We start from the raw sequence: 61,506 nt of genomic DNA, 5'->3' as shown, positions 1-61,506 counted from the left end.
ATAAGCCAGTTGTTTTATAAATGGCATTGCCTGTTCTGTATCTCCAAATACTCTAGATGCTGTCTGAATAAGCCTATCTACAAATTTAGTGTAAGGTTCATTAGCTCCTTGTATTACCTTAGATAATTGTCCTTGTAAATCTCCATGCCCCTGTAAAGTTTTCCATGCCTTAATTGCATCTACAGCAATTTGTGCGTATACGCCAGGATCATATTCAATTTGTTGCCGTTGACCCTCATAAGGTCCTTTTCCTAATAACATATCTAGATTTCTTTGAGGGTAACCAGCTGCTGCATTTTGCCTAGCTGTTTCCATGCAAAATTCCTCATTGGCAACCTTCCATAACAAATATTGTCCTCCATTTAGCACAGATCGACACATGTTAGCCCAATCTGCTGGCGTCATGTCTAAGTTGGTAATGGATTCGACCATGCTCACAGTGAAGGGTGCTTGTGGCCCGTAGGTTGTTACAGCCTCCTTTAATTTCTTCACTGTTTTGAAATCTAAAGCACGGTGAATTCGTTGCCCTCCTGCCTGCTCAAGTACAGGGCATGCTAATCTTTGGGGTCCTGCCTCAGGATTCTGTCCATCAACTATGGGAGTTGAGGGCCGCTCAGCTGTAGATGGAGCTGTTGGTTGAATTACGCCCTCTGGTGATAGAACGGGGTTAGTAGCAGCCTCCTGTTGTAATTCCCCGCCTGATGGTTGTTTTTCCTCTAAGCTTTCTTTCTTCAAATCTTCCTCTGTCTGACTAGCTTGAGAGACCTTCTCTTTCGCTTGACCTAACATGTTTTCTACCATAGTCTGGACCTCTAACAATTTACTTAACAGTCTTTCGGTTTGTTTTTTACTAGTTTCTAATCTACTATAAAGGTAACGCAACCCAATAAGATAGCATAAAACAAAACCGAAACAGAATGAAACAAAAACCGAACAAAGAATAGTTGTATCAATTTTCTCTTTCTCAGGGCCAAACAACTTCAAACCTTGAGCCAACCATTTTTCCCAGTTTGCCTGAGAAAATTCTAGGGATAGGCAGCTTGAAACAAAAACAAGATAAATCAAAACGAGAACACATTGTTTTTTGAAATGGTCACCCATTTTGTTGCCTTCCCTCAGGGGCGAGCAATTTTACTCACCTCCAAGCTTCAGGCGTTCCCCGTACGGGCCACCAGTTGCCTCAGTCTGGCTGGGCACAAAATCACGAGCCACTCAAGCAGGAACAAAGTTTATTTTTTGAAACTGCCGCCAATGTCCGGTACCGCCCAGGAAGATTTTTTCCACCCACGCGGCCTCCTCTCGGAACCGCAGAGAGAGCTCCTCCCCCGGAACTCCCTCTTACTGTACTTCCCCAACCAATGGGAACTCTCCAGGAGTCCCGTAGCTGGCCTAGGTGAACAGCAGGAGTCCAATATCCATATGAATGCAAATCTTAACATAATCATATCATCTCAATGGCTAGCTGGCATCACCTTTCGACCAAAAATGCCATGCATCATATACTTGGCTCTTAGCATCTCCCCCCTTCTGTTTAAGTAACAAGCAATCTGGCTAGGGACCGTGCCTGTTAGGTTTGTCCAATTCAACATATGGTTCTTACCCGTCATCGGAAAACTGACTTTTAGGCGTCAGCCTCCTGTCTTAGGTTGATACCACTGCAATTGGATCATACCCGTCACTGACTCTTCTTGAACTCATGTGGCCTCTTTCACTCCCACCACATCTCAACTATTACCTGCCATAATGGGGATTTACATCTAGGTCTGACCTCCTTCTTCCCACCTCAGGAAGGAACTCCAAAGGACAGATAGGTATGAAGCCCACAGGTCAGCCACCTCCTGTTCCCAAGTCTTCCATCCTATTTGGTCACCACTTGCCTTAATAATAAGATGGTTTCTTGAGCAACCATTGCACACATGAGGAGAAACCCCAACCCTGTGCCAATCTCTCCTTTATGTCTCTGGGTACCCTGGAAAGGTTTATTCCTTCCATGAACTGCTTTCTTAATCTTTTTTTTTTTTTCCTCTGAAGTCTCTTTTGTACTCCTGTCCCAGCACCCCCTGATGCTGCTTGTCTCCTTTAAAAAGAAATCTCTGGGGAACACTGACATCTTTGATTTAATCACCCCCAACACACTACAAGGAGGCCATGGTTTCGCAGACTTTCACTGAACCTCAGGTATGTTCAAGGGGCTTGAACTTCTAGAGAGTCCCACCCACCACGGAGAGTATCAATCCATGATATTAAGAGACATTACCTACCAGGTTACAGGAGTGTCTTTGATGTTCATCTTTGGGTTTTGTGGAGAGCAGTCTGTGCCCTGCTATGAGTGACTCCCTGGATAGAACAGCAGTTTCCAGGCTGTGCCTAAACCTGTTACTCCATTTGATAAAACAGTAGTTTACCATAGCTATGCCATTTTGAGTTTAGGTGCTGAAGTAGAATGACTCTCCACCTTGTTTGTATACGTAAATGCAGCCATCTATCATAAGGCACAAACTGATAAATTGTTCATACTAATAAAAATGACCAGCTGTGAACATATTGAATTAATTAAGCACATGGACATATGGACGAATCACCCTCCTGCCAGAAAAACCAGACCCATGAACTTGTTGAACACACTAGGCCACCAAATGAAGCAAACCCCTCACTCGAGGTCCATAAAAGGAGGAGCACCTGTGTCTGGACAGGTGGCATCCTGACCTTGTCATCTAGTCATTCCTTATCAAGAGCTTTGCCCAGGAAGATCACCACAGCAACAAGCCTCCAAATTTCTGTCCTTGGGCTCCAGCAGAGTGCTCTTTCTTCTGCCCTCCATGGCCACGCATGGCCCACTCCAAACCGACATCTCAAGCGGACACTCTGAAAGTGCCATCTGTCTGAACCTTGGCCTAGAATAAGTTCCTGCACTTTGACACTTCTGCACCCTGAACAAGTTCTTTGGCTGGTCTGTAATTATATCTGACCACATACAGTGACTCTTTGCTATCTGCTCTCTACATATGCTCTCCTCTCAGCATCCTGAATCCCTAAGGCTGCTTTTACCCTTAGCAATCCTGTAACATACACACACACACACACACACACATTTGTGTAGTATGATTTATATGTCTATAATACTTGAGTGTTATAGACATTAGAAATTAAGACTGGAATAAAAGAACAGGTGATTTCTCATCTTATGACTCCCAGGTGACCCACAAGTGGTGAATGCCAACAACGAACTTGGTGTAACTTGTGAATTTATTGGTGTTCAATAAATTCTGACTTTGTGGAAAGACACAAACATGTTTGGTCTATGTGATTGGCATAGCTTACTCATGAGAGGCTTCCCCAAGACAAGGATGGATGGGCCAATAGTTTCCTTGGAAGGTGGCTCTGGAAAGCACCCTGGGTGACTGGCAACTTGCCCTCCTGACCTTGAGGACCTGGGTGTTTCCCTCCCTGACTGGTAGAGAGCTGCTCCAGCAGCCCTGACCCACAGGCACAAGGGACTCACACTGTGCGCCAGCAGAGCTGGCTCTGGAGACAGGGATCACCCTCAGGCAGAGGTACTTGTGGTCAGTCGTGCCCATGGGCTATTTGTAGTGACCTCCAGGGTAGGCCAAGGTACAGGGGCAGGGCAGAGAGGGCCTCCTCTACAGTCACCTTTTCTGTGTGGTCTCGTTGATGGACATGCTGTTCCTGCCCACCACGCTCTCCCTGCACAGATCTCATTTCCCTTGTCAGATCCCCGGGTGATTGCACCTTTTGTCACCCCTGATACAATTGTCTCACTATCTTAGAGAGTGAACTGTGTACATCTCACATTGTGCTTTGGGCTTCAGTTGGAAATTTGCCCAAACTTCCTGTAAAACAAATTAACTAAAATCTACTATTACTATATGAAATATTGATTTGATTCTAAAGTGTAGTTCAGCTTAAGAGAAATCAGCTCTAAACCATGTGTTACTAAATTCCATTCTCTGACCACAGGAAAAGAATTGAGAACTAAGTGAATTATTTTCACACAAGGTTTTATAAACCTGGGGAGAAAGACATTGGTAAACCAGAGGCTCTGTAAAAAGCTATAACTAAAAAGAAACTATATGATTGTACTGCTATTTTGTATTTATGGAAGCAAAAGTCGGGGGCGGGGGGCTTTTCTAAAATTCTTCTGAATCCAGGAATTACTGTTCCTAGTATCATGTTTCCATCCGTTTTAACCAAATTACTGACTTTCTGATAGTGATAATGAACCTGTTTTCAGATTTAAAGTTATGATGAATTTATCCTTTATTAAAATAGAAATGATGAGAATGGATTCATGTAATTAAAAAAATTATTTCTATCAAACACATTTGCCTAGAAACTATATATGTCATCTTGCTAAGTGCCAAATAAAAGCTTAATTATTATAAGTTTTAGATTATATCATAATGTAGTTATGTCTGTCTAGGTCAGGAGATGGAAGCCACATGATGATTTAAACAGGAGAAGTTTAATATAAAGAATTATTAAACTCTGATAAAAGAATATTGTAGGATGTGAGAAAAGTGTATGAGATATCCTAAAGCTGAGGGAAGGTACTTAAGGGAGACAAGTTTCAAAGGAGACCTTCCTGAAGCTGGTCTTTAAACTCATTCAAAAAGATGTAGCTGCAATCCACTAGATACTAGAGAAGTTCACTCGCTGTCTGAAACAGAGCTGGCCTGCAGTCACTAGGCAAGCAGAAATCAGCCCTTGAACATTCAGGCAGGGTACAGGGGACTTGCAACTGGTGATGACAAACATGGGCCTGCAGATACAATAGGAGCACTGGGGCATTCAGAGTCTGTGAGGTGAAATCCAGATGGTGGCCAGGTGTGCTTGCCTACAGTGAAAGGAATCCTGGTGTGGTGAGAGGCCTAGAGCAGGACCCCTGTCAGGGGAACCACAGGAAAGTGATAGCCAGGCCTGCCCAGGGTGGAAAGGTTACCAATGGGCAATGCATTCTGGGTGTATGGCTGGGGCACAACACCACGGGACATCCTGCTAACACATTGTGTTAGTCAGCTTTCCATCACTGTAACAGATACCTGTGATGATCAACTTAGAAAGAAAAAAGGTTTATTTTGTTCCAGAGTTTTTGAGTTCTTAGTCCATGATCCATTGGCTCCATTGCTTTGGGCCTGTGATGGCACATCATGACAAGAGCAGGTGGTGGAGCAAAATCATTCACCTCATGGCTGGAGGAAAGAAAGAGAAAGAGGAAGGGGCTGGGGCCCCATTATCCACTCAAGGGCACACTCCCCATGACCTGAAGATCTCCCACTAGTCTCCACCTCTTAAAATTTCCTCTACTTTCCAAAAGTGCCAAGCTGGAAAAAAAGCCTATGCCACATGGATCTTTGAGGGATAGTCCCTTCTTCATGCAATGTCCCTTTAGCACCCTCAACTGAGAAAGCGTAACGTCGTAATCACTCTAAAGAATGATTGGTGATGAAGTAATGCCTAAAGAAGTGCTTCTATTACCCAGAGCTTGGTCAATTTGGAGCTGAGAGGCAATTCAGTGATAACTAGCGCCGCATGCATAACTGAAAGCTGCTAAAGTAAAAATGCAAAGTCAAAACAACTCAACAACCACTTAAAGTTTAATAGTGCACTGAAATAGCAGCAAATTTATTAAAAATTTAGATTTATATAGTAATTTTTGCTTGAGTTTGAGTCAAGGAAAAAAGGGAAATACAATGGTTATATATTTTCTTCTGATAAATAGAAAGAAATACAGTTCTGAAAAGAGGAATTTATTTGCTCTTATTACAATAGAAAAATAAAAATGGAAAGTCAAAATTCATCTCATAGATTACTTTGTAAGAAACAGGGAATTGTTAAAGGCCAATGCCAATAACAATAACAAATCCATTTTTGATCTAAATAATCAAATATCTCATCCTCATCTATGAACTGAATTGATTCGTTTAAACATGTAAAGATTGGTTGATGCTTTTGCAAGAAATAAGCAACTATTGATATCCGGACACAGGTACCAAAGCTTCATTTTGAAACAGAGAGAGGCTGAAATACATAGAAAAACGATTGGATAACATAAATGCTATCCAATTAGCAATTAGTGTTTCCCCTCTTGGCTGCATTTAAGAATCATCTTGAAGTCTTACTAGATGTATTTGATTTGGAGATGGGGCCCAAGATGCTGCATTTTTAAATAAGCACAAGGCATTTGGGAGCTGCCTCACTCAAAGTGGCCATCTCTTCCACTGATTGGTTGATGCAATGTTAAAAAATTAAAAAATGAAATCAGCAGGTGAAAACAGATCCTCAGGGATTGCCCAGAGTTAGATCTACAGGAGTTCCAGAAAAGGAGCTAGTGAAAGAAATGGGATCATGCCAGTGATACACTATGTAGTTGGGCCTACAGCTGTTGGGTCTATACTGAACACAGACTCTCCTCATTGTCATTGTTCTCTATATGATGGTTTTAAAAACTACTTACATGGTGTAGGTATTATAAATAATCTAAGTACACTGTGCCATTTTATTTAAGGAACAAGAGCATTTGGTATCCAACATGAGTTTTTGGTATCCAAAATCCCACCCACTGCAGATGCTAAGGAAGTCCTACGTTGCACAAAATGTCGTGATAGAAGATAAGTATTGTTTCCGATTTCTTTTGCTGAGGTTATGAGACTTATTCATGTCGTATAGAGCTGTGGTTCATTCATTTATACCACTACGTACTCTTCTATTATTCGATTGTGTGAACATACTATGATTTATTTATTTCCCTTAGGGATAAAATTTGGATTGTTTCAGTTCTTCAGTTATTTCACAACTTAAATATTCCTTCACTCGTCTTTTAATGCACCTGCGAGCTGTAGAGTGCACATATTCAACTTCCAAAGATAAATTTAAAACCTACGTTTGCATCCTGCCTACACCACTTCAAAAGCCTGATTGTTAACAATTGCTTAAATTCTCTAAGAATTTTCTTTCTGAAAAAATGGAGAGAATCATGATACCTACCTACTTCATAGAGTTAACAAGTTAATCTTGTACAGACAAGTTAACACATAGACATGGTCAATGACTATAATAATGATTGTCATGATTGTAAAAATGGATGACAATAATAGTCCTTGGTACCCAAGTATAATTTTAGTTTTCTTCTCTCTTAAATGGCCTACATTCCTTTGACATTTTTTCCTATTCATCTCAAGATGCTTATAAATAATTTTTCAATGTATCTCTGTGTCTCAAACCAAGATGTTGATCTGGAAACTGTCAACAATCACTGCAATCAAATATTTGGATTCCAGGGTATTATTTCATAAACAAAACTTGTGCCCAGAGGTACTCACTTATAAAAGGTAAGTGACATACATTACAAAAGGGTTGTTTCATTATTCCCTAAAATTGTGGTCAAGAAGAACATTTAAATCACGGCTGATGAGATTGGATTTAATGTGAGGATTGTTTATGGGTTGTTCACACTCAATTATAAGGGCTAGTCTTTCAGATCTGCCATGTTCTGATTAGTTAGGAGTGGCAGATTCAAATATTTTCATTCTTCATAAAAAAAAAAGTGGAGACCATAGGATATTCAGTTTTCTGAGCGTCCAATGCTACATTTGTGGGATTTGGGGAAAAAATATGAAGATGTTCAATTTCCTTATATAAAATGGCACAGAGTACCTCATCTCTAAATTACTTATAATACTTACACAATATTAGTACCATGTAAATAGTTGCTAAGCTGTATCATCTAGGGAATATGGCAAGGGAAAAACATCTGTACCTGTTCAGTACATACAACTACTGTAGGCCTGACTACCCTAGGATACCAATGGCAGTTGGTTGAATTCATGTAAGTGGAAGACTGAACTCTCTTGTTATTTTTAGAGAGGTCAGTTGCCCTTCATGGGTCAGGGGAGGCAAAGGAGAAAATAAAAACGATGACATTTTATCAAATTTGAAGACTAGCTAAAGGGAATGAGGAGGTTAGTTACACACTGTAGCTTTAATCTGTAGTCTAATTTTCACCAATCCCACCTAAGCAGCCTACCCAAGCCACCCTGCTGGAATTTGGGATTTGGGGGTAAAGCATTAAGCCAAAAGAAAAGAATGTCCGGTGAATTCTGTTCTAGGGAGGGGCTAAGAATGTTAGCCATCAAAAGCACTTCATTCTGAGGGAACCACCCAAGGCAACTCTCCAGAGGTCTTCTATTCCTTGCTTAGATACCTGCTGGTCAGCCACTTACTAAACAGCCTACCTGAGGGAAAGCAGAGTCTTCTGTCACTTTGAGGAGGGCTGAATTCAAGGGTAAGATGGAAAGATATCTTCAAGTGTATGCTTATCGGAAATCCTTCCAGGGCTATTGTATTTTGTGGTAAAAAGCGAATGAGTTGTGTGATATGGGAGGCTAAATATTAGTTTTTGAAGACTTAATTATTTATTTGTGAGTGGGGAACTTAATAATGTTTATCAGTGAAGCCCGTTGTCAAGTAGATTAGATATTTATGCGGTTATTTCTCCGGCTCCTGAAATATAAGTGTGTTGATTGGTTTCTCTACCCACCTCCCATATCTGGTAATAGAAACAGAAAGTAAACCAGGCTTCCCAGGGTGGGTGGAGTAGTTAGAAAGCAGGTGACCTGGTTTTCAAAGTCTACCGAGAGCAAAATTATGAAGTTTCTCTTAGGAGACTCCAACCCCAAGCCATTGGCCTTTGAGAGCAAAGATCTTCAGATTTGATTAAAGGAAACTCATCATCTCTAACTATTTTAACAATCAAAAAACTTAGTCTTCTTCACCTCTTTTCTCGCATTCTCTTTTCAGAATTGGCAAATGTCTCTGCTTCTTAAAGGATTTGAGTTATATTTAGGGCCTACTCTGTAGGAGAGCGGTAACTGTAAAATTTTTGAAGAAATAATAAGAATAAATCTATGCCTTGAATTAAGCAATGGTCTTTTTTTTTTAGATATGATACTAAAAAGTAGAAAACATAACAGGGCACAGTGGCACACACCTATAATTTCAGTGGCTCAAGAGCCTGAGGCAGGAGGATCATGAGTTCAAAACCAGCCACAGAAAAAAGCAAGGCGCTAAACAACTCAGTGAGAATCTGTCTCTAAATAAAATATAAAAAAGGGCTGGGCATGTGGCTCAGTGGTGGAGTGCCCCTGAATTCAATTCCTGGTACAAAAAAAAAAAAAGTGGAAAAAATAAACGAGTTAAACTTCATTAAAATGAAACACTTCTGTGCTTCAGGGGATACTATCAAGAGAAAATAGAAAGCATCCAGTGAAAAAGTAATTTGTATCTAGAGTATATAAAAAAAACTCAAGGTAAAAAGCAACTAATCAGTTTAAAAATGAGCAAGATTTGAATACACATTTCTCCAAAGGACATACACAAGTAGTTAGCAAGCACATGAAAGATGTTGAATATCATTTGTCAAATTAGAGAAATATAAATCAACCCTATAATAAGATACTATCGCATACCAAACAGGATGTCTAAATTAAAAAAAAAAGTAGTTAAATACAAGTGTTGAGGTAAAATGTAGAGAAATTGAAATCATCATATGCTATTGGTGGAAATGTAAAGTTTAAATCTACGAACAACCCAAAGGTAAATCAGATGAAGATGGATAAATAATATAACAATATGTGGAGTGAATGTGTGTATTATATTTATATATTATATATTATATATAACATGATATATAATATATAATATATATTATATTTATAATTTTAAAAATTTATAATTTTTGTCACAAAAATGAGATAATGATATATGTTTAAATATTATGCTAAGTTAAAGAAGCCAGCCATAATAGGTCACAATTTTGTTACCATTTATATAAAATATCTAAAACAGGCAAATACATAGACACAGAAAGTCAGACAGTGGTTCTCAGGGTTGGGGAAAGTAAGAGTGGGAAGTTACTACTTTTTCTGTATAAGGCAGAATGTACCAGCAAGGCAGAGATGAATAATTCAACCTCAGACTTCAGGATCTTGTGGACAGGTGGAAAGACAGACTGCAGACTTTGGCTATAATCCAAATCATAATAAAAACAGAGTTAGAAAAAAAGAATTGGAATTGGAATATGGAGTTTTTGCTGAAGTACAGAAAGGGCACTGGAGAATTGTCTGGGTAAAAAATGAATTGGGATTGGTGGAGGAGGGGGCTGGAGGGCAGAGGGAGGGAGCAGAGATGAGGAGGGTAGGGAAGTGGAGCTCTCCAGAATCTCAAACTCTCTGGGGCACCCAGAGCACAGGGATGGCTATCAAACTACAGAAACAGACTTGACAAAAAGCAATCAATCTACTGTACAAATGTGAAATCCCAAAGGATCAGAGCCCTAAAGTGAATTTGCTGAATTTATCAAATTCATTAATTTACTTTGCATTGTTTTCAGAAATATTCTTTTAAACACAATCGAAGTATAAATGTATTCATCTTGAAGAGAGCCATGAATTTGTACTTTCTAAGCAACATTTTAAGAATGTTCAATCTGTTTGCCAGATGGAGTTTGGAGTTCTCAAGGTTTTATTTTTTTTAATGACTCTTATAATGATTTTCTTCCTCCAAAAAATATTTTGGGGGGGTATTAGGGATTGAACCCAGGGATGCTTAACCACTGAGCAACATCCCCAGCCTTTTTTTACATTTTATTTAGAGACAGGGTCTCGGTGAGTTGCTTAGGGCCTCACTAAGTTGCTGAGGTTGGCTTTGAACTTGCAATACTTCTGCCTCAGCCTCCCAGAACACTGGGATTACAGGCATGCACAGGGCCCAGCTCCTCATGTGTTTACCACATGCATTTTATCATGAATTAGATAGAATGGGGAATGGGAGCCAGAAGTAGGGTTGCCCACCATCTCATTTACCTTGGGGGTCTTCTGGGGTTAGTCCTATAAGTCCTACATCCTGGGAAGCCCTTCAATGATGAGAAAATTGGTACAACTACTCACACTGTAATGGAGAAATAAGGGCAGCGTGAATGCTTCATTTTCTTCAATTACTGTTTCTTCACAACACTTCTATGCCAGGCTGACCACTTAATGTAAGTTAGGTATTACTTATAAAATCAATTGATTTTGTTGGCAGAATTGGGCTTGAAGACACAACTAGGGCACGTGGGATGAGGCCACTTGCGTGTGCAGGCAGTAGAGTAGCGGTGACATGATCAGAAATTTTAAGAAGAATCTGACATGAGTTTTTGCTCAATGAATGGGTTAAGCCCTTGCATATGGTGAGTGTGAAGGGAATCATAGGCTTCCCTCCCCACCTCCCACAGAGAACAGCAGTGACAGATTTGTGAGAAAGAGAGAAAACTGTCTTGAGCTAAAAAGACATATGATGTCAATTAATGCAAATAAAGTTAGATGTGAATAGAGAACCATCTCCATCTGCATAAAGTTTGAGTAAAAGATAAAATTCTGCATTTCATTGGAAGTTCTATTTATGTGTCACTTTGGGTACAAGAACTATTTCTTAAGTCAAGTTTTAATACCTGAGGAATTTCCCACATAGGAATAAGAATGAGATTGCAGAGATATTGTTTTGAAGAAATCTCTGATTAATAAATGATCAGAACCAAGGGAGATAATAGTAATAGTAATGTTTCCTTATCTCATGGCTAAACCATGCTTTGAAAGTTCTGAATCGGCCCCATTAATTGTGCTTTGGTTGACCCTTGCTGTAGAATACTCATATAGGCAGATACTGTAGACACATCTCCAACTTCATTCCTGTCTCATCCCTTTCTTTCCATTTTCACATTTACTCCTTTTGTCGAATTCCTCTGACAGTGTAGTCATTATGTCACTCAAAAATAAGTATGTAAATCAATCAATCGGTAAACAAAATGGCTCTCCATTTCCTCAATTCAAAGTTCTAATCTTGGTACTGAGAACCAAATCAAACCCACTTGTAACTCACTTTTCCCCATCTTTAACTGTCACCTCCCATTGACATTCTTTCTAGGCAAATGAAGTGCTAGCTACTGTTTTCCAGACGTGAACCCCCACCTCAAGGCTCTGTCTTTACTTGACTTTTGTATCTGGTATAGAATGTCCTTCACCTAACAATTCAAGTTTCACAACATCTGCCATAGATGAAGAACACCACCAGAAAACCATTGTCATTTCTCCATCCAGAATTAACTAGTCATCTGATGAGGGGCCCCTAAGGCAGATAATATTAAGTGCTATTTGTTGAAAATAGTGTTATTTAGTGTCTTTTCTTACATGTTTTCTTACTTTTTTTATTACGCTTTTATTATAATCTCTTTGAAGATGATGTTTCCTAGTACATTATGACAAGTGGAAGTTCACTGACTGCTTTTTTACTTGAGATCTTTCAACAGAAAAATATCAAAGAGGCTCAGATCATGCACTCCCACCAGAGCACCATGCCCCACAGGCTTGTGATGTGGAAGGTCTTCGGCTCAATTCTTGTCCAAATGACTTTGGTTACTGCTCTCCTGGATACTGTCCTTGGTGAGTAGTAGGGTGACAGGCCAGATCGTCACCATATAATGAGTTCATCACACACCCTACTTTCCAAAATGCCTCACAGATATTCTTCAGATATGTTGTGGGGCATATGTATGACCTTGGAGTTTAGAGATATTTGTTATAAACCCACAAAGGGATTGTTTCATACATGTTTTTGATACTCCCTTTTAGAATTTTCTCTCCAGAAATCTGTAAACAATCTAATTTCAAATAAACATGAGTTAGAATAAACATATATTATTACCTACCAGACTATCATGAAGAACTCTCACTGCTTGTGTGGATATTCAAACTGTAGGGCCCATGGAGATAATTTTGCTGAGGCCTTTAGAAGATAATATAGTAATTTACTTAATTCTTGCTGGGGAAGTAGAATTAAAATTTTTTATTTTCCAAGGGCTTCATACATTCTCCACATTGTGATGCTTTTGAAAAACATTTTCATTTTTGTGTAGGCAATCTAGTCAAAACCCCAAAGTCCAAAAGAACACAAATGAAGGGCTGCTTCTTATCTCAGCACCTGAGGTAACTAATCTTCTATGATGCTTTTTATTAATAAAACAAGTGTTTCTACGAAGGCAAGAGGCAGTGTTACATGGCATGACATAGGCACCTACCTGTATTCTGAGTAGGCAGATGTGGGCAATCTGAGAGAATAAGGAAATTCAGTTCTATTCTCCTGTAGTTTTGACAGTTTATCATTTGATCAGGAAAGGATGAATGTCATTTTATTTGTCTTTTTAAAATTACTTTTGATATTGTCATTAATTAAAAAGCATACATTGGTGATTACTCTCTGTGTTTATTGACCTTTGGAACAATGGGGGAGGCATGATAAAAAAAATCCAGTACCTGGTCTAAAAATCTTAACTATTCAAACCCTGAGATGCTATGTTGCAAGATATAACTTCCGGTTGGTGCTCCTTGTCTTTTTGGTGTCTAGGTGATTGTGGTCTTCCACCCAAGTTGCAGTTTGCTTCTCCACTCAGCCAGTTGTATGAGTCCAACTTCAAAGCTGGAACTGTTCTGAAATACGCCTGCCACTCTGGCTACAGGAGAGTCAATTCCAGTCGCGTCACTTGCGGTGCTTATGGTGCATGGATCTACAGTATCTTTTGTATCAGTAAATATCAACATTTCTTCTTACTTTGTTTCCAGAAAGTTGAACAGGAACTTGACAAAGTCAAGTCATAAAAAAGTCAAAGTCAAAGTCATATGAAAATCTGTACGTAGTGTTGAAAATTAACAACACCTATACTACATTGAAGAAGTCATTTGAGGATACACCGTGAGATGTTTTTCTCTTTTTCTTTTAAAAACAATTTATTTATGAGATATTTTTCTAACAGTAAGGATATAGAATTTTCTTTTTTCTTCTATTTCCCTATGGCCAAGGGCATGCAAGTTCGAGAAAATACAACTATGTGTACATCAGGTCAATATGTCACAGCCTATATTGTGTAATCACAGAGATTTAATTAAGCCAATATAATTAAGCACAGAGTTTTTCTTTGAAAATGTATCAGAATGTGTTTACTTTTATTTCCCCTCATATTACAAATTCAGTGAGCCACAATCAGAAATAAGCATTGAAGCATATCTCTGGATGTATCTGGAAGCAGGAGTTAAAGTTAATCCACCAGAGTTTTTTCTGATGTTATTTCTTGTGAACATTTGGAATCACTAATCATTAATTTAATTTGCTTACTAGAGAAACAATGCAGGAACCCAGGAGAGTTAACCAATGGTAAAGTGGACGTTATGACTGATTTTCTTTTTGGTTCAACCATACAATTCAGCTGCTCAAAGGGGTAAGTGTAAGGTAGACTAGAAGCAATTCTTCTTATTAATTAATTTTCATAAGGAGTTAATTCATTTGTGTTTCAAGAATAAAACTTGTGTATTAATGTCTACATCAAGAATTTTTACTTCTCCCCAGTCCCATTCATCCTGTTTCTCTCTGCCTTCTGACAGTAAGTGACTTTGGTTATTTTCTGACTTATCTTCTTGGGATTTATTTATATATATACAACCAAGTACAAATATTTTTTGTCAATATTTTGCCTCCTTTTTTACATATAAGATATCTGACTGCATGCATTATTTTGAATTTTACTGTTACTTTTTTTTTCTCTTAATAATATTGCTATAAACTGAACACCATGTTCCCCCCAAATTCACATCTTGATTTCTAATGTGATCATTTTTGGAGATGGGGACTTTGGTAAGCAATTAGATCATGAGGCTAGAGCTCTCACAAAGGGTTTTGTGTCCTTTAAAGTAGGTAATAATTATACACTATTGTGTATAATAATAATTAATGTTCTTTGAGTGTAAAAGAGTAGGATTTATTCCAGTGAGGAGAAAAGGCAACTCTCACAGGGCAAGAGGGAACCAGATAGGGGTTGCCACTTAACTGTACTAGTTTAGGGGGGCTTATATAGCTACTGAGCAGGGACATTGGTCAATACCTATGCTAATCAAGTCCTGGGAAAGTACCAAGGCTAGTGGTCAAAAATATACGCTAAACAGGTATTGGAAAAGAGTTAAGGCTACTGGTTAGCCCAGGATTCTGTAGCCTTCGCTCAGGTCTATCCCTTCCTACCTTTCCCTGCCTCGCCACAGAACAAGGGAATTGGCTGGAATCTTTGGAATCTTTCTACAGGTTAACTTCATGGAATGGTCTTTACATTTTAAAAGGTATTTTATTGGGGATTACCTGTACCATCCTATTCAATCCCCCCTTCTGAAAAAATGCCCCTAACTACTGTTAGGGGAAAGGGGTGATGACCACTCTGGCAGTTTCAGGCTGAAAATGGGTATTGAACAAGCACAGGATCCTCTGACGGAGGTCTATCTAGGAGCCCCTGGTAGGTGGGGATTTCATTTTGGATTCCATTTGTAGTTTGGGCATCTTGCACATGAGGGAAGTCCAGAGATCCTCGGTGTGGCAGTTGGTGGATGATTAGACAAGGTACTTAGGGCAGGGATCATGCCTTCCAAAGGACCCTGAAGGAGCCCCAAAAGATGAAACTAGATTTTCAACTGCTGTAGTGTTGCTGCGGATCCCAGCCACCTGCCATGCCTCTCTTGTCTCAGAAATTTGAAGAACAACGAAATCCATGGACAAGGAAGAGTGAGTATAAAAGAGTAGAGATGAAGGGACCTGATATGGGTTGCTCTATTATGAGTAATTATAATGCACCAATAAAAATATGGAGAAAAGAAAATTGATGTTAATATAATCCATCAAACTTATTAAGATTTCACTCGTTTTACACACACTCATTTGTGAGTGTGTTTCATTCTATGTAATTTAAACATATTTGTGTATTTGTGTGACCGCAGCCACGGTCAAGATACAGATGTTGTCTTTTCATAGCAAACACCCTCCCTCCTTCTTCTCTGACCTTGAGAATCTTCTAATCCATTCCCTCTGTCTATGATTATGTCATTTCAATTGTGCTATATACACAAAATCACACAGAATGTAACCTTTTGTGATCAGCTCTTTATTACTCAGCACAGTTCTCTTGATATGCACCTGTGGTGTTATGTGCATCAAGTTTTTACATTTTATTGTTGAAACAATTCCATCCTATGGAATTTTCTTCATCATTCATCCATTGAAGGAAACTTGAATTCTTTCCTTTGTGTCTATTATGAATAAAGCGGCTGTAAATGTTCATCTGCAGATTTTTTTTTGATCTGAACTTAGGTCTTCATTTGTCTGGATTAAAGTCAAGAAATGCAATTTATGAGACACAGTGGTTCAAGTCTAGTAACCATTATATAGTTACATGTCTGTTTTCTAGAGAGGATGAACCATTTTACAGTCCCACCAGAAAATATATTAGTGGATCCATATTACTCAACGCCAGCATTTGGTAGTTTCAAAATTTTTAGCTTTAACTGTTCTGACAAATATAATTATATGGCCCTATGCTTTTAATTTGCATTTCTGTAATAGTTAATGATGTCGGATTGAGTATGTTTATATGTGCTTATTTGTTATTTTATGTTCTTTTATGTGAAATATCTGTTCATATTTTCCTTCCCTATGTTGAATAGCATTGTTAAGAGTTGACATCCTTGCCTTATACCCAAACTTTGAGAGAAAACTTCAATCTCCCACCATTATATACCTTAGCTGTAAGATTTTATAGATGCCCCTTATCAAGTTGAGAAAATGTTCCTGTATCCCTAGTTTGCTAAGAGGTATTTATAAAGAATGTCTGTGGAATTTTGTCAATTTTCTTTCTCTGGATGGTTTTCAGATCATTTCAGTATCATTTATTTAAAAGTACATATTTAATCCATTAATATGGGTTAATTTTTTTAAAAAACAATATATTTAATTCTCAAGTGTTATGTGATTCTGTTTTGGACTTTCTATTTCATGATTCTAGTCTGTCTCTAAATTCACACAATGAATTCCTCTCTCTTCTGAATTTTATAGTATGTAACATCACTTAAAAGTATACCCTCTTTCTCTCTGCTTTTACTAGTATTTCTGACTATATTTACTTATTTATTTTCCTATACAAACTTTTCAATTATTTGATTTTTACTTTTAATAAATTGGATTAAGTTTTAAATGGCCTTTGGAAAAACAGACATAGTATGATGCTGAAGCTTCAAAACCAAAGCTTTATTATGCCTATATGTCAGTTCTAGTCTTTTGTGTGCATGTATATGTGGGGAGTAATGTGAGTGTGTGTGTGTGTGTGTGTGTGTGTGTGTGAGAGAGAGAGAGAGAGAGAGAGAGAGAGAGAAAGAGAGAGACAGACAAAGAGACAGAGAGAGACAGAGAGAGAGAGACAGAGAGGAGAGTGAGTTTCAGGATAGTTTTAAAGATTTCCCAACACACATTTTTCAATTTTCATGTTTACTCTTTGGTATCTCATATTATTTTTATCTTATTTGTGATATTGCAAATGGTGTCCTTTTTTATACCTACTAACAAATTTTATGTGTATATGTATAAACTATTGATTTCTATATTAATTATTTTATTAATATTGATTTCTATATTAATCTCATATACAAGATAATTCTGCATTCTCTTAATTATTTGCACTAGTTTTTAGTTGGAATTTCTTGTGTTTTTCATGTATATAATTGTGTAATGTGAACATGATTTTGTTACTTTCTCTTTTCCCAATTTTATTTTTTAAATTTCGTATTAATTGTGCTAGCAATTATCTCAAATAATATACTGATACACTGGACATTGTTTTATTATTCTTAATTCTAGCATTTTTTAATTTAATTTTGGTTGTGCTATATCTCTGCCTAATCTATTTTATTGAATATTTTTGACAAGGCTAATTGTCAATTTCTTTCTCAATATCATTTTTATGTCTATCAAGAGATTGACTGTCTTAGATATAATAATATCATGTTATATATTTATTTCTCAGGCTACCCTAACAAAATACAGGCTGAGTACTTAAACAATAGAGATTTCTTTTTCATAGCTTCTCTAAGTCAAGGTGTGTCAAAGTTTAGTCCCAGGTGAGAGCTCTCAGACGGCAGACATCTTTCTGACTTCACATGGCTTTTTTTTTTTTTTTTTAATGCTAGGTATTGACCCCAGGGGTACTTAACCACTTAGCCACATCCCTGGCCTTTTTATTTTTTATTTTGAGACAGATTCTTGCTAAGTTGCTCAGGGCTTCACTAAGTTGCTGAGGCTGTTCTCGAACTTGTAATCCTCCTGCTTCAGGCTCCCAAATCTCTGGGATTACAGGTGTGCACCATCATGCCTGGTTCACATGGCCCTTCCTTGGTGTGTGGTGTGAAGATGGGGATTGTTAGATAGCTAGTCAGCCATAAAGGGTACGATGGAAAGGACACTTACAGGTGACTGAGAACCACAGGGGACCCTAGCTGAGAGACAAGCACCTGGAAGATGAGGAAGATGGGGGGTCTGGTATGTTAAGACCTCCCCCAGACATTTCAAGATCATGTCACACTCCCTCAGGTAGCCTGGAGTCTCCCTTATCACCTAAACTGTGTCACAATCCCCAATCACCCTGGCAACCACAACATCAAGACCTCACAAAGAAAGTTCTCTGGGAGCTATTCAAAAGGTAATAAACTATGATAAAGGGGACAGGAAATTGAGGCAAAAAATAGAGGAACTCAATTTCCTCAAAAACTTCAACTTTGTGAGCACCACACCATTCTCTCTTTGAGGCAGTCCAAGCAGATTCTACATTGTCAGTCAAAAGTCAAAATGTGGACCTGGGCAGGACTCTGTGGAAACTTCCCTGGGACCTCCAATAAAACTGAAGGCCAGGAGGAGCATGCTGTCCTTATCTTCTCCTCCTCCTCCTCCTCCTCCTCTGTACCAGCGATTGAACCCAGGGGCACTTAACCACTGAGCCACATCCCCAGCCCTTTTTATGTTTTATTTAGAGACAGGGTCTCCCTAAATTGCTCAGGACCTCCCTAGGTTGCTGTGGCTGGCTTTGAATTTGGGATCCTCCAGCGTCAGCCTCCCAAGCTGCTGGGATTATAGGCATGTACCCCCATGGTTTTTCCCTATCCCTTCTAATAAATATCCTTGTTATTTTGAGCAACATGTCTGAAATATTTCTGGGCAAGAACCCGGATGAGAAAGGACTGCTGTGGCTGCCTCAGCTGGTCACCGGGCCTGTGCCCTGTAACAGGATGGAGGTGGAGGGAGAGCACAAGCGAGAGAGCTCAGTGATGTCTCTTCTTATAAGGACATTAATTAATATTTTGGGATCAGAGTCCCATGCTCTTACACCTTAATTATTTCCATATGCAAATACATTCATATTAAGGCTTCAACATGTGAATTTAAGAGGCAAACACATATATTTGGTTTATAACAATGTATAAGATATCATTCCTCATTTTAAAGCATCCTTTCCTTATCAAAACAAATTCATTTGACCATGGTATGTTTTTCTTTTAGAGTGTTTGTTTTTTGATTAATTTTCATTGATATTCAGGGCAAACTGATATTTTTTTTATGAAAACAGCCTGAAGAAAGACTGGGACTTGTCAAGAGCAAGAACTATGAGATGATAATCAGGCAGCTAATGGTTTAGGAGAGTAAGCTGAGCTTCAGAAATCAGAAGGAAGCTCTGAATCAGATGTCAAAGTAGTTTTTATCTGTAATGTGTCTTGATCGTTTAATTCCAAAGAAATTATATAAGAAGCTCAAGTGAACCATTTTCCTGCTATGCACTCTTTGTTTTTTAGCTTACTAAGAAACATGTATAATATTTGAGTATGAAGATCTGGGGATGTACAGCGTGGTTAGGGATTGGTACTATCTGATGTTTGGGAAAAAATTAGTAATAATATTTAAATGACTAAGAAAAGTTTTTAAAATGAGTAAATGTGCTCTCTGACTGATAACGATGAAACTGAACTGCAAGTTGCCCCAAATAATCAAGAAGACAGCATTGTTTTTATTTTTTTAATCGTGGATAAAACTCCCACTTGTCTGAAGCCCATTGGCAGTTTATCTTACTGTTTGTAGTAAGATAAATTCCACTGGAATCTTTGACCTCTTTCAGGTATGTCCTCATTGGTTCAACGAATAGTCAGTGTGAGGTCCAAGGTAGTGAGGTTGAGTGGAGTGACCCTCTCCCAGAATGTGTAAGTAAGTAAAGATTTTAAGTAGAGATTTCTTTCCTATTCAATACAAATCTAAACCTTATTGGGTCTATCACTCTCTGAACCTCCAATTCCCCTTGGGCCCTCTCTCTGTTTTCATTTTCAGAAACATTAGATTTGTCGTGATGCTTTTTTGATATTTCTTTCTCTTCACTCACTCTTCTCAGTTGTCAATTGTGAGTCCCCTCCAGAAATCAGTAATGGGAAGCACGATGGTGGAGACGAAGACCTCTACACGTTTGGATCCTCTGTCACCTACAGCTGTGATCCCAACTTCTCACTCATAGGCAATGCCACCATTTACTGCATGGTGGAGAATAAAACATTAGGTGTCTGGAGACCAAACCCTCCTGTATGTAAAAGTAAGACACATAATGCATTTGAATTCTCTGTTCTCTTGTTTAAAAGAAAAAAGGGAAATGTATTTCCAGGGGGAAATAGAAGGTCTTAGAGACAGAGTTAAATGTTTCAGTGATAAAATGACTCGGGTTCAGCCTGCTTACATGCTATGTTAGTCGGGGTTGCATAGACTATGCTGTGATAAGATGTCATAGCAATATCTCCTGCACTTTTTATAGCAAAAGTTTCTCAAGCTCTTTCTTCTTTGCACTGCTAGTCTGGGAAACTTGTTTGTGCCTCATGCCAAGAAATTCTGTTGATCCTGGATGAAATGGAGATACAGGGTGACGCTAGTAATATCAACCACTCATGCCTATGGAGCTAACAGAACCGTATCAATTTCAGCAGGTTAATAGGAAAGGACAAAGAATATACCTGACTCCAAACTGTCAAGGGAAGCAAAAAGAGATGTCCAGCCAGTTTCAGTAATAACTCAACTTGCTAGTTTAGCCATCTTTCTTTTTGACAAAGTGCTTTAAAAACTCTGTATCATTTACTCCTTCCTGGCTCAGTACAGGATCCACCAACACTAGAACAGGACAGCTTCCTCGTGAAAAGAGTAGAAAATGCTTGGAGTCAGGTCTGTGGGAGGTAGTAAGGCAGGAGCTGAAGCTGGAAAGGCTGGCAAAGGTCTTGCAATGAACAGCCTGTGTGCCACTCAGGAGTTCAGAGTAAGGTGAAGGGGAGGCATTGAATACGTGGTAATTTAAGTGGGGCCAACACAACTGACAGGTACGTCTTGTTGCTACCATCCAGCCAAGAAGTAAAGGGGGCTTCAACTATAGCGAGGGCAGTGGGCCTGGAAAGAAGTCAAAAGAAATCCACGGGGCAGGATTGCCAGGACTCGATGCCTGGCTGGTTGGGGATTGGAACATGGGTGACATTTTTTTCTGTTTGGGAGGCAGCTCTCAGGTGCCCTAGTTGCCTCTTCGTGATCACCATGTCATTACTATGGGCCACTCATCCACAACCAAAATCAACCTGGAAATTTTTTTTATTGGTTCTTTTTAGATACACATGACAGTAGAATGTATTTTGGCTTATTATACATACATAGAGTATGACTTATACTAATTAGGATCCTTTTGTGGTTGTACATGATGTGGCATTACCCTGGTCATGTATTCAAATGCAAGGATAGGAAAATTATGTCCAATTAATTCGACTCTCCTTCCTACTCCTCTCCCTGCTCCATTCCCTTCATTCCCTTTTGTCTAATTCAATAGAATTTTATTCTTCCTCTCCCCACCCTCCTTTATCATGGGTTGTCATTTACATGTCAGAAAGAATATTTGGCCTTTGGTTTTTTTGGAACTGGCTTATTTAACTTAGCATAATATTCTCCAGTTCCATCCATTTGCCAGCAAATGCCATAATTTCATTCTTCTTTCTGACTAATATTCCATTGTGTATATATACCACATTTTCTTTATCCATTTATTTGTTGAAGGGCACCTAGGTTGGTTTCATAACATGGCTATTAGTGAATTGGAGCTGCTGTAAACATTGATGTGGATGCATCACTGTAGCATGCTGATTTTAAGTCCTTTGGATATAAACTGAGGGATGGAATAACTGGGTCAAATGGTGGTTCCATTCCGAGTTTTCTAAGGAATCTCCATACTGCTTTCCGTAGTGATCAATCTGGAAATTAGGCCATGATAATGGGAAGATCTGGGAACTTGGAGATTCAAGCTGCAAGTTTAGATATTGCTAGTTGTTATCAATGAGAAAGTTAGAGCACTTTATCTACAATGACCAACACAATGACTTCTCAGTTATCTGAGCTTCCTTGAGAGACTGAAGGAATATATAAAGCTTTAAAATATTTTATGTGTACCTACTCAATAGAAAGTTGTATAAGACCTTCCTTGGAGATATACCAAAACTCACCATCACATCTCTATTTCCCTCTCTCTCTCTCTCTCTCTCTCTCTCTCTCTCTCTCTCTCTCAGATATCTTTTTCTATACTCCTGTTGAAATATTCTGCCATCAGCCACAGATTCCACAGGGAATCTTTATCTCTGGATTCAAACCCTTCTATACTCACAAAGACTCTATTGTGATAAGCTGCAAGAAAGGTTACGTCCTCCGAGGGAGTAATTTAATCCACTGTGAAGCTCATAATGAGTGGTACCCCTCTGTTCCCACCTGTGAACTCAGTGAGTATAAACTATGAAGGGACTGTAATATTTGTCATGTGAAGTTACCAGAAGCATGAGTGTGGGGGCATCCTTCTGGGCTCAAGGCTACTAAAATCCCAATAATCATATAAGTTAAATATATTTTCCCCCAGTTTTCTTGTTAGAAGGAAGATTTTCTTCTTAATAATCTCTTGATATTATTTGTAAGATTTAATATATATCATATAGTTGACACGCCAATGACTTTGTTCATACTGTAGATTATATATGTATTGTAAACGTTTTACAGGAGGTGATAGAAAAATTTCCCATTCCCCTCAAATGAACAAAATATGAGTATTTCTTGAAAGATGGAAATAAAATTCCATCTAGCATTTTCTTTCTTAATGTCACAGAGGTGCTCTATGGAGTAGCATTTGCCTTGAGATCTGGACACTGTGAATATCCACAGATCGCTGGTAACATTAGGGACACTCTTTGCTAACATTGACTTAGCACTTCCTACATACACACAGTATCTCAGTGCTTAATAGCTATGAATTTATAACAGTCCTAAAAAGGAGTTACCATTTTTAATCCCGTTTCAAAGAGGAGAAAACGGAGACAGACATTAAGGAACTGGTCCAAGTTCACATGGTTATCAGTGGTGGAAGTCTCCATTGTATTGAGGCTTATCTATTCCCTTCTGCCACCACAAGAAGTTAGTCATCATTCAAAATGTGCAGCAATGAAATTCAATGAATATGTAACTTGACAGATACCCATCCCCTCATCAAACCCCATGAACCATTGGCGCAAGGTTGAGTAGAAGAAGGACAAGGTCATAGGCTCAGGTGTACATATGTATATGGGGCTTGATTTGAGGCCAGTTCTGAAATTCCAGGTGACAGTCAAATTGTCAAGGGAAATGCCTCTTATTTTCATTTCCCATTAGGCAAAGATACCAGTGAAAGTTAGACTTTCCTTAGAGCAAACGTCTGCTGTGCATTCTGAGCAAGCCTAATGCCTCTCCTGAACATGGGTCATCCTGAATGATAATGAATTGGAAGGAGACATAAGGTCCCATAGAGTTGGACCAACACCTAGAACTGTCTCCCTTTTGTACAGTGGCAGGAAGTAATAACCCCTCAGTAATAGCCACATCAGGATTATGTGCATTTAATGCTTGACATCAATCTATCAGGCAGTAATGCTGTGGAGTCTCTTTCTGGTATTCCCATTAATCTTGCCATCTGTTTTTTTATTAATAAGTATGTGATCTTTTATTTTTTGCATGTGTGACATGAAATCCCTATAACAGTTTTCTTTTACATTTGTGTTTCCTTTATGATCAGATGGTTGTTCAGACTTACCAGAAATTCCTGGTGCTTTCTTGGAGAAACATATCTATGCTCAGAAAACTCAGGAATTATTTGAAATTGGGACAAAGTTGAAATATCAGTGTAAGCCTGGCTATCGCGCAGCAGATGAGCTGACTGTGACTTGTCAGCAAAATTTGATATGGACAACTTCCAGAGGATGTGAGAGTAAGTGAATTTGGTTTTGTTTTGTTCCCCGCCCCCCCCCCCCCCCCCCCCCCGTGTATGTGCTTGTGTGTCTATTTCTCTATTAAAAATGTTAAGCATGATCCTTGAAATTTTCCAGGTTTGGCTTCATTGCATAGGATATATCCAGTTTTTGTAAATGTTTTGTGTGCTCTTTAAAATATACGTATTTTGTAGTTGTTGGTTTTGTGATTTTTATGTATGTCAGTTATTTCTAAATTTTTTTTATGTTGCTGTTCAAATTTATACCTATTTACTTGTCTCTCTGTCACTGAAGATTTATTTAATTATGGATTTGTTTTTTAACTTTTTAGTTTTTTTAAAAGAAATAAACTCTTTTTTTGAGATGGCATTATTAAATGAATACTTATTTAGAATGATTTGTTTCCCTGATGAATTTAACTTTTTACTAGTGTATTGGTAATAACCCTCTTTATACTACAGTTATCTTTAAATTTTACTTTTATATTTAGTCTACCTCTAACAGCTTTATTTCAGTTTGTGTTTGCATGGGTCATCTCAACTTCCTCTTCTAATAGGCTCTTTAATTCTTCATGTCATCACCCCCACTGTTTATCTACTTCTCATTGAAGGAAAGGCGAAGAATGTGAACTACATTTCCTACAACTGCAAAATCAATTCCTCGTTTTAAAGACTTTTAATGAAGAAGTAAAGTAAAAGGCAAATTAAGTGGTAGCACTTTAACCAAACAGTTATATTACTTGATATTTTTATATTACTTGAAAATTTTCATGAATTTGGAGAAGATCCCCTTGGTAGAACTTTTCCTTCAATTTCTTTCCTTTTAAAAATTATTCCAAAAAAAATAATATTTATGGGTTACCATGTGATGTTTTAATACATATAAATTGTGCAATATTTAAATCAAGTAAGCATAAATATATCATTTATTACTTTTTTATGGTAAAACCACTCAAAATTCTTTCTTTAAGCTTTTAAGAAATAGTCAGTGTATTATTGCTATCTAGCCATGCTTCTCTACTGTAGCACACTAGAACTCATTTCTCCCTTAAACTTTAATTTGGTCACCTATTGAGCCACTTTCCCCCATCTCTCCCACCTCCCCACTCTCCCTGCCTCAGGTAACTACTATTCTACTCTTAGCTTCTATGAGACTAACTTTTTACATTCCATTTATGAGTGAAACCATGCAATATTGGTATGTCAGTGCCTGGATTCTCCAAAACACTCCATTACCTAATTTTCCTTTGACCTTATTCTTCATTAGTAGTATTTAAAACTGAGGTATTGAATTTTCAGTGTTGGGCTCTACAGTTCACACTTAATATAATGATCTCCACTTCCATCCACTTGCTGCAAATGACAGAACTTCATCCCATTTTGGCTGAAAAGTATTCTCTTCTCAGAGGTTTCTCTTTCCCTCAAATCCCCCAAACCAAAATTTGACCTTCTGCTTCAATGAGTTGGATTATCAGAGTCAGAGCTTTAGCCAAAGGCATATTTCCCTTGTGATTTCATGAAACTTGAACATCCATTTTTATCTATCAGAAATGTGTTGCCCAACACCAAATCTGGAGAAAATCAAATTCGTACGTGAAAAGAAGGATTTCACTACTGTGTGTGCCTATGTTTCTGGAGACTTTATTTTCTATATGTGTGAAGAAGGCTACTACACTGCTTCTTCTGATGGAAAGAGTACATGCCAAGAAGATGGCACCTGGAAGCCTCAAATTCCAGAATGTAAACCAGGTAAGAATTTTAAAGAACTTATTATTTCCTTGGATCCTTCAAATATTATCCACCAAATATTTATCCACCAAGCATTTCACATCCTTCTTCCTGCAGAAGAGTTAACTTCTTAAAATCAGGTAAATAAAGGATTGTTCTTCTATAAAGTTTTTTTTAAATAAATGTTCATAATTTTTAAATTATTTCATTTTTAGAAAATACAGCATTTCAAAATTGTTGAGTTTCGGCCTTTACAGAAATTATCCTTCAACATAGGACTATCATCCCCAGTGCATTCAACTCATTGAAAACTTTCATATAGTTTTGTGAAATCTGAGACAGTGCCCTTCCAGTGGAACTATTCTATTATTTCACAGTCTTTGGTTCAACACTGTAACCATTGTCTAAATTCTAACACTCAGTAATCATGTCCTTATGGTGCTGTGTTTATGGGAAGCCGGAGATAGATTGGGGATCCTGCATCTATTTGAAGTCTTTACACTTTCCACAGATGAACATTCCTGAACTTAGCCTGAAGTCTATTGAGAATGATTTAACCAGGACTCTGTCGCTGAACTCATCCTTTCATCCCAAAACTCCTGTGATCCATGTTGAAAAATATTTCGTATAAAATGGGAGAATTCTCTCAACTCAAGTTGCTTTTCTCCCACCAAGTATTTATCCACCAAGCATTTCACATTGAAAGCAACAGGATTGTTTGAGTTTTGCCAAGTTCTCCAAGGGGATAGAACTTGAATGGAAACACTGGAACCTGTTACAAATCACCAGACTTGGGCCCCAAGAATGTGGATGAGACTGTTGGTAGGATGGTAAATTAGTACAACTACAATGGAAATCAGTATGGAGTTTCCTCAAAACACTAGGCATGTAACTACAGCATGACCACCCAGCTCTACCGTTTCTCAGTATTTATTCTGAAGAATTAAAGTCATCATACAATAACGACATGTGCCTATCCATGTGTATAGCAACATGGTTCACAATAGCCAAACTATAAAACCAGCCTTGTTTTATATCAGTAAATGGATGGAAAAAGAAAATATGGCATATATACACAATGGAGTTTTATTTAATCATAAATAAGAATGAAATTATGTCATTTGCAGGAAAATAAGTGGAACTGGAGACATTATGTTAAATGAAATAAGCCAAATTTAGAAAGTCAAGGGCCATGTTTTCTCTCATGTGTGGAAGTTAGAGAGGAAAAAGGAAAAGAAAGCTTTGTGTGCAGGAGTGGACAAGTATCTCCTGGAAATTGAAAAGAGATCACTAGAGTAGAAGAAGGGGGATCAAGGGGAGGTTGGGGGGGAGGGAAAATACTGGGGTATGATACTGGCCAAATTATACTGTTAAACCATGAACATGCACAAATATGTACCAATGGATCCTACCATTGTGTTTAATTATAACACAATAACAATATGGATGAAAACCAAATCGTCAGACTTGGAGGAGTCTTCTTAATATAAAACTATAAGCTCAAACTCTTCCCTCTCTCTCACCATCCAAATGCGAAGTTCACCCTCCAGAATTTCCCCTAGACACCACCACAAGAAATGTCTTTAAATACTGCTGTTTTAGTCTGAGTATCTGAGTATCTGTCTCAAAAGTTTTTTTGTTGGAAATTTAATCTGCAGTCCAACATTAGTATGCAGTGGGACGTGGGGCCTCTAAGAAGTGATTGTCCAAGGGATGAAGCCCTTATGAATAGTTAGTGCCATTATTTTGTGAGTGGTTCAGTTATCAGGCAAATGAGTTGTTATAAAAGTGAGTTCAACTAGGTCTGTTCTCTCTTATTGGCTTATTCACACTCTTTCATCTTATGCCCCATTGTGACATGGCATAAAGGCCCTTGCCAGGTGTAGATGCCATGCTTTTGGACTTCCTAGCCTCCAGAAATATATAGTTAAGTAACAATTTTTCTTTATAAAATCACCCAGTATATGCCATTCCATTAGAGCAACAGATAATGAATTAAGATAGAAAATCAGTACAGAGAAATGGGGTTGTAGCTATAACAAATACATAAAAATGTAGAAGTGGTTTTTGAACTGGCTAATGGGTGGAGATTGAAATAGTTTTGAAACAAATGCTGGTAAAATCCTATATTGTCTTGAACTGACCATTGAGGGGGGTTTATGGTGAGAGCCCAGAAATAAGAGACTAGGGAAAGTCTGGAGCTTCTTAGAGATTACTTAAGTGGTTGTGATGAAAATGTTGTTAGAAATACGGACAGCAAAAGTCAGTCTTGTGTTGAAAACAATTACCAGTGCAACAGTATTATGAGGTAAGGACTTCATGAGGTAATTGGGCATGAGAAGAGAGACCTCATGGACGGATTAATGCCCTAATCATGGAAGTGAATGAATCAATTGTAAGAGAGGGTTTTATAAAACTTGGTTCAGTGGGCTCTGCCCTCTCTTGCCTATTCACCTTCAATTATGTATGATGTAGTATAAAGTTACTCACTGGGTGCAGGTCCCATTCTCTTGGATGTCACAGGCTCAAAAACCATGAGCTAAATAAACTTCTTTCTCTATAAATTACCCAGTCTGAAGTATTCTATTATAGCAACAGAAAATAAACTTAGACACCTCCTTATCCTGAAGCTACATATGAATGTATTGAAGGATATATTTTAGTTGGATTTGCTATAGCTCATGCAAAACTTTTTGGTGGCTTCCTTCACCTTTCCAAAGTAAAGGTAACTCTAGTTCCACTCATAGTCCATTGAAGTTAGAGTTACAAAACATTGAGAGCAATGTTTCCTGCTGATCAGAGACTCCTAAATTTTACCTTTTAATTATGTATTTGGATTATTTAAATCATGACTGTAATTTTTAAAATCCATTGACAAAGACATTAAAAAATGAAATTTACTTCCCACTCCAGAATCCTATGGGTACAATTATCCCATCTCTAGGGGCAGCCACTACAACTAGGTTGCTTTGTATCTTTCCAGAATGTCCAGACACAGTGTATTTTATTTGAGAATATCTTTGCGTTGCTAGTAAAATTCTCATGAGAATCTTGAGTTCTTTCCAACTATCCAAGAGAGAGGAATGTCAAGTGTAAATCCCCAAGTCATGAGGTGTTGAATACCTCCACTAAAACCTCATGATGGCCACCATTTCCCCCATGATCTTCCCATTTCCACTTTTTTTTTTTTTTTGATGACCCAATGATGATCCTGTTTGGTCACTGATGCAGAAACAAGATGAATCAAGATACTGTCTGTCTCTACATTGTGCTACCAAATGCCACTGTCTCTACTGTACCCAGGAAGATTAATGAGGCTGAGACAATGAAAAGTACATATACAGATAAAATAATAATAGTAATTAATTCATATGGTTGTAACAAGGATTAAATGAGATAAGGCCAACAAAAACTTAGAAAATAGATGCATATATTACTCAATAAATATTTATGGCTATTATAAGTACTAAAATGAAAGACTTTAGAACAACTTGAGGAGCCTAAGTATAATTATGATCAAAGTTTGTCTTATGCTGTTTTGATGCCTTTTTCTGAAAAAAACACAAGAATCAAAATATGTTTCCCTTTTAGTTCTGTGTCCAAAACCAACGGTAGAAAATGGCAGGCTGGCCAGGGAGAAGGACCATTATGTTGCAATGGAAAACATCACCATCCAGTGTGACTTTGGCTATAATGTGGTTGGTTCCCAAAGTATCACTTGCTCAGTGAACAAAACCTGGTACCCAGAGGTGCCCAAGTGTAAGAAGGTAAGTGGCACAATTCAGAGGAGTTCTGGGCTTTCAATCCCTGAAAATGGAAGCCTCCCCAAAGTTCTGTCCCTGTCAACAATGATCTGACTTTTGTCGGGATCCCTAAGTAATGTATCAAAATTAGCCATTTCAATCTCAAAGTACTATGGTGAGCTAGGAGAAGCAAGTTTTTTGACTCTGGGGCTAGAGCCAAAACTCCACTCTAGGCCCAGATCCCCTGACCCCTAACTCCACATCTTCTACAGTGAGTGTCCTGCGTTTGCTCCATTTCTGGTTGGTCAGCAGAATATCCCACAGCTGCCATGATGGAGGTGTTCTGGGTTGCTTTGCCTCTTTTAGGCTTTGATTGTGCCTGATTGCTGCTCAAGAGCAGATTGGGGTTTGGCTAGCAGCTGACACCTGATCAGAGGCAAAGTCTCTTCTGACTTCCTTTTCGTAGACCAGTCTTCAGGTCAATCTCACTTTTGCCAGTTATTCCTCTCAGAATGCACCCCCTCCTCATTTCTCTCTTTTAATCACCTTTAGGAGGTTCCAGAAGGCTGTGAACAAGTGATCATAGGCAGAAAACTCATGCAGTGTCTTCCAAACCTGGAAGAGGTGAAAATGGCCCTGCAGATATATAAACTGTCTCTGCAGATTGAATGTTTGGAACAAGAGAAAGATAAATGCATAAAGCTAAGGGAGAATATTTTTGAAAAAGAGAAATCAGAGGAGTTAGTTTTGCCTTTAAATTAATATGAAGAATCTCCTCAACAACTCTACTCTTGAGCACATCACTTAGAGTAATGTTTCTGGGCTTGGGAAATTTCATATGATTATTGTAAATTAAAAAAAAGATATATTTAACTGTTGATCATCTCACTGTGTCTACTTTTCTTAACTCACAGTGTTGGTCAAATAAATAATCACTCATCAAATATCAGTTTGTGTTGTCATCCTAGTCAGCATGCCACATAAATATCGCACACCCAGTACACAGATCTGCTGTTTACAATGCCTGTAATTAGTTTTACATCCCTTAGAAAGGATGGAAGCTAAGAAACTCAAATTGTTCATACTACTACCTTTCCCTGGTGCCTTTACTGCACATCTCCCATGTCCAGAACCTGCCTCTCTGACTGCAGGAAAAATGGTCCAAATCCAATAGATTTTCAAAGTAGACACTCTTTGGTAATTAAAAACCAGTGAGAGAAGAAAAACCTTACTGAAAAATAAAAATAAAAAAATAAAGAGGTGACAGTAGGAAAAAAAAAAACCTTACTGAAATTGTCCAGGTGCTTTGGTGAAATTGTCCCCTTCCAGGCACTGGCTTGACTCTACCTTGGCCAAGACTTGTGTTCTCAATTTTGCCATTAGAGATTAGCACTTTATATAAATGGAATCTATATTATTCATTCTTTTAATCTTATTTTTCCCTTAAATCTTGTATTTGTGAGATTTATCCATGTTGCATAAGGTTGAGATTCATATATTTTCATTTCTAGTTAGTATTCCAGGATCATATCCAGTATTCCAGGATCATATCACAATTTACCTGCTTTTTCTTTGATAGACATTTGGGTTATTTTCAGTTTTTTAATATTAAGAATAGAGCTATAATGAACATTTTTGCATGTGCCTTCTGCTACATGTATGCATTTTGAATCTAAGGATGAAATTGCTGGCTCATAGTGGTTATGTATTTGCTCAGCAGATTTCCAAAATGGTCGCCCCAACCTGCATGTTTCCAAGTGGGAACCTTTGGAAAGGGAGCTTTCTAGTCAACAATTGCCTTTTATTATGTTTCTTCTTTAAGAGAATTCTGTTGGATGTTGTCTCACCCACAGGCCAGTTGTGCCAGAGTTGTGGGGCCGGTTCTTGAGAGGCCAGAGAAAGTGCCTGGAGACATCATGGGAGACATGATTTATTGAGAAACATATATAAGAGGTCAGTGGTTCCTCCAAGAGGAGCCTAGTGGTGACAGGCTGACAGATAGTACCTTTGTCCCTCATGGTGCTTTGTCAAGCAGTGCCTCCTCTTCCTCAAGGTGCTGTGTCCAGTGGCCGCTAGCTGGATGAGTGACAGGTATTTTTTTCCCCACAGTGCCCTCAGTTCTGCACCCACCCCCACTCAGGGGTTTTATACGTTTGGCTGTGGAAGCAGTGACATTGTCAGATCAGTGGCTTAATGGGCTTGTCTGACCATTATCCCAAGAAGCAACTCTCCCAGCGTACATGCAAGAAAATAGCTTTCTGCGACAACACTAACTTGCCCTGATTCCCAGTGTGCATAGGAGAAAGTCAGTGTCCTTCAAGGTAATATACATCTGAACATTTGGGCCCAGGCTCGCTCTCAGTGTTTTCTTAACTTGGCTAGGTTTAGGGGAACAGAAAGGAGGCATTCACTGACATGAAAGTTTTAATGTCCCCCTTTGCTTTAGGGACAATATGGATGTAAAGTATTACAAAATTGTGCTTCTAATACTTACCTCCCTGGTAATCAATAAACTATATTTCACATGTTTACTGAATATTTAGATATTTTGTTAAGTGTTAGTTCATGTCACCTATTTTTTCATTGGCTAATTAAAATGTAGTTGTAGAGATTTGGATAAAAGTTCTTTGTATTAAAATATTTATTCTTACCCTCTGATATCCATTTTTCTTTCATAAGACTTTCCTAAGGTCTCTTGATAAACATAAATTCCTAATTTGATTATAGTACAATGCAGTCAACCTTTTATATTTGTGGGTTCCACATTCATGGATTCAACCAGCTGTGGGTGAAAGATATTTCACCCCCAAACTTGTATCTGCAAACTTATTTTTCTTGTTATTCTTCCCAAAGCAAAATAGTGTAACAACTATTTACATAGCATTTATATTGTAAGAGATACTATACGTTATGTAGAACTGATTTAAAATATACAGGAGGATATGCATTGGTAAAACAAACATTATGTCATTTTATTAAAGGGACTTAAACAGATATGGAGATCTGTCAGAATCCTAGACCCAATTCCCCACAGGTATCAAGATACAACTGCACTTCAAGTGTTTTCCTTTCAATTAATATTTTCTCGTACCCTACTAGAGAAGTCTATGCTTCCCCCAAGGTCATAAATATATTTACTCATGTTTTCTTTTACGAGATACACGATTTTCACTTTCATATTTACTTCTGTGACCCACATGAATTTGCTATGGTGTGAAGTAAAGAACCAAGTATCTTTTTTCCATATGGATATTCAGTAACTGTAGCATCTTTCATTAAAAAGATCATTCTTTCTGTCATTGCTCTGTAGTGTCATGTTGTCATAAACCAAATGACCACATATATTTGGGTTTTATTAATTGATGCTTGGCTATTAATTCTTGGTGTATTTGATTACACCAATAGAATAGTTTGTCAACTTCCACCAAAATTCTACTGAAAATTTTCATTAGGATGCATTTTACTATTAGCTTTCAGTGAAGAGGCCTTATACATCTTAATTTGTTTTATTCCTAGGCATCTTTAAAATTATGTATTTTATTATTCTTTTATATAAATTTCTAAAAAGTATATTAATTATTTTTTATCATTGATCTATTATTTGCTAGCTCTTAAAAATCTAATAAATTTTCTACATGTTTTTAGATATTTTAAGTTCCTAATTATGCCACTGGTGAATAACTAAAGTTTGAATTTTTTGGCACACTCTCTGCTATTGATTTGTCTGTTTTGTTGTTGTTGTTTGTTTGCTTGTCTATATATCTCTGCTTATCATTTGGTACTCTATTCCCATGGATATGATCTCTGAATCCATGTGAAATGGAAGTGCTGATAGTTGCCCTTGTCCCGTTATTGATCTCAGGAGGAAATTATTTACTAATTCACTATCATGTAGTGTGTCTGTCGTAGGTATTTTGTAGAAGCTTTTAATAAGATTGCAGAAGCTGGGTGCAATGATTGCACACTGTAATCTAGAGGCTGAGGCAAGAGAATCACAGTTCAAAGCCATCCTCAGCAACTCAGCGAGGCCTAAGCAACTCAGTGGACCCTGTCTCTAAATAAAACACACAAAAAGGGCTGAGGATGTTGCTCAGTGATTAAGTACCCCTGTGTTCAATCCCCACTACCAAAGAGAGGGAGGGAGGGAGGGAGGGAGGGAGAGAGAGAGAGAGGAGAGAGAGAGAGAGAGAGAGAGAGAGAGAGAGAGAGAGAGAGAGAGAGAGATTGCAGAAGTTCCCTTCCATTTATAATTTTCTAAGTGCTTTCCATTTTTATCATAAAACATGTAGAGATTTATCAAATGCTTTTTCTGCATTTGATCTATAGTTCAAAAACATTTTTTTTAGGTCATGGAGAGAATGCTCTAATGTTATTCATTGTTGTATAATAAATCCCAAACCTACAACTTAAAATAGTAACACTATTACTTTGTTCATAAATGAAACTTGAGCAGCATCTGGTGGGTGATGAATTTGCTCTACTCTGCGTCATCTGCAGTGTTATCAAAACTGGGGACTGGAATCTTCTAGAGATGGGCTGACTCACTAGCAGGTCTGATACCTGAGTTGGAAAACTCCACAAACTGTGGACTAGAGTCCCCAGGGCTCCACAGCCATCTCCATCTTTATGTGACATCTGCCCTTGTTCTCACTAGTTGGACCACTTCAGGGATCTCCTACTACCAGGTACTATTTTAGAAGATATAGTGTCTATATAGGTTGAAACTCCAGTCCACATGGTATCCTTTCTCAGTTGCCTGGTCATTCAATAGGCCATCCCACTCTCTTCTAAGGTCAGTTCCTTCCGTGGTATGGGATAGCAGGTAAGACCAGTGAAGCTCCTGAACAAATGCCCATTGACTTTCTTTTTGCTGTTATTAAAGTAAATTTCTTAATCAGAGGCAATACTGTGTGTCCTACCATGATAGGGAACAGGCATTCAGTAAGCTCACACTTGGTATATCTGGAAGAAATCTGGCCACAGGAATGCAAGTCTAAATCCAGAAAGAACCTACTGCTAAAAAAGCCAACATTATTCATCATGATGGGAAATCAAGTGATTGGCTGGGATATTGTATCTGGATGTGGTATCATAATGGATGTTGGTAAATAAAAATGCTAGTTCTAAATAAAAGTACTAGTTCTGCAAACAGAATATCTTTTAGCATCAGTTAGTGCATTAATCCTCTAATAGGGATTAATTGGGTGACAACTGTAGGCAAGTGGGTGTGGCTGGAGGTGGATCATTGGGAGCTTGTCTTTGGAGTGTATTTGTGAACTTGAGCTTAGTCTCTCTCTCTCTCTCTCTCTCTCTCTCTCTCTCTCTCTCTCTCTCCAACCCCCCTCCCCCACCCTCCTTCCTGGTGCCTTGATCCACTCTCATTTTTCAGCCAAAAGGTTGAGACACAGGACAGGAATATCTTAAAACCTAAATTTTCCAGCCTCTATTTCCATATTTTTGTGCAATAAATATTGTGTTCCTTTTTGGATATATCAGTGGAAATATCCTTCCTTCCAGTTGCCTCTCATGGATGAGGGGAGTCACAAGAGAAAACAAGCACTATAGCATCTTTTTTAAAAAATGTTTATTTTTTAGTTGTAGCTGGACACAATACCTTTTATTTTATTTATTTATATGTGGTACTGAGGATCGAACCCAGGGTCTTGAGCGCTCTACCACTGAGCCAAACCCCAGCCCCCACTATAGCATCTTAATGAAATTGAAGACAAGCTAAGGAGTAGAAGGAGATAACTACACACATTGTGACTTTTTTTTTTCTGTAGCTAATCATTTGCAGGGATAATGACTTGCTATTTTTTTTACTCCCACTCATCCCACCTGACCAGCCACGCACCAACCACACTGCTGGAACTTGGGATTTTTAGTAGAGCTTGAAATGAAAGGTTGTCATGATAAATTCTTTCATTCTGAGAGAAAGAACCCAAGGCAGCTCTACAGAATCTTCTCACTCAGACACCTAAAGGCCAGTGATTTGCTAAACACTCAAACTACCTCGTGGGGAAAATAGTCTTCTGTCATTTTGAGGAGGGCAAAATGCAAAGGGTAAGACTGAGAGATATCCTCAAGTTTATGTTCATCAGAAATCCTTTTGGGATTATTGCATCACTTGCTAAAAAGAAAATGAATTGTGTGACCTAATGTTTTTGTTTTTTGTGAATGGGGAAATAATAATGCTTACCAATGAAGTCAGTTGGAAAGTGAATTAGAAGTTGGTGCTGTTATTTCTACCATCCTGAAATATAAATGTGTTGGTTGGTATTCAGCTCACCTACCATAGCTGGAAATAGAAACAAGAAGTATCCCAGGGTGGGTGGTGGAGGAGTTAGAAGTGGGATGCAGGAGACCTGGTTTTCAGAGACTCCAGTGAGCAGAATATATTATAAAGTTTCTCTTTGTAGACTCCATCCACAAGCCCTCAGCCTTTGAGAGCAAAGATCTTTAGATTTGATAAAGGGACACCTGTCACCTGTACCCATTCTCTCAATCAATAAAATTAGTCCTCTTCACCTCTTTTCTCTCCTTCTCTTTCCAGAATTGGCAATCTGTTGCTGCTTCCTAAAATTCCCTTCTCCCTTGATAGAGCATAGCACAGGGATATTTTGATCATCATTTTGTCTTTGTCAGTCTTCGACTGACTTCTGTAGGGAAGGGAAAATTTCTTCAACCCTTTTGAGGTTCCTGGAGGTTTGAAAGAGAAAACACAGAGAGATTAACAGGGGCATTAATGTGGTCTCTCTGTGTGTCATTCATTCCTCTGAAGTATGGGGAAAAATTTCTTGAAATAAGAGTCTCATGACTTAGTATCTGACAAGGTAGGTCAGAGAACGACTTTATGGACAGCTCTTATAAGAAAGGCAGGTGATAGAGTAACATTTCTAGGATTTACGGTAAAAGAGAAAGAAGGGCAGGGGAGGGCCAGAAAGATTTTGCTTCTGAGCCTCTTTCCTTCAGTTGGAAGTATTCAGCATGCCAAGGCCATTCTTTGGTATATTGTGTTCTGAGCCTTAACAGAACCTAAACTAGCAGTAAAATGATAGTGAAAATAAAAAAGTTAGAAGAAACAGAAGCATCAAAAATTAACCCCAAATAAGTTTAAAACTAAATGAGCCAACTCCATAAAACTATTAAAACAAAACATGGGAGAAGGGGATCCAAGATGGCGGTCCAGAGTGGGGCAGCATTCTGTGTCACTCTGTGACCTGGGACTCAATTTATGAGAACGCTGCTTCTCTGTGAGCAAAATTCCTGCTCCCATGTGGGAATCATGGCCACCATGCCTGCCCAGGGCTCCAGGTCTCAGCATCAGAGTAGGTCTCCCAACTACTCGCCCACACAGGACTATTGGGTTCCCCAGCGGGACCATCAGCACCCACCCAGAACTTTCAGCCAACCACCTAAGCAGAAATCACCAACACTACTCCCACGCAGGACATCCGGCAGCTTCCCACACACACACACACGAATTCTGGCCACCACTCCCACGTGGGCCCCATCTACCAACATGGGCCTCCCTGGGTCGCAGCCATCTTGGGTCTCTGCAGCATCAGATAGTCCCCTATGCACAGTAGCATGCCTGCACCTGGGCACCTCACACTCTGAAGACAGCTGAAACCACACACTGCATGCCACAGAGCTCTCTCTGAACACATTGTCCATGTCCAATGCCATCACCCAGCTCCCCCCACCCGACCCAACACCCCATCGCTGAAAGCTGCCGCCTCCATCTGGGGCCACCTTCATCACCATCTTCGGTGGGGGTAACTCCCAGTTTAGAACTCCGGCTGGCCAGGTACCCAGTTTCTAACTCTCCCATCCCCGCATTCCTTCCATACCCTGGCACAGTGACACCCTGGTTAACTTCACCACCCAGAGGCTGAAGATGATATTGCTGGTTATCGGTGATGAGCCCTGCTTCCCCACATGTTGAAGTTTGAACATTAGAGAAGCACACCCAGGCAAGCATATGAAGCAGGGTTTATTTAAAAAGGGGTAACACAGACTTCTCCCTATGAAGAAAGGAGAAGGGGCCATAGCTGGTATCCTGGTATCCCACAAAGCGAGGGTTCGGCCCTTTTTATATGTCCTAGGCTTCCTTTGTTCTCCTGCCTTTCCCCATATCTTTCTCCTTCGTGAGAAGGTGACTAGGCCCAGGAAGGCTCAGTGGGATGGCCAAAAGGTGGGAAATAGGTGGGCTGAAGGGGGAAGGGCAGGATGGAGTAGACATGGGCACAGTAACAATCTTATAGCTCCCTGTAGGGCAGGGAAATTCTTGGGACAGGTTACCTTGGCTACAGGTTGGGGCAGGTTCTTGAAAAGATCCCTCAGTCTCCAACTTCCCAGACTCACTTAAAATTGGCCTCCTTGACCTGACCTGCTTTGATTTACCTATCTACTATGACTGCCTGTCTAATTCTGGCTTCAAAGATACCAGCTAACAACAGACAACCCCACCTATTGGATGAGAAGGGAAGCAGGAAAGATACTGATCTCCAACCAAAACAATCCTGTTTCTTCCTTCAAGATATTTTTTTCCTCCTCTCCCTCTCTATTTTCACACCATCACATCCGCAACATATGTGAAACCAAGTATTTTGCAAGAATTAGGTTTTTAAGGACTGGGATGTCGGAATAGTATATTACAGCTGTGTTGTGTATGTGTGTGTGGTAATATATATATATTTTTTTCTTTTATCCCACCAATTTCTACTATTTTAACATTTTTTTATTTTTCTCAATATATATGTGTGTTTTTTTATGTACTCTACTGTCTTCCCACTTACTTGTCTACCCAAAATTACTCCCTCTCCCTTCTCCTGCTACTAATCTTCCTCTTTAGATTTCTCTTTCACACTACCTAAGATATAACAACTCTATATCCTCACCTCCTGCCTCCTCAGCATATCATCCTACTCCTCACCCCCAGTTCTTTGTCTACTATCAGAAATTGTAAACCCTTTTATAAACCCACTGTATATATTGCAGATAATAATTGAGTTTACCATTTCTGTACATTGTGACCAAACTATAAATGTCTTACTAGTAAACATTTGTTTCTAGGGTGTATACTGTTTATATTGGGATCTGATAACATTGTTCTATACCTCAAAGGAGAGGTATTGGATCACTACAGGGGCACTATAATCCTATAAGGTAAAAACAGACATCTAGGTAGGTCACACCCAAGGGCGCAGTAAGAGAAGGGGATGAATAGTATATTACATCGTGTTGTGCATGTGTGTGTGTGTGTATACATATATTTATGTATATATACACATATTTCCATGGAAGATTCTACCCTAAACAGGGCAAGGGGTTATATTACAAAGGGACAGGTGAGCACAGCTTCACCCATGGGGCTGTAGCAAGACACACCCATGCACAAGACATCAACTCTCAAACCCAAGAAGTGTGGGGAAAACTCTGCCACATTTCTGTGACTGGGCGCCTCAGCACCCAGCCTGGGAGTGTGACCCAGTCACATGCAAGGTTGGTCTCCCACACTTGCTAATCCCTTGCCCCCTCCCTTTCCATCCCACCCCTCTTCCTTATCTAGAATTCATCTAGTCCTCCCATGCTCCCCCTCCCTACCCCACTATGAGTCAGCCTCCTTATATCAGAGAAAACATTCAGCATTTGTTTTTTGGGGATTGGCTAACTTCACTTAGCATTATCTTCTCCAGCGCCATCTGTTTACATGCAAATTCCATGATTTCATTCTCTTTTATTGCTGAGTAAAATTCCATTATGTATATATGCCACATTTTTTAATCCATTCATCCACTGAAGGGCCTCTAGGTTGGCTCCACAGTTTAGCTATTGTGAATTGTGCTACTAAGCTGAGTTCTTTTAACAGAAAAACATTGAATAGACATCAGATCCCACACTCCCCCGGGAGCTCCAAGGGGGCTTCGCCAAAGCTCTGCTCTCCACAAGAAAGGGAAAGTGGCAGCCTGGCCCATCCCTGGGCTATGGAAGTTCTCTGGCCCAACTCTCTTCTAAATGACCTTGGTTGCTGCTCTGCTGGATTCTGTTCTTGGTGAGTAGTGGGGTGACAAGCCAGATAGTCACCAGTCAGTCACAGCACAATGAGTTCATTGCACAACTACTTTCACAGATGCCTAAAAGATACCCTTCATGTACACCATGGGGCATATGTATGACCTGGAGTTTAGGGAAATTTGCTATAATCTCACAAATAGGCGCTTCATAGATGTTCTTGATATTTCTCTTTAAGAGTTTCCTCTCCAGCAATCTACCAACAATTCAACCTCAAAGCAATCGTGACTTGGAATAACTGTATATTACCTGCCAGTCTGACCATCAAGAATGCTCAGTACTTGTGTGGGTATGCAGAATGTAGGGCAGGTGGGGATAATCTGCTGGGGCCTCTAAAAAGGAATTTAGTACTTTAATTCTTGCTAAGGAAGTCAAATTAAATTTTTATTTCCCAAGAGTTTGGCACAATGTGGTGCTTTTGAAAAAAATCTTCATTTTTGAGTACGCAATCTATTCAAACCCCAAACGTCCAAAAAATGTAAATAAAATGGCTTCTTTTAGTCTCAGACTCCTGAAGCAATTAATCTTACATAATGCTTTTTATTAATAAAACAAATGTTTTGACCAAGGCAAGTTAAATGGCATGACATAGACATCTGGATTCTGAGTAGGCAGATGTGGGCAATCAGAGAATAATGAAATTCCGTTCTATTCATCTGTTTTTTTGACATATTATCATTTATTCAGGGAAGGATGGATATAATCTTCTTTGACTTTTTTATTACTTTTGATATAGTCATGAATTTTTTGGTGATCACTTGCTGTATTCATTGACCTCTGGGGACAATGAGAAGGCATGTGAAAGAGGAAAACATAGTCCTTGGTCTAAAAATCTTACTATTCAAACACTGAGATGCCATATTCCAAGACATAATGTTTGGCCTGACTGTGAACACCTGCTAGAGGAAAAGTCTCTCCCAATTCCTTTTCATAGACCAATCCTCAGGTCAATCTCACTTTTGCCCATTATTCCTCTCAGAATGCACCCCCTCCTCCAGGTTTTTGGGGATTTTGTTTGTTTTTTTTGTTGTTGTTGTTTTTGGTACCAGTGATTGAACTCAGGGGCACTTGACCGCTGAGCCATATCCCCAGCCCTATTTTGTATTTTATTTAGAGACAGGGTCTCACTGAGTTGCTTAATGCCTCACTTTTGCTTAGGCTGGCTTTGAACTTGTGACCATCCTGCCTCAGCCTACCAAGTCGCCGGGATTATAGGCTTGTGCCACTGCGCCTGGCTCCCTACTCCTTTCTTTAAGTCACCTTTAGGAAGTTTTCAGAAGACTGTGAACATGTGGTCATAAACATAAAATTCATGCAAAAACTCCAAACCCAGAGTAGATGAAAATAGTCCTGGAAATATATAAACTGTCTCTAGAGATTGAACAATTAGAACAAGAAAAAAATAAGTGGATGAATACTAATCAAAATTTTCCAAGAAAGAGGAAGCAGAGGAGTCATTTTTGCCTCTAAATCATTATACGGAAACTTCATTCAGCAATTCTACTCTTCCTTGAGCACCATGTTTCTGGGCTTGGAGAATTTAATTGTTTATCATCACTGAAAATGGGTAATTATTGACTATCTTGCAGCTGTGGCTCCAATGTCTACTTAACTCACTGTGCTGGTTAAATAATCATCCATCAAATATCAGTTTGCCTGTGTTGTCATCTTAGCATGTCACATAAATATCGCACACCCAGTTCACAAATCTGTTGCTTACATTGCCTGTAATTAACTTTATGTCCTTCAGAAAGGATGAAAGCTAGAAAATTCAAAATGTTCCAGCCACCACCTTCCCCTGGTGCTTTTACTGCACAACTCTTCCGTCCAGAACCTGCCTCTCTGTGCCTTCAGGGAAAAGGTCCCAAAATTCAATGGATTTTCAAAGTAAACACACCTTTGTAATTAAAAAAAAAAAAAAAAAAAACAGAGAAAAAGAACCTCATTGAAATTGCATTGGTACTTGGTGCCCCCTTGTGGTCACTCTACTCCACCCCTGTCAAGACTTGAATTCTCACTTGTAGCAGTTTTACATGTTATTGCACTTTATATAAAAGGAATCATACATTATGCATCCTTTCACTCATATCTTTTTTCTAAATCTTATATTTGTGAGACTTATCCATATTGCATGTACTCAAAGGCATTCACTCCATTTCTATTTATATAACATTCCAATCTGGAATATGCCACTATTTACTTGCTTATAATATTGTGATAGACATTTGGGTTATTTGGGGGGTTGTTTTGGATATTATTAATAGTGCTTCTATGAAAATTTTTGTACATGTCTTTTGTTGAACATATATATTTACATACATAAAGGATGAACTGGCTGGGTCATAAGGTGTGTGGTGTTCGTATGTGTTCAGCACATTACAAAGTGGTTCCAGGAAACTGCACTCACACATGCATGTCGCAAGCCATCCATGGGCTGTGTGTGTGAGCTATATGCATTTGAGCACAAGAGGGGACTGGACTGACCTTGCTGCTCTGACTGGGCTGTGCGACATATGTATCCTTTTTGCTCGCTCAGCCTAGGATCCCCACACAGCACCTGAAATGGGTGTGACTTTCCAAGATGTCAGTCAAACTGCTAACCAAAAGACATCACCAAGCAAGACTCCACCCTCCAAAACCGACCCTTTGTCCTATTTGGATGGAATGTTCTATTGAACAGCTCTACCCAGTAAAAACCAGGGTTCAGAGTGTGCTCTCTCTCTCTTGCCTCCCTTTTGGGAGCTGAGGCAGAGGAGCCATCACTGCACTCCAAAAAGGTATTTTCTGTGTCTGTGTGGGTTTTCCTCGCTAGCCCAATTCACCTGGAGTGACTCTGACTGATTCAGTCGCGTGTGGCGACACAAGCAGAAAGTGAGCATTCTATACAACACTTGCTGTTGTTCATGCTTTTCCTTCCTTAGAAAGGATTGAAGTGTTTTCAAACAGTATTTTAAATTTGTTCTTCCACCATGACAAGTGAGGTTGAATGATATTTCATAGATTCGTTGACTGTTTAGAGATTTCTTTGCTGTGAATTTCTAGTTCCAATCTTACATTTTTCTTGTGCAGCATCTGTCTCGCTCAAATTCAGTTGTCATAATTTTAATACAGTCTAGATTAAATTCCTTTGTGAGATGTGCATTGTAAATTCCTTTAACAATTCTATGGCATGCCTTTTAACTTCAATACGACTTTTATAATGTGTGTTTTATAAACACGAATTCCCAGTTTTAATGTTGTACAAAATACCAAGTATTTCCCCTTTGATTAATACTTTCTGGTGGGTTCTATTAAAGAAATCTATACTTACTCAAATGTAACACATACATTTACCCATGTTTTCTTTTAGGATTATTTCATAATTTCACTTTTGCATTTCAGTCTATGGTCCACCTGGAATTACTATGGTATGAAGCAAAGGACCAAGATTCATTTCTTCCATACAAATATGCAATTGATTTGGCCTTCCATTGTCATTGCTCTGTGGAGTCACTTTGTCATAAGTCAATTGAGGACATATATTGGGGTTTTGTTACTTGATTCTGCATTGTCAATCCTTGATGAATTTGGTTAGCTATACAAATGTCACAATGCCAAAGATGGCGGGCCAGTGGAAGGCAGCGTTCTGTGTCACTTCAAGACCTGGGACTTAAGCAGTGAGAATATTGTTTCTCTGCAAGTGATATTCCTGCTCCTGTGCAGGAATCATGGCCACCGTGCCCATGCAGGGCTCCAGGCCTCTGTGTGAGACTAAGTCTCCCAACTACTGGCCCACACAGGACTACTTAGGAGCCCAAGCGAGACCATTAGCACCTGCCGAACTTCTGGCCACCCACCTGAGCAGAAATCCCGGTTGCTGCTCCCATGCAGGACACCCAGCAGCTACCCATGCACAGGAACTCTGGCCGCCACTCCCACGTGGACCCCCATCTACCAATGTGGGGCTCCCCTGGTGGCTGCCATCTTGGACTCTGCAGCAACAGAGATAGTCCCCTATGCGCGGTAGCACGCCTGCACCTGGGAACCTCACACAGGCTCTGAAGACAGCCGAAACCACACACTGCATGCCACAGAGCTCTCTCTGAACACATTGTCCATGTCCAATGCCATCACCCAGCTCCCCACCACTTGACAGGACACCCCATGGCTGAAAGCAGCCACCTACATTTGGGGCCACTTTCATCACCATCTTTGGTGGGGGCCACTCCCAGTTTGGAACTCCGGCTGGCCAGGTACCCAGTTTCTAACTCCCCCTTCTCCCCAGCAGCCACCAACCTGGCACAGTGACATCAGTGGTTACCTTCACCATCCTGAGGGCAGAGATACCAGCTAACAACAGAGGACCCCACCTACTGGATGAGAAGGGAAGCAGGAAAGATACTGATCTCCAACCAAAACAATCCTTGTTGCTTCCTTGGAGATTTTTTTCCCCCTTCTTATTCCCTTTTCTCCCGCCCTCACATTTCCAACATGTGGAACCAAGTACTTTTTGTGAATTAGAATTTTGAGGTCTGGGACGTCTGAATAGTATATGACAGTTGTGTTGTATATTCTCTTTTTCTACCAATTTTTACTATTATAACATTTTTTATTTTTCTTAAGAATCTATTTCTGCTCTTCATTTCTCTTTCTTTCTATGTATCTGTCTGTCTCTTTATCTATCTCTCCCTATCAATAGGTACTCTATTCCCATGGATAGAACCTACAGTTCCATATAAAATAGAATTGGTGATTGTAGTAGTCCTTGTCTTATTATTGATCTCATGAGGAAATCTTTTACTCATTTACTTTTATGTAGGATGTCTATTATAGGTACTTTGTAGAAACTCTTAATAAGATTGCAGAAGTTCCCTTCCATTTATAATTTTCAAAGGATTTTTCTTTTCTCATGAACGTGTGTTGAGATTTATCAAATGCTTCTTCTGCATCTATTGATCAAAAACATTTTTCAGGTCATGGAGAGAATGCTTTAATGTTATTTGTTGCTGTATAGTAAATCCCAAAACTACGACTTAAATTAGTAACACTATTACTTTGTTCATAAATGAAACTTGAGCAGCATCTGGTGGGTGATGAATTTGCTCTACTCAGCATCATCTGCAGTGTTATCCAAACTGGGGACTGGAATCTTCTAGAGATGGGCTGACTCACTAGCGGGTCTGATACCTGAGTTGGAAAACTCCACAAACTGTGGACTAGAGTCCCCAGGGCTCCACAGCCATCTCCATCTTTATGTGACATCTGCCCTTGTTCTCCCTAGTTGGGCCAATTCAGGGATCTCCTACTATCAGGTACTATTTTAGAAGATATAGTGTCTTTATAGGTTGAAACTCCAGTCCACATGGTATCCTTTCTCAGTTGCCTGGTCATTCAATAGGCCATCCCACTCTCTTCTAAGGTCAGTTCCTTCCGTGGTATGGGATAGCAGGTAAGACCAGTGAAGATCCTGAACACCTGTCTATTGACTTTCTTTTTGCTTTTGTCAAGTGAATTTCTTGATCAAAGGCAATGCTGTATGTTCTACCACGACAGGGAACAGGCATTTAGTAAGCTCACAGATGGCATGTCTGGAAGAAGCCTGGCCTCAAGGATGTAAGTCCAAATCCAGACTAAAACCTCCTTCTACAAAGGCAAATCACTCTCTGCCATGATATCAGCTGATTGACCAGCCTCCTTGGATGCGATGCCATAATGGATTTGGGCAGATTAAAATACCTGCTCTTTTTTCCAGCAGGAAGGATATCTCAGTGGCATTTTTACACTATCTGCCTGAGGTTACCTGAGCAATAAGTTCCTGCAAAGGCAACTTACCAAACCGCATTCATTTTTCTGCTCTTCCATTTTTTCACCCCTTTTCTTTTAATGGTGCATTCCGGGATTACCTCTCAGATAAATTTCTTGAATTCAAGTCATTTCAAGAGCTGCTTTATGGCAGACTAGAGCAAATAGCAGCACCTTTTCCATTGATATCTTTTGCTCACTTAGATGAGTCCTGATATGGTCCTTTATGGTGAGTTGGGCTATTGGAAGAGCATTTCATCCCTCAAGATCTTAACCCCATTCCTGTCCTTCTGCACTTTAAGAAAAAAAAAAACCTATTATTATTATTATTTCTTTTTGTGGAGGTTTCCAACTCAAGTATCAGAGCAGGAATTTCTAAAGTAAATATGTCACAACGATCATTGTAGTCTCAAACCCCTCTTTAATTTATGGGGATACTAGGGCCTGAGTTATTGGGACTGCTGGTTAAGCCACACGGTTCCTGATAGATGTTTTGTGGTTTGGGTTTCCTGATAGAGCAGACAGTCTACAGTCTTTCCCATCATACTAGAAGCAGAATGTTCCTAGGAATATACTCTCAAAGTGACAGGCTCAGGGTCACATAAAAGAAACCTTTGTAGTCTGATTCAGTGAAAACCAGTTTTTCATAATGGAAAGAATTTAGGACTTGATCCAGACTTAGAATCTTACCTAGCCGTTGATGAAAAAGATATTAGGAAGTGTACTTAGTCATTCTGAATTAGTTTCCTCATCTGTAAAATGTGACTAATAATTCCGATGCTATAATTTTGTTTTAAGAAATTAAGTGCAATAATTTAGTAAATTTAGAATATGATTAATAAGCAAAAGCTGTGTTTTTAAAATGATTTTCTGTACAATTATTTAAATGTCATTTTTTTCTCTGACATACTCTTATTTATTTTAGTTCTTCCTTATAAAATGAAGGGACCACATGATGTGTTTAATTGCTTTTCTTTCTCTCTAGACAGTTTGAAATTTATTTGCATGGTCACCAATATTCCTGAGGAGTCCAGTCATTTACTTATGGGGAATGTTCCTCTTTATTTCTGAGAGCTAAGCATTTGGTTGTTATATCCCTTTTGCACTCATGACAGGTCAACTTGGTGTCAAGGTCATTGTCCGACATTTTCTAGTGTTCACCATCATCTCAGGATAAATATCTGTGTATTTCCAAGTAACCAATATCTATAGCATGTTCAAAGAGCAAAACATGAAGTGCAGGTTGATAACTCCCTCTCCTGCTTCATGGCGACTACAATAATCTGGGCATAAGACCCAGGTAGCTCTTTAGTAGACCAGCTTTAACACAAATTGTTATTAATGAACTAAGACTTGGGGTTAACAAATATGTCTTCTACAACTCTCTTCATGCTTTTACCAGAAGAATAAGTCTGGTATGGAAGGTTCTTCCCTCTGACCCAGCACTGTCATGAAACTTTCTCCATTAATTATGCCCCATACTCTACCTCTTACTTTTCTATGCATGCTTTATCTGACTCTCAGAAATTTCCCTTTACCTTCCAACTAGTGTAGCCCCAAGGCTGATTAATTTGGTGCAATAAGTACTTCAGGAAACACATACATATTGAGAGAATAATTGTTTTTACTGAACTTTTGCCCTTTCATAATTTTAAATTTGTATGCATTCTCTAATCTAATTAGGCTGTGAAATGTTTAGGGGCCACACTTAGCTATGAACCTTTTCCTATCCCATTTTCCTACTGGGAATTCACACACAACTGAAGAGCTGACACCTCTAGGAAATGGTGCAGAACTGTCTCCCTCAGCATCTCAGCCTCCTCCCTGTGGAACCTGCCTCACACACCCTGCCTCGACTACCTGGAGAGAAATGAGGTACATGTAGAAATAACAACTTAATGAGTGCTCATATTGCCAGGGGAGAAAATCTTGGGGGTGTGAGTATCAATTGCCACAGAATCCCAGAGAGCCCTCATGTCGAATTCACATTATTCTCCCTCAGGTTTATTGGATGGCTTGGATCGGGTTCCGTCTTGTACCTGGTCTTCTCAATTCTGCCCCTCCTCTTCCGTGACTCACTATTGTGACCTTGCCAGGACTTAGTTCCTTGAGTCAGGCGCCAATGTGCTAGTGGTTTACAGCTTCAACTTTAGCCTGATTCAGGGCATCTGAGAACGCTGAGCCCCGGTGCTCTGTCTCTGAGTTTCTGTATAATGCCCTCTAAATTCCAGAGAATTTTTTCAGCACTATGGCTCCTTGGGGTCCTGTCTCTATTGTGGTGCCCACCTGTCCTGTGTGGTGAGTACAGAACAATGAGAAAGAGCAGATAGTTTAAATCAACATCTAGAGAATTCTGATTAAGAATTAACCCAATGGCTCTAAATCAGTACAATTTTGGATAAATACAATAAAGTACATTATCAAGAAATGCATTTAAATAGTTTTATTCCTTTCAATATTGGCTATAATTACTTGAAAAGCTTACAAATCCTTGAGGAAATGATCTAGCAGAAAAAATTAATTTTTATGTAAATGTATGATATTTAAATGAATACTCATACATATAGAAGTTAATTTTTCTGTAGGCTCTACTTCTTTTACATTAAGGATTGTGCAGAACATATTCATCATTGAGAAAGTAAAATTTTAAGTTATTATGAATAATGAGTTCATTTGCTAGAGTAAAATTACAAGGCATTGCATAAACTGATTATATTGTTTAAGTGTGGGGTATTGAGTTATAATTTAGAGAAGAATTGTCCCTAACTGATAAATACTGAAAGGGTTTATGAGGACCTACAGGTCCCACTAGGATAGAACTGGTTATAAATACATGTAATTGTTTTCATTTATAAACAGAAGTATGATAAGAAAAAGTAGTATTTCTTATTTTTCTGATATTTCTTTTTAAGAGAAAAATTACTAAGCATATTAAAAATATTTACATACATACCCCTAATGCTATCTATCACAGCATTTAAAGTAGATCATTTTATATTGGATTTCAAACTCACCCAACAGAGAAGAAAACATTGCATCAATAGCTGTGTTGGTTCCTATGGAGACTACCATTCATATTCAAGTAATAGAGGGTATTTTCCAATTCTGATGATGCAAAAATTAAATGCCAAGCCTTTGGAGTCTCTTTGTGTCTCGTTGTCATAGAGACAATTTGTCAGGATTTCTAGGGCCCCAGGATGATTCTATGCTGTCCAGACTTTGAACTTTTCTAATATCACAGAGTGACTTCAGAGCTATTTTCCTAAGGGTGGCATAAGAGTATTTTACTTTGAAAGATTTTTACAACCAAATAAATTTTGTTTTAAGGGAAAATTGAGGTTAGGTAAAATAATTCCTTTACCCTGGATGATTCTGTTGTCTTGGGAATTCAGACGGCTGAATCTGCTATTCTTCCAAAGCCCTTATCCAGTCTAACCCTCATGGTCTTCTCTGAGCAACAACCCCATTGACCTTCCAGCACTCCTCTTCCTTTCTAAGCCAGGGAAGGCAGAATATCCAACAGGTCACAGAGTGGCATGATTGCTTCAGGTTTCTCTGCATTTATCCTTCACCCTTCCACTCCCTCAATGTGCCACCTTATCCTGGTCCACAGCCCTTAACCTGAACCAGTGTAAGTTATCCCCAAATCAGTGTCCATCTGGTTTCTGAGCTTGCTTCCTTTTCTTGCACCAATACCAACTTTCTATGGCCTCTAAGCCTTTGCTCAGGCTACTACCTTGGCATGAATGCCTGCTATATCTCACCCATTTAAGCAATTTTATCTAAACCTCAGAATATACTTCCAGACTCCTCTAGGAAATGTTATCTTATCCTTTTCTCCCTTTGTGCATTATTTCTCTCTCCTTCCTTCCTTCCACTTTTCTTGCTAGCCACCCTTGTCTTTGGTCAGGATTGTAAACTGACCTGTATTGTGGTTTTTACTATTCATGTGGTCATTACTTATTTTCTTACATTATGGCAAGGGTATGGCTTGTTGACTGCTGAACAGACTTATATGGATGAATTACAGAATTTTTTTTGTATTAATTCAGAAAAAAAAAGGCTTTTCCTGTTGGATGTGTTTCATTTGATGTTTAGGAAATTCCATTTGTAAACCTGAGACTGGTACATAGGTGAGCACTTATTTTGGACCTTCAATGTCAAGAACAAAGATATACAGAGACTGGACATCTATTCCCTGTTCTCCCTGTAGTTGGATATGAGATGTAATAAGTAGTTGGATACAATATGTAATCTCTTTCTAATAACTGCTGTAGAAGCTCAGAGAAATAAATGATGACTGTTTACTGGAGAAGTTAGAGAACCCTTCATAGAACAAATGGGCCTTGAGGGGCAGATAAAGAAAGAACGGCATCTAGGTAGGAGAGAAGATATGAGCACAGGTAGAGATTTGGGAATTTGATGACATACTTGGGACCAACGGCTAGATGAATCAATTAACCTAGGAAAAAGACACCTATAAAAATAGTGATCTTTAAGGTTGAAGTATCTATGAGAAAGTCCAGAAAATCTTTTTCTAAATATTAATGTGCTGGAAAATGTTTTTAAGTTTTTGTTTCTACTAAATTTATACTTCTGAAATAATCATTACTTGGTTTCAACTCTTAAGAGGGAATCTTGCAAAGTACTTCACCTGACATTCCTACTCCTCTGTTTTCTTAGCTTTCTCATGCAGTGTTTGTGGCTCCTGACAGTGGTCCCTTTCAGAGAGGTGCTCTGCACCTTGTCTTCTTTATTATTCCAATGTTCAGGTTGCCATTTTTATTCCTCTTATGAGCTGTCCTTTAAAAGCCAGTATCTTCTTGATGGAGGTGCATGGTCAGCTTTGATTGGGCAACCAGGTCTCAGGCATTGTGGATTGATTTAACGTCTTTACAGTTTCTCATGGATGAGCACCTTTACCTTTTCCTGAAACGGATTAACCATGCCCCTGGTAGGATATGACTTAGGGCTGAATCCAGCCTTCATGCTAAAAATGGTTCCTAAACAAAGTGAAGTTGAGTAAATACATCAACCAACTGAACAAAAGGGAGCCTTAGGGGTCATAGCTCTAACCTTGCTGGTTCCTCAGCCCGAGGCTTACAGGAGGGCAGCACAAGTGTACTGGTTTGGCCAAGTGATCTTATAGGTAGGGAAGTTGGAAGGACAAAGTGAAGCCTTCTAGGAACTACACAAACCCTGGGATGTGCTGTTTTGCACATTCTAGACATTCACACTCTCTCACTTTCATGTCTCATCATCAGGTTGCAATTTTCCACCTAGCATTGCCCACGGACGTCACAAACGAGTTATTTCATACAATTTCTTCAAATATGAGATAGCATATGAATGTGATAAAGGATATCGACTGGTTGGACCAGCAAAACTCTCCTGCAGTTCTTCTCAGTGGTCACCTGAAGCTCCTCAGTGTAAAGGTAACTCAGCTCTCTCCTCAGCCCATGACAGATGCTGGTGGAGCTGTTGTGAGACAATCAAGATGAAAGTCCTTCCTATGAAAGGCAGCTATGAAAACATTTGATTTGATTTGATTTATTTAAAATAATATATGCATACGGTACACCATGCACAAAGCACAAAGAACCTACACAAATATGCCTCCCCTCCACTTTTTTCTCCAAGTCACAAAGTTGAGCCTCCAGATGGCTCTTGCTCTTGGTTTCTCTTATATATTTCCTGATTTCAGAAGCATCACTTTTTATGTGAGTGTACCTGTGGTCATGAGAAGAATCTTCAAGGAAACTTGTTCAAACATGATTGTAGGCTCTCCTGGAATAATTCCAAATTTCATAAAGCGATAGATATTTCCATCAGAGTTATATACAGGATACCACCTGCTATGATGCAGGTGTGTATGTGAGAGAGGGACTTCTGGTTCACAGCTTATTGGGGGTCAGGAGGAGTCACGATGAAGTCTGACTTTTGCAGGCATCACTTATTGGCCAGCATTGTCTCCATTGCACATGGAATAAGAAGCAAGAGGGGAAATTTGAAACATAGGCTGTGAGGGAGAGCTACTTTGATAGTTAAGAACCTGGGGTCAAATACATTTATTTACCTTCCATCCCTTTATTAAAAATCTCTACGACCTAGGGCAAGTTTCTTACCCTCTCTGTATCTCAACTTTATCCTAGATAAAAATGGAAATATAACAATACTCATTTCATAGGGTTATTGTGAGACCTAAATGAGACAGTCACATAAGGTACTTAACGTGAATCTGATAGGTAGCTATGCTTAATAACAATAATATCATTGTTACAAAAATGGAAAAAAAGAACAATTAGCACCTAAACAAAGTTCATTCTTATTATTGTCTACCATTGTTATTATTATATCTTTTTTCTTAGATTTACAGATTGCCTAAAAATGTGTTTCCATTATAGCTCTCTGTTTGAAACCAGAGATTGAAAATGGGAAGCTGTCTGTGGATAAGAATCAGTTTCTTGAAATGGAAAGTGTCACCATCCAGTGTGACTCTGGCTTTCGAGTGGTGGGTAGCCAAAGGATCACCTGCTCACAAAACAGAACCTGGCACCCGGAGGTGCCTGAGTGTGAGTGGGTAAGTGGCACAATTCAAGGAAATTCTGTGCTGTCAAACTATAGAAATGGTGGTTCCCGCCAAGCTCTCTCCCAGCCAGTAATGCTAATATCTGGCTTTTCAGGATTCCTTTCTGAGTCATTCAAAAAGCTCTTTGTTTTTTCCTTGAAGCACATTTAAGAATGGTAAGTTTTCCAGTCCTTGAGAGTGGGAAACACTAAACCCCATAGAGAGCAGGGCTCATGGACCCAAGAGTACTGACTCCATTCCTATGGACTTTCTAGAGACCACACAATATACTATTGTTCTCCCTCTGCATGATCAGCAGAAATAGCCTCTGCCCCTTTTGTCTGGGCAGCAATCTCAGAATGTACCTGTGTTTTCTGGGAAGACTTTGGTGGTCCCCAACACGATTTCTGGTTTTCCCTGCTCTACCACCAGTCTGGGATTGGTCTTGGTTCTGACCATCAGGATGTACCTCCTCATGGTTTGGTGAGATGATTCTTTACCACGGCCACCATCTCTGTCTCTTTCAGGAGGTCCCTGAAGGCTGCGAGCAAGTACTTTCTGGCAGAAAACTCATGCAGCGTCTCCCGAGCCCAGAGGATGTGAAAGTGGCCCTGGAAATGTATAAGCTGTCTCTGGAGACGGAACTACTGGAATTACAGAGATACAAAGCAAGACAATCTATTCTGGAGACACCGCTGTAATTTTCCCAAAATAAATAGGAAAAAAAAGATGGCTGACTGGCTTGCTGCCTGTCAATTCAATGTGAATCACTTCAGTTTAGCAATCCTACTATGTCTTTGACACCAATATTCAAGAAATTAAATATTCATATATCAGAACTACTTTATCTTTGTGGTCATTTAAGATCCCAACAAATAATTATCCCAAACAATCCCATTACATAGCTTAATGTTTTTATTCACTGTGTAGACCTAAGAAGTATGTAATTGGGGTCACACCTAGGTGACCCTAGACTCCACAGTTCCACATGTGCTCATCACTCAGGCCTCCAGAACACAGATTGAATGTCAACGCACCCTAACCCCTGTCCACTCCTCCCCGCTTTAGAGAGTCATACCCTCCTTGAACTCACACCATCTCTTTCACTCCCATCACATCTCAACTTCCATAATGCGGATTTGCATCTGGGTCTGATCTCCTTCTTCCCACCCCAGGGAGGGAACTCCAAAGGACAGATAGGTGTGAAGCCCACAGGTCAGCCACCTCCTGTTCCCAAATCTTCCATCCTAATTGGTCACCACTTGACTTAATATTAAAATGTATTCTTGAGCAACCTTTGCACACATGAGGAGAAACCCCAACCTGGTGCCAACCTCCTTCATGTCTCTGGGTACCCTGGAGACTTATATTTCTTTCAGGCATCACTCCCTCGGCCTCTTGCTGCCTCTGAATTCTCTTTTGCCTTCCTGTGCCAGTACCTCCTGCTGCCTCTTCTCTCCTTTGTGCAGAAATCTGGAGATCATTAGCCTCTTTGACTTAATTTCCCCAAGCATAGTAAAAGGGGGCCATGGTTTCGCAGGCTTCACTGAACTTCAGATGTGACCTTGGGCTTGAAGGGCTAGAGAATCCCACCCACCATGGAAGGTATCAACCCCTGATCTTAAGAGCCACTACCTACGAGGCTGCAGGAATGCCTTTGATGTTCATCTTTGGGTTTTCCTGAGACAAGGATGGATGGGCCACTAGTTTCTTTGGAAAGTGGCTCTAGAAAGTACCTGAGTGACTGGATAGCAGGGAAAGGCGGAGAGCTAACAAGAAACCACTATGGAGGGGGCTGCTGCTGTTGCTAACAGAGGCTCGCTCATGCTGTCAGCCCTCAGGGAGTGTGTGCATCCATCGCAAGTTGCCCTACTGAGCTTGAGAACCTGGGTGTTTCCCCCCATGACTGGAGAAGAGCTGCTCCAGCAGCCCTGACCCACAGGCACAAGGGACTCACACTGTGCACCAGCAGAGCAGGCTCTGGGGACAGGGATCACCCTCAGGCAGAGGCACTGATAGCCAGTGGTGCCCATGGCTATATGCAGTGACCTCCAGGGTAGGCCAAGGGCACAGGGGCAGGGCATAGACGGCCTCCTCTACAGTCGCCTTTTCTGTATGGTCTCGTTGATGGACATGCTGTTCCTGCCCACCACACTCTCCCTGCATAGATCTCATTTCCCTTGTCAGATCCTGGGGTCATTATGCCTTTTCTTTCCCCTGACACAATTGCTTCACTTTGTAGAGTGAGCTATGTAGTTTCTCATCTCACATTGTGCTCTGGGCCCAAATAAAAAATTTATCAAAGCGGCCTACAAAACAACTTAATTAAAATTTACTGGCAAGACAACAGTCTACTGTAACAAACTTGATTCCCCATATTTGCCTTTTTTTTTTTCTGGGCAAGAGTATGTATCATGAGCCTCCTTGGCACCTCAGACTTCCTCCTTATTTTTGGGGTGGGGGGCAGTCCCCGAGATTGAACTAGGGGCCCTTGACCGCTGAGCCACATCCCCATCCCTATTTTGTATTTTACTTAGAGACAGGGTCTCACTGAGTTGCTTAGCGCCTCTCTGTTGCTGAGGCTGGCTTTGAACTCTTGATCCTCCTTTCTCAGCCTCCCAAGCTGCTGAGATTACAGGCCTGCGCCATCACACCTGGCTTCAGACTTTCTCTTATTAGGATCTTCATTTCTTCTCAATGTTTAAATGCCTTGGATAGTGTAATTTTCACCCTTTGAACATTATATATCAAAAATATGATATAAAAAAGTGAATGGAGGGCTGGGGTTATGGCTCAGTGGTAGAGTGCTTGCCTAGCATATGTGAGGTCCTGGGTTCAATCCTCAGCACCACATAAAGATAAATAAATAAAGGTATGTCCATCTGCAATTTTAAAAAATTAAAGAAAAAACAAGAGTGGATGAAACTATTAACTGTGGAGGAACTTGTTCATCTTATTGCTCATTAATAGAAGGAAGGAGGTGATTCCGGAGATTTTACACTAAAATTTTTGAATAAATTTTAGAATGCACAGAAAAATAATCACCATTGGCTTCACCAGGAGGTGGGCAGATATGCTACTTTCAAAAAACTGAATTGCCAGCACAGGTTTCCCATAGCAGGAGCTGCATGGTTGGAAACAAAGGCAGTAAAATGTGTGTCCACTGTGCCTGTGTCTGTGGCTTCCTGCAGTGCTTGTCCTTATCTGCTTCCAGTGACTGGAGGAGAAGACACTGGCCAGTTAATCAGGGTTAGATGTGGATAGGAATCTGTTGTTGTTCCCCTCATTCACTCTTGCTAATTCTCACTCACCTTCTCCCACCAAGAGTGACCACCCCCTCTTCTCCCTCTTCTATAACCACACCTCATCAAGAGGTCTTCATTCATTAAATAAAAATTTTAAATATTAACTTATTATTTTACCTCCTTTTTAAGTGCTAATAGAATTGGTTTTATATCTTTAATAATCTTTAACTATTTCAATGCTCATTTACATTAGAATAAATGTTTTTCAAAGAGTGGAATGAAAACCTAATTTGTAATTTATATTACCATATCATTATCTTTTGCATGCAAAAACTCACTGAGTTCCTTGAGGTGAGGTAACAAAATAATTGATATTTTAAGCATGTTATATATTCAGACATCCTTGGTGGATTGTTGTGTATATATTCAAAACTTTTTGCAGATATGTGATTAATCAAGTGGGGGAAGAAGAAGAAAGAGGAAGAGGAGGAGAAGGAGGAGAAGGAGGAGGGAGGAGGAAGAGGAGGAGGAGGAGGAAGAAGAAGAAGAAGAAGAAGAGGAGGAGGAGGAGGAGGAGGAGGAGGAGGAGAAGGAGGAGGAGGAGAAGGAGGAGGGAAGAAGAAGAAAAGGAGAAGGAGGAGGAGGAAGGAGAAGAAGAAGAGGAAGGGGAAGGGAAAGAAGAAGGAGAAGAAGAAGATCTCATGAGGGAAACTATAAAGAGGTATCATATGGACATGGGACAGTTATGCCATCCAAAGGGCAAAAGATCTGTGATATTGATAAATACCTTCCATCATCCAGGGAAAGTGAGGTCTTCTGGGTGGTGTTTTACCTTACTTCCTGGATTCTGTAAGAGGTCAGAGTAGCTGTCCATGGTTCTGGTAAAAACCTGGGCAAAACAGCAAAGAGTGAGGAAGGGAGGTTGCCCAGGGGTGCTGAAGTGGAGGGGCCCCAGTGACGCTGACAGGACATTGGGAGTGTCTGCTATGCCACACACACCATGCAATGGATGTCTCGGGTTTGTAAACTCAGCATAGTACTCTGTCTTTGTTTCTAGGATATTTGTTCTCCTCTTTCTTGATTTATTTCCTCATTTTATTGGAGCAGGAGTTGCCTAAGAAACGATGCACAGAAAGTAAAATATTGAACTTGTGCATATTCTAAACTCTCTTAGTCCTCGCACCTGACTGATAATATGGATGGGTATAGAAAACTGAGTTAAAAATATTTTTTTTTTACAGAACATCTTTGTTTTATGGTTTCTAATATCTCAATGGAAGAGTCAGAAGCCATTTTAATTCTTGATTGCATTAGAGTGTTTAAATCCCTTCTCTTTTTAAAAATTTTTTTGATATTTATTTTTTAGTTTTTAGGTGGACACAATATCTTTACTTTATTTTTATGTGGTGCTGAGGATCGAACCCAGTGCCTCGCGCATACCAGGCGAGTGCGCTACCACTTGAGCCACATCCCCAGCCCTAAATCCCTTCTCTTGAACAAAGAAGCTGAAGCATCTTATTCTGAGAAAATTTGTTGCTATAGTTTGTTCAGTCATTTTCTCTTCGGGTTCTTATTTATTTTAAAATGTTTTTTTTTCTTTTATAAAGCATTTTTTGTTGTGTATGTTTGAGGTTTACAACATACTTTGAAATACATATACATAGCAAAATATTTACTATAGTGAAGCAGAATAACTCATCTGTCTTCTCTTATAGTTACTTTTGGTGTGTGACAAGCACAGCTCAAATCTACTACATAGATTATAACACAATTTCTTTTCTTTTCTTTTTTTTTTTTTTTGGTGGGGAGGGTACCAGGTATTGAATTCAGGGGCACTCAACCACTGAGTTCATGTCCCCAGCTCCTTTTTATATTGTTTTTAGAGACAGACTCTCACTGAGTTGCTTAGTACCTGGCTTTTTGCTGAAGTTGGCTTTGAACTCTCAATCCTCCTGGCTCAGCCTCCCTAGCTTCTGGTATTACAGGCATGCACCACGATACTCAGCTATAATACAATTTCATTATCTTTAGTTCTCATGTTGTACATTAAACATCTAGGCTTGTTTAGCCTAGATATCTTCTATTTCATATACTTTGACCTACATTTTCCCCTGTTTCTTTCCTACTCCCCCCTGGTAACCACAGCTTCATGAACCATCTCTGTGCATAATACATTCTACAAAAAAGTGAGATCATGCAATATTTTTCTTTTTGTGTTTGGCTTATTTTACTTAGCATAGTGTCTTCTAAGTTTGTCTGTTGTTACAATGTCAGGATCGTCTCTTTTTTTAAGGCTGAGTAACATTCTATTGTATGTATATTTTCTTTGTTTTGTGTTGATGGACATTAGAGTTGCTTCCACATCTTCACTATTGGGAATAATGCTCTAATGAACAAATGCGTGCATATAATTTTATGAGCTGGTGTTTTCTTCTTCTTTGGGTATACATCCACAAGAGGAATTGCTAGATCTTATGGTAGTTCTATTTTAAATTTTGCTAGGAAACTCCATACATTTTCTATAATGGGTGTACCAACCTACATTCCCAACAGTGTACTAGAATTCCCTTTTCTTCATACTTACCAATGTTACCTTGTCTTTTTTTGTTGTTGTTAATTTTATTTTATTGGTTCTTCTTAGTTACATATGACAGTAGAATCCATTTTGATAAAAATTACACAAGCATAAAATATATTCTAATTAGGCCCCCATTCTTGTGGGTGGGCGCAATGGTGGGGTTCATTTAGGTATTTTCATGTGTGTTCATAGGAAATTATATTAGACTTTGTTCTGTTGTCTTTCCTGTTCTTATCCACCCTCCTTTCCTTTTGTTTTCTTTGTCTAAACTAATGAACTTCTCTTCTTCCTCTTCCCCCACTTATTGTGGGTTAGCTTCCACATATCCTAGTTTTTTGATCTCCATATTAATTTCTAGAGATTTTACTCCAATTTGTAGTCCCACCAACAATGTATAGAGCGTTCCCTTTTCCCCAAATCCTTGCCATTCGTTGTTGTTTATATTCTTGATAATTGCCATTCTGACTGAAGTGAGATGGAATCTTGGTGCAATTCTAGTTTGTATTTTTCTAATTGCTAGAGATGTTGAACATTTTTTCATATTTTTGTGGATCACTTACATTTCTTCTTTCGAGAAGAGTCTGTTCAGTTTCTTTGACCATTTATTGACTGGGTTATTTGGGGAGATGTTTTGGTGTTAAAGCTTTTTGAGTTCTTTTGTATATCTTGGAAATTAATGCCCTATCTGAGGTCCTGGTAGCAAAGATTTTATCCCATTCTGTAGATGCTGCCTTCACACTCTTTGCTATAAAGAAGCTTCTTAGTTTGATGCCATCCCCTTTATTGATTTTTTATTATATTTCTTGTGCTTTAGAAGACTTGTTCAGGAAGCCAGTTCCTGTGCCAATATGTTGAATTACTGGGCCTGTGTTTTCATCTAGTAGGTGCAGGGTTTGGTCTAATTCCTAGTTCATTTATCCACTTAGGGTCAATTTTTGTGCAGGGTGAGAGATAGGAATTAACTTTCATTCTATTATATATGGATTTCCAATTTTCCCAGCACCATTTGTTAAAGAGCCTATCTTTTCTCCAGTGTGTATTCTTGGCAATTACTTAAGGGTGTGACATGATATTATCATTCTGGTTTTAATGTGCAGTTCCCTAATGATAAGTTTTTCTTCTTCTCTTTTTCCTCCTCCTCTTTCTTCTTCTTTATTTTATTTTATTTTTTTTTTTTTGGACCCAGGTACCAGGGAATGAATCCAGGGGCACTTAACCACTAAGCCATATCCCCAGAACTTTCTATTATTTATTTTGAGACAGATGCTCACTAAGTTTCATAGGGCCTCACTATGTTGCTGAGGCTGAACTTGAATTTTTGATCCTGCTGCTTTAGCCTCCTGAGTTGCTGGGATTACAGATGTGTGCCACCATGCCTGGTGATGATAGTTATTTTGATAGTACTTTTTTATGTAGGATATTTTTCTCTTATTTGGAGACATGGCTATTCAGATTTTTTACCCATTTTTCAGTTAGCCTATCTGTTTTTCTGCTGTTGAGTTGTAAGAGTTCTCTAATATAAATTTTAGGTACTGACCTCCTATCAGATGTTTGCAAATATTTTTCCTAGTCTATATGTTGCCTTTTCTTTTTTCATTATTTCCTTTGCAATACAGAAAATTTTTAGTTTAAGGTAGTCCCCTTTATTTATTTTTGCTTTTTGTAGCTTGTGCTTTTGGTATGATATCCAGAAATCATTGTTAAAGTCAATGTTGGGAAGATTTTATCATATAGTATCTTCTAGGATTTTTATAGTTTCAGCTCTTACATTTAGATATATTATTTATTTTGAATTGATTTTTTGTGTATGTGGTAAGATAAGGGTCCAGTTTCATTCTTTTGCATATGGAAATCTTGTTTTCCAACACCATTAATGAAAGAGGCTACCATTTCCCCATTGTGCCCCCTCTTCCTTCTTAATGTCCTTGTTGAAAGTTAGGCTTGAAAAAAAAAAAGAAAGTTAGGCTTGGATTTATTTCTGGGCTCTGCATTCTGTTCATTAGTCTTTAGATTTGTTATTGTTTCCTATTTGTTGGTCTTTGTTCCAAAAAGCTGCTTGGGAAGCATAACATCTTTCCCATTGCAATGACTTCTGTGCCCTTCCCAGAAAATCCAGTGAAATGGTTGTGACCCTAGTACTCATATCTACATGATGCCATAATACCCAAGGAATAGAGACTCTGCCTTTTCTTGGAGACTGCACTCAAGCAGGTGGAGTAGCCAAGCCCACTCCACACTTGTATCAGCCTGGTACACTGCTTCAAGAATAACTGAGCTTTGGTTGAAGGATTAACCATGATCATTATACCCTACTTCTGACACTATGTACTCTAGACTAGCAGAGAAGCGATGGGCACTTATTACTTGAATTATTTGGTACCTTGGTTCCAGGAAAGATTTTGCCAATGGCAGTACCTATGATCCTAGTGCTCAATTTGAATGGTTCCCCCCGCTTTCTCCCAGGAAAACATAGCCTTGGATGATCTGTATCATCCCGTCTTCTGGGCTGAAAAGCCACAACAGAAACTTAGCAGTTGAGTAGAAAATGCAATTATATATTCAAGGGTATAAAAAGAAGATGAATTTCCAGCCTATATATTATACCCAGCTAAGCTATCTTTCAGAAATGAAGGAAAAATAGTCTTTCCCAGATAAGCAAAAGTTGAGAGAATGTATCACCATTAGGCTAGATCCACACATTAGATCAAATAAACCTAACAAGGTTATATAAAACTTTTCATCCCAAAATAGCAGAATATACATTCTTTTCTAGATGCAAGAAACATTCTTCAGGATAAATCATATATTAGCCCAAAAAACAAGTCTTAACAAATTCAAAACTAAATCTATTGCAGGAAAAATCTTGGAACATTCACAAATATGCAGAAATAAACCAACATGCTCCAAATAATCAGTGGATAAAAGGAGAAATCAAATAGGAAATTATGAAATATCTTGAGACAAATGAAAATGGTAATAACATATCAAAACTTACAAGATGCGGGGGCTGGGGTTGTGGCTCAGCGATAGAGCACTAGCCTCACATGTGTGAGTCACTGGGTTCTATCCTCAGCACCACATAAAAATAAATACTCAAAATAATTGTATTTGTCCATCTAAAACTAAAAAAAAAAAAAACTAAAAAAAACTTATAAGATGCGGTAAAAATAGTTCTAAAAGTGAAGCTAATAACAATAAATGCATATATTAAAAAGGAGAAAGAACCCAAGTAGTTAGCCTAACATTATGCCTCAAGGATCTAGGAAAGAAAGAAGCAAACTACACTCAAACTTAATAAAATAAAGGAAGGAAATTGAGAATATTAGAGCAGAAATAAATCAAATAGAGAAAAAGCATTAAAAATTGATAAACCTAAAAAGATGGTGGAATGAGATTTACATCATTACCCTAAGCACATGTATGAAGACATGAATGGTGTGAATATACTTTGTATACAACCAGAGATATGAAAAATTGTGCCTCTATATGTGTAATATGAATTGTAATGCATTCTGCTGTCATATAATAACAAATTAGAATAAAAA

The 61,506-nt window shown here is 39.0% G+C and overlaps 1 protein-coding gene across 1 annotated transcript; it reads left to right on the top strand.

Moving 5' to 3' along the window:
- Positions 1-12,406: 12,406 nt before the first annotated feature.
- On the top strand, positions 12,407-52,981 carry LOC114092130 (zona pellucida sperm-binding protein 3 receptor-like). Its single transcript, XM_027934652.3, has 11 exons — positions 12,407-12,494; positions 13,456-13,635; positions 14,224-14,323; positions 20,072-20,157; positions 20,339-20,533; positions 22,551-22,733; positions 24,050-24,241; positions 25,790-25,990; positions 50,835-51,005; positions 51,975-52,150; positions 52,666-52,981. The coding sequence occupies exons 1-11, from the start codon at positions 12,407-12,409 to the stop codon at positions 52,837-52,839; spliced, it is 1,746 nt and encodes a 581-aa protein (XP_027790453.2). The 3' UTR covers positions 52,840-52,981.
- Positions 52,982-61,506: the final 8,525 nt, after the last annotated feature.

This window comes from Marmota flaviventris, chromosome 12 (assembly GCF_047511675.1).
Source record: "Marmota flaviventris isolate mMarFla1 chromosome 12, mMarFla1.hap1, whole genome shotgun sequence".
Taxonomy (NCBI): Eukaryota; Metazoa; Chordata; class Mammalia; order Rodentia; family Sciuridae; genus Marmota; species Marmota flaviventris.
This window is presented reverse-complemented; position numbering and strand designations above follow the sequence as displayed.

Bases quoted from the DNA above. Each gene is read 5' to 3' on its own strand.
- LOC114092130 (XM_027934652.3), top strand. From the start codon at position 12,407: ATGCCCCACAGGCTTGTGATGTGGAAGGTCTTCGGCTCAATTCTTGTC. The intron at 14,324-20,071 runs GTAAGTGTAAGG...GACCTCTTTCAG, and splicing joins CAATTCAGCTGCTCAAAGGG to GTATGTCCTCATTGGTTCAA. The intron at 24,242-25,789 runs GTAAGTGAATTT...TTTATCTATCAG, and splicing joins AACTTCCAGAGGATGTGAGA to AAATGTGTTGCCCAACACCA.